Source organism: Triturus cristatus, chromosome 5_1 (genome assembly GCF_964204655.1).
Source record: "Triturus cristatus chromosome 5_1, aTriCri1.1, whole genome shotgun sequence".
Lineage (NCBI taxonomy): Eukaryota > Metazoa > Chordata > Amphibia > Caudata > Salamandridae > Triturus > Triturus cristatus.
Window position 1 is genome coordinate 904,824,257 of NC_140587.1, and position 72,089 is coordinate 904,896,345.

A 72,089-nucleotide genomic window follows, 5' to 3' on the forward strand; every position below is an offset into this window, starting at 1 on the left:
TAAATATACTCCAGCTGAATCTTGGAGTAAGTCCAGCACCGCACATGGCCACTCGCAGATACAGTAATAAGCTCCTATAGAACACAATGGAGGTAGGTACTTCAAAGAACACCCCGTAGTAATTAATTTTGAATACAATAATTTCTTTTTGATTTTGTATATAAATTTATACGAAATACTCTCCTCTGCCAGAAGCATGGTGCGCACTCAGGAAGTCCAAATGGAAGATGCATTTGATTAATGACTCAGCGCATTTCAGATGGACATTTGAACAAGGCTGGCAAGTCCTACCGAAAAGCGCACCGACTGGTCACTTTCAGGGCACCTTTGTATCCACCATGAGTCAGGGTCCCCCTCCATGGATATGCTTCACAGGACTAGTCCTAAAAGATGAAGGGGAACCCTCTTCTCCATGGTTCCCAGCAATTCCGCCCTTTACTGTCCACCCAATGAAGATTGGGAGACCAGTGCCCCAGATTCATTGAGTCCTTTTCTTTAGCAGGAGTCAAGAGTCTTCTTTTTCCAGGAGGACCTTCTTCTTCAGATGTAGTCTTAACAGGCCCAGGAATGTTCTTCAAGTTATTTCCTAGTGTAGGGGCTTAAAAGAGTAGGTGGAGAGTTCTAGAGGGTGGGATTCTCTGACAGATAAAACAAAGATGACACATCATTTCTCCACCTTTGATGCATCCTCTGCACTACATTGTGGGATTTTTAAAAATAGCAAACTCAAACTTTTGTTAGTCACAGCTCAATTGGAACCTTTAGCTTGCAAACACCACCAGCTGGTTCCTTACCTCCCCTCCACAACTTTAAAAGAGAGCCCCTTCTGTGAGAGTGTCAGAGGACTGGCTGTCTCCCTTTGTTTCTCAGGGGAAGGACATGCACAGGTTTATCAATAAATGCAGGTATATTAGCTCAAGAAGAGTTTTCCTTCACCCTCTTCATCTCTCTGGAGAATGTCTAATGCTCTCAAAAGTGCCTATTATGTGAAGGAGGCTTTGCTCACCCTGCTGGCCCACAAAGTAGTTAACGTCACCCAGTAGAGTAGTTAAAAAGAACAGAATCTTGCATTTTGTGTTCACTGTGAACATAGAAGGACAACAATCAATTTGAGTTGTGGAAAAGACCAAAGCCTTTGGGGCATATCACCAACGAGGGGCGATAATTATCACCCGGCGCACCTAGCGCTGATTTCCCTAACGCCGGCTATCGCTGAATTAAACTGCCGAGTTAGCGCGTTATCATCAACGCATAACTCAAGGGCGATATATTATCCAGCGATAGCGGGGATATCACCGTTTTGCAGGGAACATCGCTGGTTTTCCAGCGATGTTCCCTGCAAAACGGCAATACGCTTGATGATACGACCCTCTGGTCGTAACACATCAATCCACCTCCCGTTGTCAACATACATTAGTCAGAATTTTAGCAGATGTTAGTTTTTGGCAAAAAACTTGATTTTCGCCAAAAACTAACGTTTGCTAGTATCCTTAGGGCCACCTTGTAAATATTGCCATGTGCATTTAGCGATAATTTACAAGGTAGTCCATCAGGGGTACGCCCAGTGACGCCCACTTTGCATCTCATTAGAGATGCAAAGCGAGGCATCAGCAAAACGGCTGCTAACATGCGCTAATGCATGTTAGCACCGGCTTGCAAATAGGGCGAAAAGATTATCTCCGCTTTTTTGGCTTTTAAAGCCAAAAAAGCTAAGGCCCTTGTAAATATGCCCCTTCGTTTGGTGGGAATTAGGGACAGTGCTGGCAGACTGAACAGGGATCCTACGTGCTTACTAGGGAGGAAGCCTGAAAGCAATAGGAGTGAACCTGTCAGATCTCTAACAGGAAAGGCTTCTGTAAAACCAATCTCCTGTTACAAAGCAAACTACTGACTGAAGTATGCCCTCAAAGGGTAGGGGGTGATCATTAATAGCAGCACAGAAAAGCTTGTGGCTTTAGCTCTATTTAGCTAGTCAATATTGCTGACTTTAATGTAGGGTGGATGGCACTCGGTCTAGTTTATATACAGATGAGCATCTGCTAGCTTGTTGTACATAGCTATTACCCTTTTCTGTGAAGGCGAGGAAGCACATCCCAAAAAGGTGGATGAGGCTCGTGCTTCACATTGCTGTGAGTAGAATGATAGATTCTGTTAATATAAGAGGTTAATTCTTCCAGTTTTCTTCTTCCTGCATTCCATGCTTAAGTATCTTACCCAAACAAGAGGTTTGATACTGAAAATAGCACAATTCAGTCCTCGAGTTTGCCATAGAATGAACCCATTCAAGCACCCCAAGAAGTGACCTGTATCTACATATATTGTTTACCATTGAAAGCAAACTTGATTTATTTAAGGAAATGTGGTGATCAGTTGGTAAGCAGTTTGACTGATAGCAGGCTGTTTAACGGGTAAAGCAGTCTGCCTTTGGTAGTGAGGGCTACCTTTCCCTAATAAAATTTCCACTCCTGTTTTTCACACTACTATTTTTACAGTCTTAATTACTTATCTGTGGCATTAAAACTGTCCAGCATCTGATGCATCAAAAACCCCAAATGAGAATACTTGACACAGCTCATTAGGGTATTACCCTACTTTCCAACAAAACCCAGCTGTCCCAGAAAATATCCTCACATCACCCAAATACTTTGACTATGGAGAGCTGCCTTAGCTCAGATAAGTCACACATATTGTATTTGGGGGATAGAAGACTCCTCAGACCCATTCTATGAAGTATGCAGCCAGCCCTTTTAATTGCAACTTAGAAAGCAGTGATATTGTGATCGAAAGGTGTGAAGCAAGTGTACTTCCAAAAAGAAATGCATATGGCATTAGAATGCTCTGCACCCTAAGTCATGCAGAATATACCTCACAACTTATAACTGCCCAAAAGTATTAGTATATAAAACCAAAGTTTAATACAGGTCCTTTTAGCCCACTTAACTCATATACTAAAAATATGTTTTTGTAGTATTTTCTAGGCCCTGGCGTTAAAATAAGCTCTGCTTGCGGAGTTTGAGAAACTTGGGTACTTGGCGGCAGAGCACAGAGTTCTTGGGCATAAAGTGGAGGTTTTTTACATTTGAGATTTGTTTTGGCACTAGATCAAGATATTCTAGGGCCGCTTGCACAATCAAGACTTCGTGCCAGCTCGCACAGCTTCCAGCTGCAATTGCCCCAATGTAGAGCTGTTCGGGGTCATGAACGCAGCACTTGAGTAGTTTTTGTTCCTTGAGACGCGGCTACAGAGGTTTTCAAGTGGATTCTTTTCTCCAACGGACCGTTGGAGCTGTTTTTTTGTGCAAGAATCTTTCTTTGTACTTTTTTCCAACAGGAAGGAAGTGCCCCAGTGACTCCAACTTCCTGTTCATGTCCAGCAGGCTCCTCCCAGTGCTTTGGCCATCTCCTGGTTACTTTTCATTTGGATTTGGAGCTGGAAGGATCACTCTCCTTGTCTGCTCCATATATACCATTGGGTTTAAGGACTTTGTATTTGAGATTTCCCAAGTAAGTTCAAAAACTCTTGTATAAGAGAGTGTGTTTGATAGAGGGCATGCATCAGTATTTATTTGTACTTGTATTTGAATTTATAAAGTTATTGTTGTGGGTCGCCTGCATTTTCAGTAGGGGTCTAGTTATATTTTTGGATTTATTTTTTCTTATTTTGTAAAGGAACAATTTTGCACAATTCCGTACATTTTCTCCATGTTTGATAAATGTGTCATATGTATTTATTTTACTATGTGGCCTAGTCTGCCAAGGGTCCATCCAGTAGGCCCAGGTCAGTGCAAGTCATGAGTGCATGAAACAACTGTTTCTGTGGTTTATGTTGTTTTAAAACATCATTTAGGACTGGGGTGGCATTGAATTACATTAAAATGTGGTTTTAAGTTTGTATTTCAAGTTTTTTGTGTACAAAACGGGTATATGTGGGATAATATTTGATGCCTTGGGGGATGTGTGTTGCTGTAAAATTTGTATAGCTCAGTTAGTTTTCATTTTTGGCAATGCTGAATTAATGGTAGTGTTTTCTTCAGTGTTACCATGCCTCCTTTGTCTGTCCAGTGTGTGTGTGTCTACTTGCCACAGGCCCCCATTGGTCTGTCTTTGTTCTGCATGCCATGTGGCCAGGGGCCATTTTGTAGAGTCTGTGTCCATATGCCTGAATGTGTTCTCTTTGTTCCGCATACCACCTTGCTTGCTGTTGTTGTTTGGCCATGTGACTGACATAGACTTGCATGTGTTCTTTGTTCCGCATGCCTTCTTGCTTGCTGTTGTTGTTGTTTGACCATGTGGCACTGGCTGGCAGCCTTTTGTGCATCCAGTCAGTGTGCCTTTTCCATAAGCTTGCTTGTGGTCTGTGTTCCCCATGCCTCCGTGCTTGCTGCTGTTGTTTTACCATGTGTTACAACAAACAAATGATGGACGGAATGCTGACAATGCAGACATTCTCCCCCAGTCAAGAGATCTGGGTTAAATCCATCGTTCTTTTGCCCACTACGCCACCCCAGTTCAGACATGGCCATATGCAAATCAGTCATGACCCTGTGCCTCATGGGAACAGTCCAGCCCGAACTGCCAAACCATGTCTTCCCTGGACCGGAATCAAGCATCCTAGGACCGGTTTCTGGCTATCAGCCGTCATCAGCCAGGATAGCTTGACTCCAGTGGCGTAGTGAGCACGGGTCCCACGTCTGGGAGTACCCATCCCACTTAGGGCGAAAAGCGTTACAACAAACAAATGATGGACGGAGTGCTGACAATGCAGACATTCTCCCCCAGTCAAGAGATCTGGGTTAAATCCATCATTCTTTTGCCCACTACGCCACCCCAGTTCAGACATGGCCATATGCAAATCAGTCTTGACCCTGTGCCTCATGGGAACAGTCCAGCCCGAACTGCCAGGCCATGTCTTCCCTGGACCGGAATCAAGCATCCTAGGACCGGTTTCTGGCTATCAGCCGTCATCAGCCAGGATAGCTTGACTCCAGTGGCGTAGTGAGCACGGGTCCCACGTCTGGGAATACCCATCCCACTTAGGGCGAAAAGCGTTACAACAAACAAATGATGGACGGAATGCTGACAATGCAGACATTCTCCCCCAGTCAAGAGATCTGGGTTAAATCCATCGTTCTTTTGCCCACTACGCCACCCCAGTTCAGACATGGCCATATGCAAATCAGTCTTGACCCTGTGCCTCATGGGAACAGTCCAGCCCGAACTGCCAAGCCATGTCTTCCCTGGACCGGAATCAAGCATCCTAGGACCGGTTTCTGGCTATCAGCCGTCATCAGCCAGGATAGCTTGACTCCAGTGGCGTAGTGAGCACGGGTCCCACGTCTGGGAATACCCATCCCACTTAGGGCGAAAAGCGTTACAACAAACAAATGATGGACGGAATGCTGACAATGCAGACATTCTCCCCCAGTCAAGAGATCTGGGTTAAATCCATCGTTCTTTTGCCCACTACGCCACCCCAGTTCAGACATGGCCATATGCAAATCAGTCTTGACCCTGTGCCTCATGGGAACAGTCCAGCCCGAACTACTGTTGTTGTAACGCTTTTCGCCCTAAGTGGGATGGGTATGCCCAGAAGTGGGTCCCGTGCTCACTACGCCACTGGTGTCAAGCTATCCTGGCTGATGACGGCTGATAGCCAGAAACCGGTCCTAGGATGCTTGATTCCGGTCTAGGGAAGACATGGCTTGGCAGTTCGGGCTGGACTGTTCCCATGAGGCACAGGGTCAAGACTGATTTGCATATGGCCATGTCTGAACTGGGGTGGCGTAGTGGGCAAAAGAACGATGGATTTAACCCAGATCTCTTGACTGGGGGAGAATGTCTGCATTGTCAGCATTCCGTCCATCATTTGTTTGTTGTAACGCTTTTCGCCCTAAGTGGGATGGGTATGCCCAGACGTGGGTCTCGTGCTCACTACGCCACTGGAGTCAAGCTATCCTGGCTGATGACGGCTGATAGCCAGAAACCGGTCCTAGGATGCTTGATTCCGGTCTAGGGAAGACATGGCTTGGCAGTTCGGGCTGGACTGTTCCCATGAGGCACAGGGTCAAGACTGATTTGCATATGGCCATGTCTGAACTGGGGTGGCGTAGTGGGCAAAAGAACGATGGATTTAACCCAGATCTCTTGACTGGGGGAGAATGTCTGCATTGTCAGCATTCCGTCCATCATTTGTTTGTTGTAACGCTTTTCGCCCTAAGTGGGATGGGTATGCCCAGACGTGGGTCTTGTGCTCACTACGCCACTGGAGTCAAGCTATCCTGGCTGATGACGGCTGATAGCCAGAAACCGGTCCTAGGATGCTTGATTCCGGTCCAGGGAAGACATGGCTTAGCAGTTCGGGCTGGACTGTTCCCATGAGGCACAGGGTCAAGACTGATTTGCATATGGCCATGTCTGAACTGGGGTGGCGTAGTGGGCAAAAGAACGATGGATTTAACCCAGATCTCTTGACTGGGGGAGAATGTCTGCATTGTCAGCATTCCGTCCATCATTTGTTTGTTGTAACGCTTTTCGCCCTAAGTGGGATGGGTATGCCCAGACGTGGGTCCCGTGCTCACTACGCCACTGGAGTCAAGCTATCCTGGCTGATGACGGCTGATAGCCAGAAACCGGTCCTAGGATGCTTGATTCCGGTCTAGGGAAGACATGGCTTGGCAGTTCGGGCTGGACTGTTCCCATGAGGCACAGGGTCAAGACTGATTTGCATATGGCCATGTCTGAACTGGGGTGGCGTAGTGGGCAAAAGAACGATGGATTTAACCCAGATCTCTTGACTGGGGGAGAATGTCTGCATTGTCAGCATTCCGTCCATCATTTGTTTGTTGTAACGCTTTTCGCCCTAAGTGGGATGGGTATGCCCAGACGTGGGTCCCGTGCTCACTACGCCACTGAAGTCAAGCTATCCTGGCTGATGACGGCTAATAGCCAGAAACCGGTTCTAGGATGCTTGATTCCGGTCTAGGGAAGACATGGCTTGGCAGTTCGGGCTGGACTGTTCCCATGAGGCACAGGGTCAAGACTGATTTGCATATGGCCATGTCTGAACTGGGGTGGCGTAGTGGGCAAAAGAACGATGGATTTAACCCAGATCTCTTGACTGGGGGAGAATGTCTGCATTGTCAGCATTCCGTCCATCATTTGTTTGTTGTAGCGCTTTTCGCCCTAAGTGGGATGGGTATGCCCAGACGTGGGTCCCGTGCTCACTACGCCACTGGAGTCAAGCTATCCTGGCTGATGACGGCTGATAGCCAGAAACCGGTCCTAGGATGCTTGATTCCGGTCTAGGGAAGACATGGCTTGGCAGTTCGGGCTGGACTGTTCCCATGAGGCACAGGATCAAGACTAATTTGCATATGGCCATGTCTGAACTGGGGTGGCGTAGTGGGCAAAAGAACGATGGATTTAACCCAGATCTCTTGACTGGGGGAGAATGTCTGCATTGTCAGCATTCCGTCCATCATTTGTTTGTTGTAACGTTGTTTTACCATGTGGCATTGGCTGGCAGTTATTTCATGCATTCATCCAGTGTGCCTTTGCCATAGTCTTGCATGCGTTCTTTGTTCCCCGTGCATCCTTACTTGCTGCTGTTGTTTGACCATGTGGCACTGGCTGGCAGCCATTTCATGCATCCAGCCAGTGTGTCTTTGCCATAGGCTTGCATGGATGGATGTGATATCAGTTTAATATTATGCTTGAGGATCATTGTAGTATGTATATTAAGAATATAAACAATGCTTATATATTACATGCATTGTTTGAATTTTTTTATTTTGCACCTCCGCCTCACAATAAACTTCTTTTCATACTCCCATACAAACAAGAGCAATTATTGATTGTCTTTTTTAATTTAAATTATACATTTGTATTTTTGCCTCGGTCAATCTTTCTATCCATCCATCCAACCATTCATCTGTCCATCCACCCATTTATCCATCCATCCATTCACAATAGACGCTCAGACGCTCAACAGCATTAGGTTTTTTAGGTACAATTCCATTTCCTTCTGGAAACCCTGTCTGCGGTGCACTGCAGACACACCAGCATTTTTCATTTTTATAATGATTATTCCATTTACCCTGGACCACAAACCTCCATTTTAAAAACAATAATAATATTCCATTTACCCATGTAGTTCCCTAAGCGCCATATGTGTTTCCTTTAAAGGAAAGAGATCTATCTGTATATTGTGTGTTAGACTGATGGGGAATTAAATGTTATGGTATGATAGTGTGGTTTGACTTTAAAGTGGTGATTACCTAAGTACGCAACCACACTAATATTGCCTTTGTTTGTACTCATTAAAACTGCAACAATGCAACGTTTCACTTAATGTTTTTCTTGCTTGTTTGTTTTAAGGCAAAAAACTACAAATTTCTGCTGTGTCGGATAGAACAATTTCTTAGTATGTCATATTAAATATGGGCGAAAAGAAACACACCAAGCAACGTTAGTCAAATGATTTGAACAATTAGCTTCTTATTTCAGTTTGTAAATATGGTTGTCATAAAAACATTACATCAGTTGTTCTAACAAAAAAGGTGACATTTTGTGAATATGTGAATCGAGTGAGTAAAGTGACAATGTGAGCGTACAGGGATTATATATAATGAGGGGGATTGTACAACAGTAAAATGAGTGATTCAGTTAACATCTGTCCTTCTGTGATTTGTTGTGCATGTTTTTCACAGAACCGTGGCACAAAACTTGTTTAGGCTTTGGGGTGAAACAATAGGACATGAGTGGATGTGGAGCATCGACGTTTCAACCCTGTGAGGGGCATTAATCTGGAACAAGGTCGCAACTGGTCTTCTCCAGGATAGTAGGGTGCAAAGGGACAGTCAGATATTGAGGTGAATATGTTCTGGTTCAAGTAGGTGTTGTGTACTGGTATCTTCTGTGCTTGGATCAGAAGCAGTCTCTGTGTAGAGGAGGCTTTGATATTTAAACAATTGCCCTTGTTGAAGATTTGAATCTCAAAGTTTAATTGGTATGAATAACGATTTAAGGTAGATGCTGGTTGTAGGTCATCTTAAATGCCGATTATCGATCTGCAGAATCGGTCTGTATGAATCTGATGCGGCTCTTGTCAGTGAATGACACAAAGCCCCTTGCACCCTACTGTTCTGAGGAAGACCTTATTCCAGATTAATGTACCTAATAGGGTCGAAACGTCAACGTCAATAAACGTATATCAAATGCATCTGTGTCCATGTTACAGCAAGCATTATTTATGTCTAACTTCCAGCAGTGCAAAATGGAGGACACAGTAGCTGTGTGGCTGGATGTGAGCATGGCCACCTCGATTACCAACCATCCTAGGTGTAGGACAAGAGCTAGATCTTGGTTTGATAGGTTCCGTAATGTTGCACCAATAAGCATGCAAGTTGCTAGGGAAACTTACGGTGAACTATCTATGGAGTATCATACTTTCCCTCCTTTACACTTAGTAAAATATGGGGCTGTACCCTACAGTTCCTCATGACACCACAACATGTTGCCATGCATAGATTCTTGCAAAATGCTTATAAGGAATTGTATAATAGGTCTGAAAACTGCTTTCTTTTGACAAGCTTTTTGAATACCACACATTTGTCAAAACAAAGCAATTTTCAAGAACCCTGAACACCTTGCATAAAGTCCCATTAAATGAGGTTGGCTATGATACCCCACAGAAAATATTGCTAACAATTTTGCATTCCTAGATTAAACACCTGGAAGGTAGAGCCTTCTCTCTGGGCTATATGGAAACTCGCCATCCCCTAAATAAGCCTCATTCTTGAAGTCCTCAAATATTAAATAGAGTTCTGTGATGCTAGTGAAGCTGTGAAACTTTGAGTATGGTGTCGTGCCTATTAAGTGTTATATCAATAAAATCAACATAAATATAAAAATGCAGCTTTTGCAACTGCACTATTCCTTTTTTGTGCTTGGCAGCTAATATCACCACCACCATCATCAAAAACACTATCACCAACACCGCCTTCACCACCATTACCACCTCTATCATCGCCCCTACTCTAACCTCTACCATCACTACTCCTGCTGACACCTTTGTCACCACTGCCAGCTTCACCACAACCACCACTGTCACCATCATCACCACAACCATCGCCGCCACCACTATTACCACCACCATCACTATCATCACCATTGCTGGTGCCATCACCTCACCAATATCATCACCATGACCCTATCATCACTGCTACAAACATCCCCTCTACTATCACCACCACCATCATCACAAACAGTATCACCACCACCACTAAACCAGTATCCGCACTCCCTCTATCACCTCACCACCAATCCTGCTGCCACCTTCTTCACCTCTACCACCATGCCTGAACATCACATTTAATTTCTGATTCTTTTTATGTCGGTCCAAAAAAATGAAGTCAGCTCTTCAATTAAATTAATTGTTACTCAATTTAAATCCCCATATTTCAAGCAGAACTTTAATTTATTTTGCCAAACAATGTGATCGCTGAGGCTTCATTGAGTGCTTTTCTGCCAACGTGTGAAAACCTCCCAAGATGCCCCATGTTATTTATATTATATGTCTACGTTTTCAAAGCACTGTAGGGAAAAGCACCATAAAAATGAAAAATGAATAGACAGGAGGTTATTCGCTTTTCACTCTTTTCCGACTATATATGCTCTTTCAGCAGCTAAATCAGGCTTCCTTTCGCCAGGTAGAAATCTTTGCATTTAGATAAACACCTGTTTCAAGGACAACATGTACCACGATGCAGAGTACAGCAGGTTTAGGCATGGAAACTCTAATAATACCCATTATTATTAAAGTACAATTTAGTAGGGTAACGTAGAACTGCTGCAGATCAAAAGCAGGCAGCACATAATACTTGTTTAAACAGCATATCATCAACAGAAATCAAATAAAGGATGCTGGAAGCTAGAGTGTGCATGGATTCGATTGTATATACTGCTTTTTTTTATTGTAGCATAAGTATAGCGCTTCATACCCCTGACAAGGCTGTGAAGCACTCTAATTTGCCTTGTATTCCTGAGATTACTGTCAGAGTGTGAGGCTGGCAGGTATATGGGAGGTATATGCAAAAATAACAATAGATGGGCAGAATGCTGACCAATTTCAAACATTAACCCCAGTACAGAGATCTGCACCTAAATCCATAGATTATTTTTCTGCACCACGCCATTCCAGTTTGGACCCAGCCCTATGCAAATCAGTCTTGACCTCTCCATGGGAACAGTCCAGCCTGAACTGCAAGATCAGGTTGTCCTTCCTGGACCAGAAACAAGCATCCTAGGATCGGTTTCGGGGTATCACCCTTCATCTGCCAGGGTAGCTTGACTCCTCCAGTGGCTTGGTGAGCACTGGACCCATGCCTGGGCATACCCACCCAACTTAGGGTAGCACATGCAAAAAGAACAATTGATGGACGGAATGCTGAACAATGTCAAACATTCACCCCCAGTACAGAGACCTGGGCCTAAATCTATCGCTTTTTTGCTCAACACGCCATTCCAGGTTAGACACCACCATATGTGAATCTTTCTTGACCCTGCTCCCGTGTATATGGGAGGTGCTGAGTGAGGTGCGTGAGGTTCAAATACATTCTTCAAACATGGTACAGCAAACCTAGAAAGAGAGAGCAGAAGAGGGCCATATCTGCTAAGATATGGTGTTGCTTCTTGTTTTCTCTGTGTTGGCCAACTTTAGGCAACTTTGTGCCTAAAAGTGTCTGTGTGCTATCTAGTATAGGTTTTGTACTGAAGGGGTAAAATTCCACTAAAAAATACTACGCTTAGACATAGTTAAAAAGTTTTCTAACTGTTTATGTGTGTTGTAAATTACAGCACACTACGAAACTTACAAAAGTTTTGAAAAAGAAAACATTTATCATATGCAACACCTGCCTGGTGGATGTGTAATCTTTTGACACAAATACCGGTCTATCTTTTTAGTAGATAGGGACTTTCCTGAAAATCCACTGGTGGTTGCATGGAAATGGTCATGTGCCACTCATGGTATACCCATTTGAGGCAAAGTAGCACACACTAGCACATAGTGCTATTTAACAATACTTTAGTGCTTCATTCCAATGCAAAACAGGTTCGGTGCTGGAAAGTTAATACCAAAACAACAATTTGCACTGCTTTGTGTCACTTTTGTGACTTTTGTGATGCAAACCATGTATTAAGTGAATCGGGGACGCTGTGTTGGGTAGAGTGTAAGAATACATTTCGTTGCACAAGTGGATACAAATAATGAAATCACTTGTTCAATTATATTGCAGCTTATTCATTATATTAATTACAATATGCATACATGAAACACATTCCAGAGTATTCAGGTTCATAGGGACCTGCACAATAGAAAAGAATAAGTGAAATCCTACTCCTGCATGTCAGAACTTACATTACTCTTGAGCATAGTGTTTCTTCAGTTTGGAGATCCCACAATTGAACTATATCAGTAATTTCTACCTGGGCCATGAAATATGAGCTTTCCTCTCATTGACTCTCTGCTCTCCGCATACAATCTCCTTCAGAAAGAGTGGTGCCTAAAGCAGTAACCAGAGTACCAACTAGCCCTCATTACTGCTCCATGTTAAAGCACGCAATCAAGTATAGCACCCTGCATGACTGAATTGACTGGGCACTCTGCATGCTTTAGTTGGCTGGGCACTCAGCATGCCTGAATTAGCTGGGCACGCTGCGTGCCAGAAGTACCAGGGCAATCTTTATACCTGAATTGATGTTGTCCATGCTCAACAAATCGCTGTTTATGCTGCATTACTTGTACAATATGTGTTTAGTTGTAAAGGAGGTAGTCTCCTGTTTATGCAATGGTTTTATAGATAATGTGGTATGCATGTATGCAGGCAAGTGCAATGAGTGGAGTTTGGGTTTTTGTCCATGTGCCTATGAGTTTATACAGGAAGGTCTGCAATTTGAGGTATGTGTAAGCTGATGCATTGAGCTTTACGTAACCCTTGGGTGATTTAAGTAGTTGATGTGTTTGTGTACATGTTAGTGTCTTAATGGCTTGACATTTATGTAATCTTTACTTTAGGACATAGACTGTCTGTGTGTGTACATGCAACTGCCATGGTGTAATAAAACATGTAGTTCAGGATGTGTTCGGAACCAGATATGCATTTTATGTGCTAGTGCTCTGGTGCTGTGAAACTCATTGCCATAGTAAGGTAACAACGTTACCAGGTGAAAACGACAGTAGTGCTTTGTCTGATAATTTATGTATGCCCTCTCCGGGTGGGAAGAAGAATGACTCTTGTGTGAAAGGTATCTTGGTTGTTTGAACTTGTGAATGGTTGAGTGACTATTGTGCACTATTTAAGGATCAGTGGTTTAACAAGTTGTGATGATAAGTGTAGTTCCATGGTGATCCCTCTGTGTCCAATGTCCATCTTTTGTGCCCCAAGAGTAACAACACATTCTCCATTGCAATTTGATAGCCCTGTTGATCCTGAACTTTGTTGTTATGTGTGGATGTTTGAAAAAGGATAGGTATGTTGTATGTTGCATTCAGTGCCTGTGTGCCTCAGTTCCTATAAAAATAGTACAGTAACTCCTCTGATTCTTGGTGTTCTATGTTTGATCAGAGGGTAAGTTTACACTGGCAACTGACCTTTACATCATCATAACAGTGCAGGTACTTATAGAGATATCATAGGCAAATGTCTGACTGCATATCTGATGGATAAAACATATTGTTGTGTGGTACAACATTGCCAGCGCTCAGTCTCCATTTTAGTTTCACGTTTTAGCTTGGCATGGATTTCTAATGGTTACTTTTTACATGCTTTATATTCACACAATTTTATGCTGAGAAGTTATTCTACATGCAGTTAATTTCTTAGCAAGCATTACTATCATGTTATTCATACACATCGTACAAGGCTAGAAATATAGAACGCAATGCCCTTGCATTTATGTTGTCTGGTTGGAGACAGCCCAAAGGCTCCAGACACACCATCGCATCAGTTCCGCACCTGTGACACAGTGCAATTGGAACAGTGCTTTTATTATATAAACAGACTCTGTGTTACATTCGGCAGAGGAGCACTTCTGCTGGGAGTGTCCTGGAACGTGTTGCACTATGTCTGAGATGCAGTCCTGCTGACTCTGATCTCTGTCCTGCAAAGCACAACAGCATGTTCTGCAAAGGCCATCTTCATGATACATCATACTCAGGTATGGGGGGGTTAGGCTATCCCAATGGATCTGACAGAGGGCATTCCCACTATGCTCTCGATAGTATAGGTAGTGTTAGGTAGTAGTATAATCATATAATCACATGGTAATGTTATCATTGTTGAACTGTTTATCTTTTTCACCATTATTTTAATGCTGATTACATTGCTTCGTTTCTTCTGCCTAATGATTGCAGCACATTATTTCTATACAAGAAAATCATTGTTTAAATAAGTGTTTGAATAACCAATTTGTATATTGCTTGTGTTTACCTGGGGCATGCAAAAGTAATCAATGAAAGGGTAAGATCTGTTTATACAATTTCCTTGGGGAAATAAGGAGTGGTTATGTTCAAGGTTGCGGATACCATCTGGTACCCTGGGAAGGCTAGGTGTTCAGATGAGGCACTGTGAGCTAACGAGGAACCAGGCCAACATTTTCTGATGATATGTGAGACTGAGTCTCCATATTATGCATCTAATGTTGTCCAGGTACACAGTCCTACTAATTCATAGGAACCAAATAACATGATGCGACTAATGTTCTCGGTCAGACACTTTTTTTATTGGGTCTCCTGAGTAATTCTTCTATGTGCCCAAGGTCTCCTTTTCAACTCATACAGAGACATCTGTGGTGTTAGGGATGTAATCCTCCTCAGCTTAATAGGAAATCCTTATTTTAGTCTGATGGTTTTTCAAGCTTGACCCTTTATTGAATTCCATTCATTTGATATGGCGCTAGCAGCTAACATTCCTGTTAGCTGCAGGCATGCTGTTACATCACAATTACAACAGCAAGGACTCCCTGCCGGAGGGGGAGATGTTACCTTTGTGGTTGAGGCCCATGAAGCCTATAAAACCGAGGTATTCCATTCATGAGTTCACTTTCCTCCAGTCAATGACACTTCACAAACATATCACAACCACACTCCAGCTGCATTACCAGCACAAATTAAACCTTATGAAGAATTAATGATAGCATTAACTTATCAGGGAAATCACAATGGGTTCCAAGACACCTTCCCACATCCACTAAATAATGGGAGACTGGGTCCCATCAGCAATGAAGGGGTGACCTGGACAGTCTTAGCCGTCTATACTCTATACCTAAAGTTGGCACCATTAAATGTTGCAGACCTTTATGTTCTCTACACAGGATAAGTTAGACTATACAGATGCTTAACACTGTTTTTTATTGCGTACAGTATCAGATACTCCAGCAAGGGCTGTTTGGGCTGTACAGCCACACATAACTGTGCCTTACAATTAGTACAGTCACTATTAACACAATTATGGATAAAGTTCCGGCCAGAAGGGAGGAAATTCTGTTCTGGATTGCCCAAAAAACAAACTTGCTTGAAGCAGTATTTCTCCATACAGGCCCCAAGACAAACAAGGAATTCTCATAATGTTCCTACCACTTGGAATGGTTCGCCTAATAGAAGATTAGGCAGCAGCACTGGCAGTGTGCCAACATCTCACCCAAATTTCAGTTGCATACCAAGAGCGCATATGACCAAAAATGATTGCTGAAACCTATACATCTATAGACCAAGATAATACGGGAGCAATACCTAATATGCCACTTTAAGGGCAATTCTGAAGCAAAAATGCCAAGCAGGCACCTGAGTTCTCTCAAAAAGCGAGGACAAACAGAAAAATACAGATAAAACAAAACCACAGAGTGAACCTTAGCAAACTGAGCCCACAGAAAAACGTTATAATTTTAGTAAACATTATACACTTAAACAGCCTGATGCATTTCCTTCTCGTTCCTGTCAGGACTCCCGCAATAAAATGCTGTAGAGAGGGGGATATCCGGAGCGCAGGCTAGAAGAGTACGTGAAACCAAGAAAGGACCCAATTAATGCTCCTTTAGGACAAGATGTGAGCACTGACACTGCTAGCTAGCACAGCAGAGGTCACAGTAGTTTGCCAGAATCTTCAAGAGTTTCTAGTTTTGAGAGCAACTAATGATTTTATTCAATTTAAAACACCAGATCAGTGAGTTAACCCTTCCAACAGGCTATATGATTTGGACATCCAAATTGAGGGTGACCTACCTCAAACTATTGGAGCAATATTCTGGGAAAATCTAACAAACACCTATGACAATCTCATGTCTGAAATGGATTGACCACATGAGTTTGTCATAAAAGTCCCACAAGAGGAAGATGCCACTATACCTTCCTTCTCTGTTCTTGTTCCTTACGTTGTCAAACAAGCGTATGCCTCTGAATGGGCTATTGCTTAGGCCCTGACATTATATTGCTATTATGTAGGCTGGGATAAGGACTCACATTAGCACATTATACCCATAAGATCTAGCCCACAAGTGAAATCACAATACCAAATTAAACATTAAGCAGAACAGCCTATTGGGGAAATTCTCTTACAATTAGAGTATCACGGTGTAATAGAGCCTTGTATTTCACCAATGAATATTCCATTGTTTCAGTTAGTTAAACAAGAACATTCCTATAATTTAGTCTAAGACTACAAACATTTAAATAGTCATACTTGCAATTCAAAATGCACAAAGCGCAGCACTAATTAACAACATAGTACGCAAAAAATACAAAACCACTTTCAATATTTCCAATGGGTTTTTCTGCCAAAATATCACACCCGAAGGCAGAGATTTAGCAGCATTTTCCACTTTAGTAGTCCAGAGAAAATTCTGCCAGAATAACATCAATTCTACATGAGATTGACCCATAAACCTTGTCCTATGTTGATGACGTATATCTCACAGAAAAGGACTTAAACACACACTTAGCCAGAGCAGATCTCATTGTTTTGGGATCTGCTGAACATGACTACAAATTCGATTTTCAAAAATCAAAAATTGCTTTTCTCAGTGCCCTATTCTTGGATGCGAGTTTTCAAATAAAGGCAAAAGTCTTGTCTCACGTTTCTCAGAGAAATTTGCTATTTTACAACCACCAATCACCATCAAATATCCTTTTCTAATGGATGTGCTGACTACAGGACGCCTCCTGGACACGGCTCCACTCCATGAGACGGCGAATACCGAATTATAGTACATCGCACTGCCTATACATATAGGACATTTCTCTACCACGAGTTTTCATCTTTACGCGCTAGAACTGCTTTTAAATCATCATTCTCAACCTAGCCACTGAGAATATAGCTCAATCCTTAACTTATTGCCATGAAGAAGCCCATGCTTGGGCGAAACGCGTTGGCTGGTTCTATCAATCGCATATCAAGCACATCTGAAATTAAAAGACCAGAAACGACTTTCTGCTGACGCTTCTTATTGATGTGCTTTCCTGTACCAATTGTTTGTGTTTATATATTGCCTCTCATCCAACCAGTTCATACCATCAAATAGCTATAGTCACTTTTAAGTGTTCTCAAATTTGGGAGAACATGCATACCAGACTATGCACAATGGATTAAGCCATTGTATTAATTAATTTGTCCTGGAACAATGGACTTCAGAGTACACTGATATTCTGAGAACACTGCAAACTGACATGGTTGTATCCCGACACTTACACACCCGTGCCAACACAACTAACTTTGTGATCTGCATAATTGTGAGATCCACTGGATATACATATATCACCTTTAACTAGGGTGATACTGTACCAAATGCACATAAATTGCATTTATGTTCAAATGCTGAAATGTGTTTTGCATTGACAGAAAAAATACTGACTGCACTTCGAAAAATTGTTATAAAGGAAATATCGTTGGCTCATGTGAAATGCATAATTGTGGTTACCCCATCCTAGCCTTAGAGGCTGTCACCAAGGCAAGCATCCCTAACACAAAAGCCTTACATTCTAGATGGACACAATGGGCCACCTCCTTAACCGCTTCTGCTGTCGACTATGTCTTTAGTCCTACTTTGAAACACAAGAATTTCTTCAATATGAACAAGAATACCCTGTGCCCAATGATGTTTTGCCTCTTCACCAGTATAGTTACAAAATATATACTGGGGGCTCAGCATAGCCCGCAATTGACACTATGCAACTATATTCAGCTGCTTGTAAAGCAGTTCGCTGTGCCATGAAAATGTGTGAATTTCATCAACAAAAAACACCTACACACTGCTTAGGGGATTGTACTGCTCAACTGGATGAACTAAAAGCTTTAATCCTGGCACTAGAGAATACTGACCCTGAATTCCCAACACTCATAGTGTGTGATTCATATTACCATGTCCAGTCTTTTAATGAACATTTACATTATTGGTGCTTGAATGGACTCAGAGATTCGAAATGAAACACTTCAAGCATAGATTTCCTTGGGGAAAGCTGGCACGTCTTAAAGAATGTTTGCCATGGGCTCATGTAATTCATACATTGAGTCATCAGCATGTTAGAATACACATAGGGAACTCACTGGCTAATGAAGCCACCACATCAGCGGTACAGACTGCTGTTGTTGCTTCAATTACTCATTCGCACACAAAAGGGTAGATGAATACATCATGGTTGATGCCAATGCTTCACGCAGTCGCACTCCATTACCTAAAAATTATTCAGTAAAATACTCTTACCTACTGAGTCATCAAATCATTCCTTCTACTCACATTCCCAAGGTGGGTGATGATTGATACCCAACCAGGACTACAGGCTAGAATTAATCATAGCTACTCATGAAGCATAAATGTCTGCCCATGCAGGTGTGGCGGCTACAGTTTCCCTACTAAAGATACCCGATTGGTGGCATGGTCTGTACAAGCAGACAAAACAATATGTCTTTAGCTGTAACATTTGCCAGCACAGTAAAAGTTCAAACAGAGCTCACCCTCCGCAAACACCCCTTCTCATTTCAAACAAACCTTTCGCTTGTGTATATTTAAATCACTGCAGACCTCTGAATTCAGATTGTGCATTTAAAATTATTCTTTTAGCCATAGATTCATGTTCTAGATGACTATGGGTGTGGCCATAGCAATCGGCTGATGCTCAAACCGTTAGTAAGGACTTGCAAGTCTTTACAGGGACATTTGCAGTAGTGGCAATCCACTCTGACCAGAGATCACTGTTTGCCTCCAAGGCTTACAAGGATACCATGGGAACCCTGGGTGTTGGTGTGCATTATTCCTCCCCCTATCATCCTGATGGAAATTTGACAGTGGTAAGGAAAAAACATGAGTAAAAGCTGTCTTTAACAGCTAGAGTATTAGGTTCAGCTCGAAGTTGGATCCATCACTTGTATGGAGTTCATAAGCTTTAAATATTCTGCCAAGAAGATCCTTGGGTTATCGAACTCCCTATAAAACCCTTTTTTGGGTCCAGATGTACATTCCAGATCATGCAAACCTGGCACAGTGGCAGTAGATGCGCTTTTTGACATCAATCAAGGGTTTGCTGTCTTACAGGAACTATAAGACTTTCAAGATAAGGGCTCAATTTTAATTTCCAAACATTCTGCCACTGATGAAATTAAGCCGCAACTTCCGGCTGGATACAGAACACCAGTGCCAGTTTTTGGCATTGCAGGTACCCGAACTTTGATTTTGCCACTGCTTGCTGGTTGTAGAAACAAACGTTTGTTTCCATCAAATTGATTAAACCACACCATGTGGCCAGCCCTACAGAGTAGGCCACAGGGGCTCCTTGGTAGTTATCTCCTCGCACAACCACACAAGAGATCCTCTAGAAACATTAAATATTACAAATAATATTACTCCCTTGATAGTGTCTCCAGATGCCGAAGTTTTGCTACTTCCTGTTACTACTGCTGACATAGAAAGCACATTCCACGTGAATTTACACTTTTCCACTGCTAATCCTTTCAACATAGTTATTTATTATCAAGCACCTTTGGTGGAGTCTACCAGTTCTCCATTACCAAATGGGGTTCCTGGTTTTGCAAAGAATGCCTCTGATTACTGTGTCAACATTGATGATTTTTCCTAAGATGATTTGAATACAACACTGTGTGGTGCACATGCATTTCATCTTTGGCTGAAACTTCATGGGCCTATATTTGAATTTCTATTTCTATTTCCCCTATTTCTATTTCACTACTTTACCTATTCGTGCATTTACAAGCTATGAGCTAGGTCTTGAGTCGTCATTGAATGGTGCAGCTACCAAACTTAGTGGGGCAGTGGAGGGGGGTACATTTTGCAAGGAGATCCTATTGCCAATGAGTTGCTGAGATCGCTGGTAGTCGGCACTCCTAAATGTTAATCTTCATCGTGCTACTGGGCTGCTGCTACATTTCATCGCACCAGATGGCTCCTTTCATCCTGTAAGCATTTACTAGAGCGCTGTGTTCTAGACAGGATGTGCACTACCAGATACACTCGATTGTGAGTGTGTATTATCGCTTCATCTCATCATTAATATACTTAACATTCATGTAAGCAAGTAAACACTCTGTGTAACATAAAGCATCATAGTATAATCACAAATAAAATATCCAAATGGTGACTCAATAAACCAAAGTTGTATCATTCTTCTTAATGTGCTTTTCTTTTATTAACACATCTGATTGGAAACCAAGTCCAAACTGAAGATCCAACAATCCTTCTAGTAGAAAAAACTTTTTCTCAGTATATTTGTCGATAGTGAAAACCAAATGCTAAGAGAAAAGAAAAGAATGGTACTCTATTATCCAGGAGGATTAGAGTGAAGCTATGCGTGTTTTTCAAGGATTAATGATAGACCGTGGAAGTGATTGTGGAAGAAAGAGTCAAAAAGCCGAGCTCCCCTCAAACCACCAACGTGCCACCTGTCCCAGTGTGTAAAAAATTAGAGATGACATGGGCCTGCCCATTTCAACAAAGATGGTAACTACCTGAGTAGGCCAAATATAGGCTTGTATTCGAGCCCAAAACTACTATTCAGACATGTGACTTGCGGTCTGTAAAACAAAAACCGATGTGAGTGAAAAATGTCCTCCAAATGTGAAACTTACTATCGATTGTGAGGTGCGATGAAAGCGAAAACTCACCACTAGTTTGCGGCGCTGTGTATGTCTGACCGGTTATACATGATTGCGAGCAGTGCATCAAAAGACACGTGTTGTTGTAAGCTCGTTTAAAGCTTCAGCTACGTATACATCCCAAGTACCGCAAATGGATTTGGAATACTCTCTGTAAAATACATAATGAAGTAAATATAACGCGAGTTTCAAAACTTTGAAGTTTTGCTGCTCAACTAAATTACTCACATGTGATGTCTCGAAAGCTGCCGCTCTCATGCAAATGTCTAAGTGAAGAAAAGCCCCGTGAGTTATAACGGTTTTAAAAAAGTGCTCAAGCGTGAGTTACGTTAGTGCTGATGAAACCGATGACGGACAGTGCATAAATGCCTGGTTGGCAATATGTGTCGGCCATATTGGAAGAGAGTGTTACCAACCGATAATACTAAATTTAAATAGAATTGTATTAGGTTATTCTGGTGTAAGTGCTCATGAGGAAGACAAAGAGGTCAACCAGGAATGTGTGAGTAGGTAATTAATATTAACAATATTTAGTGATAGGCTCAAAGGTAAACGACATATAAAATACTGTTCTCTACTGAGTTTGCGTGAACTGCATACATCTGCATCAACTACTAGGTGTAACATCCAATCTATGTTATCCAATTAGACATAGAAGTTAATCATGCGTGTATTGCAAACTATTCAATGTGATTGTCATCCTCTATTAAACATGAACATTTGAATGTATATCAATGTTGTCCTATTATAACAATATCAAATGAACTTTGCATCAAATTGTACAGGGAATAAACTCATTATCTATGTTGTTGTATCTTACATAAACAAAGTCACATATATTTGTTTATGATTACATTCATAGTTCACATTTATGGCGTCAACTTTATAAATGTCAAACTGCAAAATGCTCTGATGAATTCGCATACATGAAAATTGTGATGGCATAACTGACGTTGACAAGATCAAACACATTTATAACTGATTACACTCAACTTTCACAATTCTAACATCACGTGTACAGAGATGACTGCAGTTTACTTGATGAATCATCATACATGAAGATTCCTCATGCTATACAACATAAAGATAAAAGTAACAGTTGTCAAACAATAAATATACTGCAGAACTAGCCCTAAGGAAGAACACTTTGTGTTATATTATCAGGACTATCTAACTGCTTTGAACCAAATGCTTATCTTTGAACAAATGATGTCTAGTATAAACCACCTACTATTTATGTGTGTCCCTATAATAGAACTGAAAAGTGTAAGGTGGCATCTTGTTGTGGGTGGCACCAAAGGGGTTTTAGGAGCTCTTGATGTTATATTCCTTCCAAATTAAACTAGGTCTGATAACTAGTCTGTGGCATGGAAACAATGCTCTATAGAAAGCATGATAATTCCATGCGGTCATTCAATCCCTTGGGATTCATGGTATCCAGGTACCTGATCCAGAATGTCTCCCTCTGTGTGATGTGTTTGACCATGTCCCTCGCCTTGTGTTCTTGAACTACTTCTATGACACTGAATCTTAATTGTGCTATGGTGTGATGTACATCTGCCCAGTGACTTGCTAGAGGGGAACTGAGATTTTTGGTACGAATTCTACTTTTGTGTTCTGTGATGCGAATGCATAGAGACCTTTCGGTCTTACCTACATAATACAGGCCACATGGGCATCGTATCATGTAAATAACATTTTGAGTATTGCAGTTGGCTGAAAAATTAGGTTTAATCAATTTACCTGACCAAGGGTGTGCTATATGTGTTCCTAAAATCACATTGTTGCAGTGTGAGCAGCTGTAACATCTCATCATGCCTTTATGTTGTTGTGTATCTTGTGTGTTCTGTTTTTTGAGTAGTTCTTTAAGATTACGTGACCGTTTTTACACAAAAATTGGGCGTTCTTTAAAGAGATCTCCAAAATCCGATTCTGCCTGCAATAAATCCCATCTATTCAGAATGATTTTCTTGATGGCAGGTGAGTGGGTCGAGAAAGTAGAGACAAAAACGTCCTTGTTCTCAGATATTTTAGTTCTCTTCTCTAAGATCTCGGAAACCCCTCTAATCTTGCTACTGCTTCTTCCACTATCTGTTTCGGGTACCCGCGTGTCAAAAAATCTTTTTTGGTGTTATCAAGTGTTTCTATCAATTGCGCCGGGTCAGAAGTGATGCGTTTAATTCTCAAGAATTGAGAAAATGGTAGGTGTCTTTTTAGAGATTCCGGATGAAAGCTGGTATACAATAGTGTGTTATTGCGGTCAGTGGATTTTTTAAACACCTTTGTGGTGATTATAGAGTCATGTAACTCAATGTTTACATCCAAGTAGGATATAGACCGACTGTCTAAGGTATATGTGAATTGGATTCTGGGGTTGAGTTCATTGAGTGCAATGAGCTTACTCTCTAGGTCTTGTTTCTGTCCCCGCCACATGATGAAGATGTCATCAATATACCAACGGTATATGATGAGATGGTCTGTCCATGATGTGTCACTCAATATATTCTCCTGTTCAAACTTCATCATGAAAATATTTGCGTAGCTGGGTGCCCCCGCAAAACCCATCGATGTACCATTCGTTTGAAGGAAATATCTTTCCTTCCACCTGAAGTAACTGTTGAAAAGACTGTACTGTAGTAGTTCAAGAAGAAAAACTTTACTGGCAGGAATATCCCCCTGTTGTAATAGTGCCCACTCAATAGCTTCAATGCCCTCAGAATGGGGTATGGAGGTATAGAGAGATACAACGTCAACTGTGCCTAGCCATATTGATCATCCAGGAGATAAAATAAGATCATCCAGTAACTTTTAGAAGTGAGTCGTGTCCTGAACGTAAGTGGGTCCTGATTGTACAAAAGGTTGCAAAAATGTATCTAAATAATGACCCAAAGGTTCATGAATGGAATTGCATCCTGACACTATGGGGCGGAAAGGAGGATCATGCAAGTTTTTGTGAATTTTTGGTAACATGTATACGAATGGTCTGCGTGGAAACTTCGTATACAAATACTCAAGTCTTTTGGTGTTAATCCATCCCATGTCCTTAGCATGTGTCAATATGTGTAGTAGGGTTGTTTGAAATTCAGAAGTAGGATCCTGGCCGAGTGGTAAATATGTCGACTCATCTGACAACATCTCATTGACTTTGGACTCATAAAAATTTTGATCCATTACTACCAGGGCGCCCCCCTTGTCAGCTGAAAGGAATGTCAATGACTCGTTTTTACTCAATGATTTTAGTGCTCTTCTATCCGAAGTTGTCAAGTTGTGATGTTTTTTGGGTGGTGTCCATCCTGTGGCAGGTTGCTAGTTTTCAGGGCATCCGGAATCTTCTTGTCATCCTGCTGACAAAGAACGTTGCTACCTTTCAGTGCTCCAAGCAGCTCTTTTCATGGTGCCACTGTGCCGCTTCTCACACCTGCTGGCTTTTTTCATCCCAAAAAACTGCCAAAGTCAAGAGGCTTGTCCTATAACTGAAAAGTTGCCAATGCCTGTTTGTCAATGAGATTAATACAGATGTTTTCCAATAAACGGGCACAAGTCCCAGATACAGAGATGCATTTGCCATCTTTGTGCCACAAGAAGCCATAACTGTGGCTATCAGACCTGCTACCATTGCTGGCAGCATATCTATGGGTACTTTTTTGCAGGACCCAATGGCATCCAATGTCTAATAGGCCTCAATGGTGAGAACTGAGTGGTTCACCACTGGCACCCCATAGTCCCTATAGAATTGTCACTACAAACTGAAAACAAAGTGCAACCCTTAAGCACTTAGGGCCAAATGTACAAAGGTTTTTTGCATGTTAAAATGGGTTTTAGACCCGTTTGCGCCCGCAAAAAACCTGTGGCTCATGTACTTATTCCATTATGCGACTCACAAAATAGGATTCGCGACTCGCTATTAGGAAGTAACATTCCAAGGGCATGCATTCCTAATAGCGACTCCTTAAGCTATATAGGAAGGTTTTGCGACAGCAATTGCCGTCGCAAAACACTCCCAGTTTACTACCCCTCTCAGAAGGGTGGTAAAGCACTTGCAAACAGAAAAGGGGTCCCCAGGGGACCCCTTCCCATTTGTGAATGGGTGCGCAAATATTTTTAAGAGGAGGCAATTTTTAAATGCATCCCGTTTTCCTTTACGGAAAACGGCCTACATTTAAAAAAAAAAAACTGCTTTATGTAAAAGAAGTCCCAGACATGGAGGTCTGCTGACCCCAGTAGGCCACCATCCCTGGGATTGCCAGCCATTTCCAATGGGGTGGCAATTGCGACAGCCTCATTAATATGCATGAGGTATGCAATTTGCGACCCCATTGGGAATCGCAAACAGTGTCTCAGGTAATGTTGTGCATCCCAATTAGCGAGTCGCAAATAGTGTCGCAAATGCGATGCAATTTGCAACTCGCTAATTGGTGGGTCGTACATCTGGCTTTTTGGAATAATTCAAAGGTGTACACATTTCACTAAAATAGGTGATTATATCAAACAGGAATATTTCACCTAAAATGCACATTTCAATATGCTTCTTTTCACACATGAGTGCTAAACAGCCTCTTAGAAGCGAAATCACAAAAAGGTCTATCACTTCCTGGGCATCAATACATGAAAGGCTCTAGAAACTCTTGAAATCCTATTTAACGTCTCTCAGGGTCACTACACCTATGCCCCAGGAGACTTAGGTGCACATGCATTAAAATAGTCAACAGCGATTCTTTATTGCGATTTTTAAGGAATCGCAATTAAAGAATCACTCTTGCCTATGCATGTAGGAATCTCAAAAAAAATGTGATCCTACACATTCCTTAATTGCGACTCGCAAATTGCGAGTTGCAATTAAGGAATTGCTTCCCATTCATTCCTATGGGCCTATAGGCCCATAGGAATGAATGGGAATTACATGCGCAAAGTGCATATGCAATTTCAAGGGTGCCAAAAGGACACCCTGTTGCACCCCTAAAATTTCAATGTATCCACATGTTGCGGACGCACATACCCCAAGGGCATGTGTGTGTGTAACATGGGACTTTTAAAAATGCACGTTAGTGCATTTTTTAAAGAAATTGCAACTTACCATCAACTTGTGATTGACAGTAATTTGTGATTCCTAATTGCAAAATCGCAAAATTTTACTGGTTAATGCATTGCATTTAAGGAATCGCAATTTGCGATTCCTTAAATGCAATCGCAATTTAAGTAATCGCAAATTTTGCGATTCCTTAAATTGCGATTTCTGCATTTGGTATGATGCATCCCAAATGCAAAAATACTGGTCGCAAAGGGGCACAGTCTGCGAATTTGCCCGCTTGCGACCTTTTTTTCCTTGATGCATGTGGCTCAATGGGTGTTGATTTCTTTCCCCTACTCTATGGGGAGGCTTACTGGGGTTTCACTGTTTCACCTGTTGGCTATCAGAACACATTAACATATTTATGAGTGCAGCCTGGGCTTCAGGGAGTTCAAAGGTATTCAGGAATGTTATTAGAACTACATCCCTGTCTGCCAAGCTCTATTTTCCATCTTCTGAACCATTCACACAGGGGATCCAAAATGGATTATTGTCATCATGTAGTAAAGCACTATAGATTTACTCAACCTCAAAATATTGGATGTTCTCAACATGTACAGTGTCAACACTCTTCATATATGTTCTCTGCAAACTCACCATCGCCCTTAACAATAGCAGCACACAGGCAGCTAACCTGATAACAATAGGTGGGTGCTAGAGGTGGAATCTCATAATTCAATTTAAACGTGTGGGAATTCATTAAGGAAGGTCATCACACAGCTGAGGTCCAAATATCAGAGGTCAGTAAGAAAACAACTGGGATTATTCACAGGTTACAACCAATTTTCTTAACTATTCATATGTCTGAATATAAATGAGTGGCATTCACTTATAATAGTTTTGGGCTGTTGCGTGTCCTGAACTCTTTGTTGACAATAAGTTTTATAAGGCTGGGAAAATGTAGCAAAATTATTGCTTTTCTGTATACAATTAATATAGGACATAAAGAGTTAATATAACTGTCAGCATGATGATTGAGCATGCTTTTCAGATGTAAAATAGTCCTGCATGCATTTAAACAGAAACACTTCCTAGAAGGTGGAATGATACATCAAATAGCCAATAGCATGAGGTGACATAGTGATACTCATCTGGGTGGAACCAAAGCCGCACCATGTTTATACTTTAAAGAATTTGTAACAACAAAATCTTTAACAGTTGTGCTGTCAAGTCAGAACTAAAAAGTGAGTGTTGTTGACTAACACCTATTTTAATGGTACTTTGAAGTCCATGACAGTAAGCGTATGTAATCATGATGGCACTATTAACGTCACATGTCACAACCTGATCAGTAGAGAAGAAGGTCCAATGTATTCTCAATTAAATATATGTAGACTTTAGCAATCTGATTAATGACTAAAAGACATGGGCAGCTGCTTCTTAAGAGCGTTGGGGCCACGTCCTCCCACTTGTGTCTGAGATGAAGAGAAAGCAACTGTGGAATCCAAAAACTACCCTGTGTGTGTTCCTTAGTTACAATGTTTTTTTTAAGTGTCAGTAATACTATGCATGTGTATGCATTTACCTCACTTGACCACCCATTTTCTAGTGCACAGTAGCAGTGGCGCCTCTTGCAAAGATCCATTGAACTGCAAGTGTGCCCATTGCCTCCAATTTTAACCCCCTCTTGGGTGCAAGACAGCCAGGTTTTGAATGAGAGATCATTAATTTGTGCTGGGTTCCTTCTACTTCTATAACCCCTCCCTTTCCATTATGTTACAGGTAGGGTGGGGCTAGCAAAGCTCAGCAATTCCACCCGCCCTGTGACAAGTAAGGGAAATGAACATGATTACAGGAGGAGTTTCTCTGTAATATACTCCTCCCCACTTGTGGAGTTTGTACTTTCACTTTCATTAGAAAGCAATGCACATAGTGTGCATGTAATGGGAATGTGAGTTCAGTGGCTGCTGCAGTCTTCACTGTCCTGCAGAGCAGCACGCTAATTTGACTCAGAGGTGAGTGGTGACCATCACATTCCGACCAACTTCATACACATGGCAGTAAAGAAGGTCAATAGTGTAAAATGTTGTGTTCTGCTTTCAGGACATTTAACATACGTTTACCATTTGAAGTAAAGTGCCATTTTTTAAATGAGGGCCACAGTATCTGGGGAATTCTCTGATCAAGGCAAGCAAATTTGGAATCCGTCCTATTTCCATGAGACACTGAAGTCGTACATACCAGTTGAAAAGAGATGTTCTGCTGATAATTAATAAAGGTATTAGCTGACTGTAATGTATGATTATGGATTTTAGGCCATGTGTGGATAGATATGGATTTAAGCTCCCATAGGCCTTTTAACAGCAATAAGAAGCACTATGCCTCACTCTTATCAAGTGCTCTTTCAGCGGGGATCTGGAAGCAGCCCCAAGTGGGGACGGGAAGCGGCCTCATGGATAGTTCAATGTATTGGTATCAGGGGAATATCCTTGACCTCCACTCTGACTCATCCCAAATGCCATTCAACTACTTTGATCCCCAAACTAACCCTTTCTAGACTTTAACCCTGCTTGCATAATCTCAAACCGCTTTTACTATTCATATCTCCCAAACAAGCCTCTCTAAGCCCTTCCCTGTGAGTCCTACCCCTCCCTCTACTCATGCCAAACCTCCTCCTACTAGTATGATCTCCAAATAAACACTTTCTAGACCCTTTCCTCTTCTATCCCACCACTACCCTTTTCAATCCAACAAACAAACTCACATGACCATAACTGAAATTAATTTTATATTTCCCTATACTAATTCACCAATCATCTTTTTTTGGGTTCCAGAGTAGTGTGCTACTCACTAAAGTTCTGCAATGCATTGTCAGGGGTAGTAAGCACTGTATAAATGCAATTACAATTCATTTTGATCGGACTAAAAAAGTGCAACACGGAGGCCCAAGCATTACATTCCGGCCTGTTTTAGGGTTGGAGAGGTGGCACAGGTCACCAGGTGCTTACTGTAGCTGGACCCAAAGCTGGCTGGTGTCAGGTTTTTTTAACACCTGTCTCCCTCGTACAGATTGTACTTCCATTTCATTAGAAAGCAATGCAAGTGGTGGGGGGCTAGAGGGGGCCAGACCAACATGGCCGCACTTTCGTGAGGCTCTCGCCGGCCGGGCGACTAATCCATCCTTCAGCCCATCAGCAAGTACGAAACCAACATTTGAGAGGCAATATCGGCGCAGAAAGCTGGCTAGCACACTCGCTGAAAGTTTGAAGCTGAACTGCCCTCGAGATCCAGAGAACGAGGCGTTTCTATCGGGCCGCGGTGGCGGACACTCCCGAGTGCGCTGAGAGGCGTGCGCGAGCACGCGAGATCGGGGATTCGCTGAGGCCGTTAGGCTGCAAAGCCCGGGCGGCGGAGGCACGGGCCGCGAGGAGGCGGCTGTGAGCCCCGGAGCGTCGGAGACGACCCGCAGCGAGCAGACTACGCGGTGATGAGAGGTGGAAGAGGTCGGGGAGGACCATTTGAACCCGGGCCTCGGGGACCCTTGGGGAAGCCAAAGGGGCTCCCGTGCTGCCATCTACTGACGCACCACACGAGGAGAGGGTGTAGGGGTACGCCGACATCGACGCTGTCCCGGCTGCATCCATCGGATTGTAACCCGCCTCAGCATTTGTACTTACTTGGGGCCATCCATCGCGACCTTGATCGGCGGATCTCCCCCTTGACCTCCGGGGCGCGGGGCTTGGCGACTTGGGGGCCTTCGGTGTGGGGAGTCCTCCCCTCGTATCACAGGTGGCGGCCCCGTTGGTCCCTAGGCTCTCCTCAATACCCCACTGCATGGAGCTTCGACTTTGTGGGGTAAACTGGAGCTCTGGTCGTGCCACATACTATTCCCCGCTGTTTGGGAGACTACTGGTCCCGCTGGGGGGTGTGGCGGCGGAGGCGCTCCGTATCTGCTCCCGTGTGCTAGGACGTCCCTCTCCCTTGCTTCGCCAACATGGGGAAGACAGATACTAGACAATCCAAACTCCCCTTTGAATCCCACAAAAAAAAGTCCCGAGCCCCACCAACAGAGGATGGCGACTCTGATGGGGGAGACGGCGCTGAAGTAGATTGGAAGGCGCTCCTGCTCAGTATGCAAACGAGTCTCACCTCCATAGACTCTAAGCTGGACAACATGTCTAAACGTCTGGACTCTGTGGTGCATCGACTGGATCAACAGGAGGTCCGGGTGAAGGAGGCGGAACAGAGGGTTTCGGATCTGGAGGATGGGACGGCGGCCACTACTACCAAGGTTACACAGATGGAGAGACTCTTAAAAGTGATCGCAGATAAGAACCAAGTTTTAGAAGCGCGGTCGCGCCAAAACAATGTGTGCCTTATTGGCCTTGCAGAATCCACCAATGTGGGCAAAATGGAAATCTTCATTGAGAAGCTATTGGCTGATCTGTTCGGCCTGGAGGCTTTCTCTCAACAACTAGTGGTGGAGCGAGCCCACCGCGCGCTTGGTCCCCGGCCTATACCCGGGGCTCCCCCCAGGCCTATCATCATCAGATTCCTGAACTACAGAGACCGAGACACTCTACTACGACTTGCCCGCGAAAAACAACCTGTCCAGTTCGAAAATGTCATGCTCTCCTTCTATCCAGACTTCACGCAATCGGTACAGGATGCGCGTCGCAAGTTTGTGGCAGTCAAAAAGAGGCTTCTTCAGAGTGGCATCCAATACTCCATGATCTACCCGGCTAAGTTGCGTGTGGTTCACCAGGGCAAACAGCATCTATTTCAAGACCCAGCACAAGTGGAACACTTTCTGAAAGACAATAAGCGGCCCCATGACAATACTCGATCCCCCCCAAGGTCGGGAGCGGTCCCGCTCACCTACCTCTGCACTGGACTGATCGAGGGCGGCCCTCTCCTTTGACTATTTTACACATATGGTACTATTACTAGATCCACCTTAAGGCATTTCTTGATCTGTTTGGCAGAGTTTGCTATATATATTGGTATTGGAAGCTCACTGCAAAGCCGTAGAGCTTCAGTAATCTCAGGGTTTTCACCTTGCAATAGCATCTATTCGCCCTGGCGCTTTCTCTCCCAGTCCCGCTCTTGCCGTTAGTTGTAATGACTGACGTTCAGCGGGTGTAATATCGGGGGGAGATCGTAGGCAGGTCTGGACTCCTTGTGTCCCCCATTATGGGTGTGCCCCGCTAGAGTTGTGATGTGGTTTTTTTTGGGTCTGAGGGTGGGGGGTACATACCCGGCATGATTGGGATGTCGGCGTGGGTGGGGGGGGTTCTCAGGGAATTGGTTATGTATTGGTTGAGTATGTAATGGATAATGATACAAAGCATAGAGTTAAAATGTTCCCGGACATGATCCGGACAGAGGTAGCAATAGGCCAGATGGTTGACGATGTCCTCTTTGACCAGACACAATTATGGTGGGTAAATGAGCCCCGTCAGCAACACTAATATTGGCTCGGGGGGAATGATCTCTACCATCTCTTGGAACGTGAGGGGATTGGGCGACCCCAGGAAGTGTAGACAGATAGTGCATGCGTTAGATAGGCTGAGTGTACAGATAGTATTTTTACAGGAGACTCACATGGATCCACTACGCCGGATTAGTTTTGCTTCTAGATGGGCGGCGCACTCGTCTTTGCGCCATACTCTTCATACGCTAGAAGTACCGCTATACTGATAACAAGACATATCTCCTACACTCCCCTGGGAGAGGCGATTGACCGGGAGGGGCGGTATTGTTTAATGTGGGGCAGGATTGGCAATGAGACCATCACCTAGGCCTGCTCTTATGGTCCTAACTATGATGACCCTAGCAGTTTTATTGCTCTTTGGAATAAGATAAAAGATATAGGATCCACGCACAAGATATGGGGAGGGGACTTTAATGCAGTTCTTTATCCAGTCATGGACAGATCGAACCCATCCGCACACCACTACACCAACACGTATAGATATTTGAGAGACATATGCGACAATCAAGATGTCGTGGACGCCTGGCGGCACCTACACCCGATGTTGACAGAGGGCACACACTGGAATACTGCGCACGTTTCATGGGCTAGGCTGGACTACATCTTAATCTCTCGGGGTCTGGCCCCGGCTTTGTCAGGGGCACAACATGTAGGCCGCACTTTTTCAGATCAATCCTCAGTTTTGGCTAAATTCCGGTTACTAGACGTGGTGGGGAAACCGCCTGCATGGAGACTACAGCCCAACATTTTACTTGATGAACTCTTTTGATCAGAACTGGGGCACGACATTGAGGAATTCCTTTTACACAATAATGGATCGGTGGAGTGTGTGGCAACTATGTGGGAGGCGCTGAAGGTCACGATTCGGGGAGTTTGCATTTCAAAGGGCTCGGGGGTGCTGAGGGCACTGCGCAACACACTACATAAATTGGAGGACACACTTCATAAGTTGGAAACCCAACCGGCCTTCGCCACTAATGCAGATGCACAAGTTCAATATAGAGAGGCATTGACTGACTATAAATCCACAGCCGATAGGGAGGCTAACTTCCGCAGTAAATATTTCAAAGCTAGGGAGTATGGAGAGGGTGAGCGACCCGGGAAGTCTCTGGCGGGAGTCGTGAGGCCCCCACGGCACTCTAATTTTATCACGGAGTTGGAGGGGGATGGAGGAGAACTCCTGCACGACACACAATCGATCGTGGCCGCTTTCACCACACACTATGCGTCGTTATACACCACTACCAGGGTGGGGACCTTGGAAATGGACGATTACATGAGTGAGCTCACTTTGGGTTGGCTGCCAGACAATCAGCGAGAATTCTTGGCGGCACCTATTGAACTGAATGAAATTAGGGACGCAATAGAGCAGATGGCATCCGGAAAAGCGCCAGGGTTAGATGGGCTTCCTATAGAATTTTACAAGGCCTACGTGGACATACTAGCGCCGGTGCTTAGGGAGGTCTTCCACGAGGCACATGAATCTGGCGCACTCCCACCATCGATGCAGGAGGCCTTAATCACCTCATTACTTAAACCTGGGAAACCGCTGACGTTCTGCGATTCATACCGTCCCCTCTCCTTGATCAATTGTGATGCTAAGATCTTAACTAAGGTACTAGCCAATCGCCTGAAGTTACTGATGGAGGAGCTGGTGTTATCCGATCAAGCAGGATTTATTCCCGGTAGAGCTACCTCACATAACCTGCGCACTTTATTTTCGATACTGCAAAATGTCGACCCGGATTTACCAATGGTGGCAGTCTTCTTAGACGTCACCAAAGCCTTTGACTCATTGGAATGGGACTACCTCCTTTGTATACTACGTAATATGGGTCTCCCCATAGGATTCTTGCGGTGGATCACAATACTTTATCATAAACCCATGGCCAGGGTGGGTATTAACGGTCGTATATCGGAGGCTTTTGAGATATCTAGGGGCACTCAGCAGGGGTGCCCCTTATCCCCCCTCTTATTTGCTCTGGCCATTGAACCCTTGGCAGCCCGGCTCCGGCAGCACCACCGAGACAAGGCTTTGCGTTGCTTCCAGAGACAGGTTCTGATATCCCTGTATGCGGATGATATTACGCTTTACATCAGGGACCCCTCTGTCAATCTTAACCCCATATTGATAGAATGTATACGTTTCTCTGTATTGTCAGGTATTCACATTAACTGGGGAAAATCTACTATTTTTCCACTTACAGCAGCGGCAAAAACCTTCCCCCCGATTATCCTCTGCAGTGGTGTGACAGTGAAGTCCGTTATCTGGGAATACTGATCTCTCTGGATCGGGAGGAACTACTGAGGCTGAACTATGGTCGTGCAATGGAACATATTCAGACGTGCGTGACCAGATGGATCACGCTCCCCCTCTCCATGGCAGGCCGGGCATCCCTCATTAAAATGGTAATTCTCCCAAAACTCCTTTACCTATTTCTCAACATCCCTTTTCACCCGGGTAGGTTTTTTTTCACATCCTTGCGATCTGAACTCATCCGGCTGGTTTGGGGGGGTAAGAGGCCTCAGTTGAGTTGGGATCTGTTGACCCGCCCATTTGCGCAAGGAGGCTTCGATTTACCGGATTTTGCATTATGCTATCATAGCGCACAGTCACAATTCGTCTACTATTGGATCCATCCCCCCCCTTTTATGCCCCAGGTGGCTGTGGAACATTGGCTGGCAGATCTCATCCCGCTTGAAGGGGCGTTATTTAGTAAACCTGAGACACAGGCCGCGTATCAGACCCCTATTTCTAGCTCCATTCTCGCTTGGCGGCACATTGCGCGTAAAGTCCAAATGTCGCTAATATATTCCCCGTTGCTGCCACTGGCATACCACCCCTCACTGCCTCTCCTACAGGAACAACTGTTTAAAAACATGTTGGCCAAACTTAAAATTAAGACATGGGGAGATCTGTATCATGGAGGTCTTTTTCGTTCATTAGCACATATGTTTGGGGACCTGACTCCCACTCCCTTGGATACATTTCTGTATATCCGGCTCCGTAGTGGGATTCAGACGATTACTGAAACGTACCCTAGTGAGCCGCCCAGGTTGGAGCCACTGCACCAGCTGCTCCAAGCTGACTCTCCTGCACACGCGGTCTCTAAGCTATACCACACGGTCCAAACCACACTCGAACTTGGGTCCTGTAAAGCACGCACTAAATGGGAGGAGGAACTAGGTACGCTCCTGGAGGATGACCTTTGGAGCTTTTGCTGCCAACAGACTGAGCAGATCTCATCCAGCAGTAGATTCAGGATCATTCATTACAAATTCTTGCACAGACTTTATTGCACTCCCGCTCAGATGTGCAGGTTTGGCCTCCGAGAGGATGACCTCTGTGGGCGCTGTCGCACACCGTCAGCCGATTTCCTACATCTAGCCTGGGGATGCCCAGACATTAATAGATATTGGCGGCAGGTTTACTCGGGCCTTTCTGAAATGATAGACACCCCTCTAAATCCATCTCCAACACAGGCACTATTAGGGTACACCAAACTAATCAAAAGACTGTATCGTAGATTCATAACTGTGGCCCTTTTACTGGCAAAAAGACGAGTGGCCTGCCGATGGGGGAGAGGCAGAGCTCCCAAGTTTAAAAAATGGATACAAGACATGGTTCACTGTCAGGACACATTGCTCAGATACGCGGAGCTTCTGCCTATCGCCTCTAAACCCGTGGATATCTGGGGACCCCTTAAGAGTTATCTCCTGTTACATCCCACTGTGAACAATGTAGTCAATGTCGATGATAATACAGAAACCGCAACGAGCTCCTGATTGATGGAACGGGGGATGAAAGTTTGTCATGTCTGCGGGTGGACGTAGGGCTGTGGGGGTTTTTGCCATGCTGTTAGAACCATCTATGTATAATGGTGATGTCGCGCTTTGAACATGTGTGATTGGCGCTGTTACTACAGATGGACACTCCTGATGATACCCGGAAACATCAAGCTCAGACAAGTGGGGTTGCACAGTTCGGAGCGTTCCATATCCCCCCCCCCCCATTACCCATGACTGCAGAAGTGGCCTTTGTTTTGGACTCAATGCTGGCCAATATGATGATTTCGTGGAACTGTCAATTTGTTATATGCTATGTATTATTGCTGGACCTGGCGCTAACAGCTTGTGTTAAAAATGTACATGGCTAGGGGAAAAACTGAATAACGAAAGTTTAAAAAAAAAAAAAAAAAAAAGCAATGCAAGTGGTGTGTAATTTACTAGGAATGGAGAGCTGAAAGTCTGTCTTCCATTTAGTGTTCTTTTCTCCTGTGAGTGGTGTTCAGTGCAGTCTTCACTTAAACCAGCCAACTGAGCAGCACACTGATTTGACACAGCTGAGTGGTGATTGCTAGTGAGGAGAGGGCACATTTTAATTTGTCGATTGTAGTAAAGATCCTCTTTGTGGAGCATTGTATGTGACCTTTGGGATCTCTGAAAGAGCACTGGGAAGAGCAAAAGTCAAAATGCATGATTTACTTGTAAAGTGTGCATCATTTATTATGAAGGATTGAAGTCACTGGGTTGGGAATTAAATGAATGCAACATGCAATGCAAACCTGTTTATTATTGGAAGAACAGTTTACTTTGGTAAGCATAAGCACATACATGTGACTCGTACATGCAGAAAACTGCACATTTTTGGCCTCTTCTGCACTTTGAAGTACTTCATTTCACGGTGTTTAATGGCTAATGCTATAAAAATCAAAAGGAGATGCTTTAAACATTTTGAACAATGATTACCGGCCCTGTCAATTCGCATGCCCTAAAATTATATGATCTGTGGCACACCTATTGTTTTGCTAAAATTATGTTATAATATTATTGTTTGACTCAAATTTTCAAAGGTCTCTTGGGAAAAGGGTCTGCAGCATCACAAAGCTTCATTATTTTAGATGCAGACAGATTACAGGGTCTTGAGATTGTGTAACGATTCTCTTTTAACCCTGGGTGTAGTTTGCGAAGTAGCTCTACGCGTAGCTACGCGAAGTGCACTTCACACTAAGTGAGCTATGCGTGGCTTCACAAACTGCATAGTGCACTTTGCAAGATGCTGTTCACACTGATTGCACCGTGCCGGATGCTTGTCCGCACTGTGCAATCAGTGCAAACTGCATCTAACACAATGCAAACGGTCGTTTTCTGCCGCTCGAGTAGATTTCTACTCGAGCACCAGCTTTCTCAACGCAGACTGGTAGCTTCTCATCGCGAGCGGTCGCGAGCATACGTGACCACTCGCAATGAGAAACCTGACCTCCCTGCGTTGAGAAGCCCGCAGGGAGGTTTATTTTCCACGCTCGCGATCGGCAACTTGATGTTGCTGATCCGAACGAGGAAAAAGCCTCGCCGGGATGTCATTTTGCTTGCTCGCGGTCGCCAACTTGACGTTGAGGACCGCGAGCAAGCAAAAAATTACCGCTGCACTATGCTACGCGTGTTTGCACTGTGCTACGTGCAATTCGCATAGTGCGAAGTAGCGCAAACTTCACGAGCGTAGCGTAGTGCTTTGCCCAGGCTTCCCCTTGATCTCTCTCTGTTTTCTGTTGTGTTCCTCTCTCTCTCTAGTTCTGTCCTTTGATCTTTCGCCTTCTCAGCCCTCTGTCTCCCTCGCTCTCTCTCACCCACCTTCATTCTCTCTTACAATTGATGTATTATTCTCTGTCTTATTTCATTCTCTGTTTCTCTCCTTCTCTACCATATACATGTTCTCCATCTCTCGCACTCATTGTCTTTTTCCTTTCCTTTTTCGTCCTCTCTTTGTTGCTTGATATCTCTCTATGTGCCTTTGTCTCACTTTGTCAATCTCTTGCATCCTCCCTCACTCCCTGTTCCATCCTGCCTTTCTCTCTTCGGTCATTCCTTTTCCTTCTTTCCCTTTCTTGTACACACTTTCTCCACTCTCGCTCTTGCTCTCTCTGTGTCTCAACCTCCTCACAGTTTCTCTTACTTTTTTTTTCTGTATCTCCTCTCTCTCTGTTGCCTCTCACAGAGCCTCCCGCTATTTCTATTGCTCACTCTTCTGTTCTTTGTCCTCTCTATATATACTTCTCTCTCACATCACCTACCTCTGTCTTCCTTTTTTTGTTTGTTTCCTTTCTCTCTCGTTCTCTCCCTTTCTCTCATGCCCACACACTTTCTCAATCTTTCGCTCCTGGTCCCTGTCCCTCTGCCTCTCCCTAGCTCTACCGCTCTCACTCTATCTTTCTATCTTTTTCTCTCTCACTCCTCAACACTTTCTCTATTGCTGTATTTTATTATTGCTGCTGTCTTTCAATCTCCTTCCCTCTTTCTTTCATTTCTTCCTCTTTTTTCCTACTTTTCTCCTTTCATAGCGCTCACACACTCTTTCTACCCTTCTTTCTCTTTATACATTCGCTTTCTTTCTCTTCCTTTTTTTGGTCTTCTGTTATACATTCACGTTTCCGTCTCTCTCATATTCGATTGCCTCCCCTATCTTTACACCACTGTCCCTGTCTCTCTTTGCGTGTCTTACCTTCCCTCTTTTTAGGTTTCACCTGCACATCACTTGCGCTGTGCTTGTGAAATATCTTGTATTAAATATATCTTAAAAGAGGGGCTCTTATCAGTTCCCATTAACAAATTATTGTGTTCGATTTCTTTTGGGTGAAACTATTTTTTTGTTAACTTCCCCTGCCTTCACGCATTTACAATACTTCTACTAATACTGTTTACACTGTTTAAGCCCCTTTCACTGTCAAGATAAGATTTCTTCCCAAGGAAAAGGCAGACAGCTTTTAACAGTATGCTGGAATGCTTGTTTTAATTACTTAGTTGTGTAAAGCAGATGCATTAGCCTTAGAACATTTGTGGTATTTCCTATTCATGCATCAATACCTTTCTTTGCACTTTATAGGTATTATCAGATTGATTTTTTCAACTTAATCCATTTGGTCATTATGATCAAGTTCTAAATGTTGTTTTAAACACTGCACGTTAATGATAAAGTTAATATACAAGAAATATGATATATTTTACTACTAAACTGGCAGCCACAAGTGCAGTTACCTTGCAGACAACAGAGTCATGATTTGAATAGTGCAGCAAGAGCAGTAGCACCGGGCCGAAAAGTTGTCAGAACTCCTCTAAACACATTATATTGCTATATTTGACTACTAAACAGGCAGTCACAATTGCAGTTACCTTACAGGTAAAAGGGACTTGATTTGAGTGGTATAGCAGGTGCAGTGGCACTGGGGCCAAAAGCTGGAGGGACCCTAATAAACCCAGACTATTGCTAAAATGTTAAAACTAATCAGGCAGTCACAAGTGCAATTACCTTGCAGACAATAGGGCTTTGATTTCATTGCGCAGCAGGTGCAGTGGCACCGGGCCCAAAAGTTATCAGAACCCCTCTAAACACCTAATATTGGTATGTTTTACAACTAAACAGGCAGTCACAAGTGCAGTTATCTAGGAAGCGCTAGAGTCACGATTTCAATAGTCCAGCAGGTGCAGTGGCACCATGACCACAGCTCCAGGCACCCTACTAAACACATATTATTGTTATAGTTTACAACTAAACAGGCAGCCACAAGTGCAGATATATTTCAGGCGCTAGGGTCATGATTTGAATGGTGCAGCAGGTGCAGTGGCACTGGGCCAAACAATTGTCAGAACTCCTCTAAACACCTATTAGTGCTCTATAATCCTACTAAACAGGCAGTTACAATTGCAGTTACCTTGAAGTTGAAAGGGTCTTGATTTAAATGGTGCAGCAGGTGTACTGGCACCAGAGCCAAATGTTGTCATAACTCCACTAAACATTAAATATTGCTATATTTTACTACTAAACAGGCAGTCACAAGTGCAGTTATCTTGCAGGCAACAGGATTATTATTTGAATGGCGCAACAGGTGCAGTACACCGGGCCCAAAAGTTGTCAGAACTCCTTTAAACACATAATATTGCCTTTACATCAATTAATTCTATTATTTCCCTTTTTCATTTAATATTTGTAAAATGTTGCTATTACTTACCTTCACTATACCACTTGTAACAACACAATATATTGCCTTTTGGTCCATAAACCAGTGTCAACTCTTTAACAGACTTTCTGTAACTTATATTATACAACTACTCAGCAAGCTACAACTTTACTACAGAAAACAGCTTATTATTTAACACATAGGCGAAACCTAGTGCCTTTACCAGTGCTTGCTTTACACTGCGTCAGCTTTTTCTCGCCCTGTCTTCTTGTCCTGCGTGCTCTTTTTCCTTGAGTCGTCCCCCTCTTTCTGTATCTCATGAGCTCTTCTGAAAGGACTCCAAATCTGTTTCCCCACAGTGGTACTTCCCGTAAACAAATACGGTACTGCAGCTGCCTGTTATGTCTAATGATTTTTTCAATCAAAATCTAACCCATTTAGCTGTAACAGATGTTTCTACCCTGGAAACCGGGAGATCCTTGCGTCCGCCAGTTTATCCTTCAAGGGGATAAACATTGCCATTTTTTCAAACTTTTCTCCTTTTTTTCATTCTGCAAACTGAATATATTTTCTGCAAGGACGTACTTCCTTTTGGGAACTTAATCACTTTTTGATGAGGGGCTGTGAGAGGGAGCGACATGGGTACTGTAATGTTGAAGAGCCGATTACCGCACTTTGAAAGGAAGTTGCCCTCGCGCCCCACGTCTTTGACTGGGAAACGCCTGGGGTTTTGTGAAAAGGAAAAAAATAATTACTATTTTAATAACGAAACCAAGACTGCTGAAAATCCTCTTAAGCGAGCAGAAAGATGATGTAATGGCTAGCAGGGGACATATTCAAGACAGTGACCACAAGTCTAGCGGGCAGCTGAGTCACACGGGAGACAAAGTAAAATGTTTACTTTGGAGTGGGAAACAAATGTGAGAAGATTACGTTTTTGGGATATGGTTGGAAGGCATAAAGTGAGCCTGGTAAGCGATAATTAAGGCACCATACTTTGGGGGTAATGGTTGCCTTCAATTATAGAAGAGATCGAGCAGTAATGTGTGACCACTTTTGCTAGAGTAGTTGTTTGTTTCTCACTGGAACTTAAATGAAAGGTGCTGCTTTTGGTGGGAAGGGTAGCAGCATTTGTAAAAGTGTTTAAAGGAACTACATAAGAACACAATAACAACACAACACAATGAATCACAAAAAACGACAGTACAGAAGCAAAATAACAACCCAATCATAATAACAACACAATGACATGACAGCATAATGCAACCCAAAAATCATTACAGAAAGCAACAAAGTGCACCTCCAACACAGCATAGCAAAGTGTAACATAGGCAGCATACAATATACAAAAACACAAAAACAATAATAACCCCCCTAAAAACAATAAAACACAACATAAAAGCAAAATCACCACCACAGACTATAGCACAACATCTGCAACTATACCATTAGAAAAAACACAAAGACACTACAACACAGGAACAATACAACAAAATAATATAGAAAAGCACCATAAAACACAATAAGAGTACAATGCAGCAACACCTCACTCTATCTACAAAAACAATAGCATAAGACAACAGAACCACAAGCAAATATCAAGAATGACATGAACTAACAACACACAACGACTGCAAAACCAACACATAAAATGTGACCCAAAAACATATCAGAAATAGCAGCACTGTTACACTGTTGAACTTTAGTGTTGTCACGTTGTGCTGTTGTGTTTTTGTATTATTTTGCTGTAACAGTGTGTTGTAGATACGTCATTTTGCTGATGTATTGCAACGTGTTGGTGTTGTGTTGTTTTTTGTTACTCAGTTGTGATTGTGTATTAAGTTGGTGATCTGTTTTCTGTGTTGTCACTGTATAGTTGTATTTTATTGGGATATTTTGTACTTTATGTTGTGTTGCAGAATTGTTGTTGCTTTGGTGTTTTTTTTTAGTGTGTTGTGTGTTATTATTAGGTCATATTGTAGTTGTATTATTGTGGTATTTTATTATTGTAAAGTGGTGTTGTGCTGTTGCTGTAGTATGTCTGGTTAAATATGGACAAACATTCTTCTCACAAATTAGCACCCTCACAAATCTGAATTCATGATACAGTAGTAAAATGCTTTGTACGAAGCACTGCACTCTTTACCTCAAAGGGCATCTAATAGCACCAACCAGAAATCATTTGTGATCCGGCCATAGAACCCATCTTCGCATTGCTTGAACAGCCAGTCAAACAGTTTACTTTCTGTTCCTTTTTTGTATCAGCGCGTCTTCTGTCATTCTGGTTCTCCCTACTCATTGGAAAGATCAATAGCACGGAAACCATAAGTAAATCTACACATACAAATTCAGAAACGTTTGGAGAAATTATAACATTTCTCCTTTTTAATGCCAGCTTCAAATAGGTGACACTTTTTGTTGCAAAGCCCTATCTACAAACGTTAGTAGATAGGACTTTGCATTGAAAGCCATGGGCGGTTGCATGGAAACGTCCATGTACCACCTAGGGGTTTTAACGCAAAGCCCTATCTACTAGCACTTTGCACTGTTTTGTCTTACTTTCAGTTATCTTTCAACACCAAAACAAGTTTTGCACTTGAAAGTAATTCCCAAATAAACATTTTACGCTGTTTCGCATCATTTTTGCGATGCAAGCTCAGGGCAAAATGTTAGTACATCTACCCCTCGAGTCAAGAAGGAACTCCAGTAGCGGCCATTATCAGAATATCTGATTGAAGGGAAGTCATAGTAGAATTGGGTTCCAAACATTATCATAGCAGATGCAAGGGAATATTGAATGGTGCAACAATGGAATACATGTGTTTACAGGGCAGGTATCATCCTTCTGATAAGAACCATTTATAGAACTGGAAAGAGCTTGAAGCAATCAGATTGGCTACGTTTGGTTTGTTCCTTAGATTCATGGTGGTCCAGTTTTATATGAATGGACAATATGACAACATAGTCATATATATAAATGGGCTGGGGACCTGGCTCCAAGTGTTTTGAGACAAAAGCAATCGTGACCTTTCACTGGACCAAGAAACACGTCTTATTATTGACTGCTATTTAATCCAAGGGGTAGACAACAAAGCAGCAGCCAAGCTCAGTGGGGAGGTTACTGCACCCTAGAACTAGTGTATGAATCCCTTGATTTTCAAGGAAATCCAGTGGTAGATCTATTTGCTAGCAAGAAGAATGCTGATGTACTTTTGTGTCCAGAAAGGCCGCTCATTGCAGGGACTCAGTGTCCCATTACCCAAGCTTCCACAAAGAGGGGTAGACTGCTATTGTTTATGTCAGTGCCGCAGTGCTATAAAGTGCTTTCTCACATCCCATGGCACAGGAAAGGCTGATAACTGGAGGGACTCAATGTTCCATAACCAAAGCTGCAAGAAGGGAGAGGGGGAGTCTGCTGCTGTTCAGGTCACTGTTGAAGTACAATAAAGCACTTCCTCACATCCCAAGGCGCTGGATAGGCCAATCACTGGAAGGATTCGGTTTCCCATAAGCCAAGCTGCCAGGAGGAGGAAGGGCAGCCTTCTGTTGTTCATGTCACTACTGCAGCACTATAAGGCGCTTCCTCACATGGTGTGGGATGCATGGAGGCTGTGCTCGGGCCAAGGGCAGGCCAGTCTGTGCTCATCAGCAGCTGGAGAGGGCTGAGCTGGGCCATCTCTTGGCGTGGTCACTGGACATACACCACTAGTCATTGAATCTCCATTGAGCCACCATGAATCATGGTTAGGAGAAAAGCAAATAACAATGTAACTCCAGTAATTGACAAACAGGGGGGGGCAGGGTCAATCAACTAATTATCTTACCACTGCAATGACGGCCATCAATTGCAAAATTGAAAGTGTGGAAGAGAGGATTGGGACAACAGGGAGATCTTTGCTATCCATAACTATCACTTATCAACCTACTGTCCCCTCAGAAGTAAGTGTGGGAGTTGATGCCCAACAAGCTGTCAGGGAGGCACTAGCACCTTCCCACCAGGTATAGCCAGATCCTCTGCATTGGTGGGGGACCCCATTTCCCCTGAAGTAACCCCAAAGTACCACAAGTATCTTCTGTAAAGCATCTAACTATTGAAGCTACAGGCTCCCCACCTAACAAAAGAATGAAAGGTAACGCATGCCCGGTAAATGCACAAAAGTGTGGTTACAAAAAATGCCTGGCACTGGAGACAGCGGAGATTAGGGGGAGCGATTGATCACAACAAACCAAATAAACCCATATCTGAAACTTCGGGTGTCACAAATGGTGCTAGCATACTTGGGTTGCTCGCAGATGTAAAAAACTCTTGACCCCTTCGGGGTCAACCCAGGAGAGTATTGACAAGTCCCTGTAAGAACTGACATTTTTTAGTTTAAAAAATCAACAACTTGACTGATCCCAACCACAATGTTGTTCCAAACCGGCTGCACAACCTATTACTTTAGAAAGGGCAGAAAATTGGGGATCCCTACTGTCACACCGGATAAATCATGACCCGCCCTTGCAGTCAGGCTCATCTGGTGTGACACGGAGTCCACATACAATAACTACCTCAGCCTCCATGAGTAATCCTGCCCCTGCAGGAATGTCTGACAGCAAAAAGATCCATCAGGTTCTGCACCTTCCTCTGGAGTGCATCACATATGTTGTAGTGCTAAAACATGTTCCACCGCAGCGGACTAGCCAATCTGAATCTTATCCTCAACTGAGGAATAAATTGATCCATTGGCTTGGTTCCATGTATCAGTACATATGTTTTGTCACACAATATAATTAGAGTGCGAAGGTTGCAATGGGTCAGCGTAGGCAGGAAGAATGTTGCCAGAGACAGCATTGTTATTAAGGTTTGCTACACTAAACTGATGGGTTTCATACCGAACAGACTTTCCAACTCTTAAGGGCTCCACACAGGATAGTCCCAGTTCCTCTGGGCTTCTTTTACAGACACGGAAATGCTGATCATCTTAATTGTTCAGGTGGTTATTATCGTAATATCAGGCCCATCAACATTCCAACATCTAATCAATTCGATGCCCTGGAAGAGGTGAAAATCCTGTTGCAGTTGTATCAACAATTGCCCCGTACAAGGCTATTCCATGGCACATCCCATGATGCAGGAAAGGCTGATAACTGGAGGGACTCAATGTTCCATAACCAAAGCTGCAAGAAGGAAGAGGGGGAGTCTGCTGCTGTTTAGGTCAATGCTGAAGTACTATAAAGCACTTTCTCACATCCCAAGGTGCAGGATAGGCCAATTAATGGAAGGATTCGGTTTCCCATAAGCCGAGCTGCCAGGAGGAGGAAGGGCAGCCTTCTGTTGTTCACGTCACCACTGCAGCACTATAAGGAGCTTCCTCACATGGTGTGGGATGCATGCAGGCCAAGGGCAGGCCAGTCTGTGCTCATCAGCAGCCGGAGAGGGCTGAGCTGCGCCATCTCTTGGCGTGGTCACTGGACATACACCACTAGTCATTGCAATCTGCATTGAGCCACCATGAATCATGGTTAGGAGAAAAGCAAATAACAATGTAACTCCAGTAATTTACAAACAGGGGGGGCAGGGTCAATCAACTAATTATCTTACCACTGCAATGATGGACATCAATTGCAAAATTAAAAGTGGAAGAAAAGATTAGGACAACAGGGAGATCTTTGCTATCCATAACTATCACTTATCAACCTACTGTCCCCTCACAAGTAAGTGTGGGAGGTGATGCCCAACAAGCTGTCAGGGAGGCACTAGCACCTTCCCACCAGGTATTGCCATATCCTCTGCATTGGTGGGGGACCCCATTTCCCCTGGTTATTATCGTAATATCAGGCCCATCAACATTCCAACATCTAATCAATTTGATGCCCTGAAAGAGGTGAAAATCCTGTTGAAGTTGTATCAACAATTGCCCCGTGCAAGGCTATTGCTCATTCTGAAGTCGGTGTGTTTTCAGCCTGCCATTCCTATCGACTATCACCATCTGAACAGGGGAACCCAGCGGGGACATACCCATCCACTTTTCACAGACTGGTATCACAATTGACAAAGTCCCTTTAAATTCTAGGGCCCCCTCTAAACCTATCCACTTACCAACTGCACTGGTGAGTCACCTAAAGCCAACATTAGCCTCACAGCTGCTGATTTTAGCCTGCTTTGTTGGAACATTGCTGGTTTAAGTGATAATTTAACCAATAAACCCTGGGCATCCTTAATCAGCCCACAGCAAATTGTCTGCCAACAGGAGACTTGGTCACAGACGAATGTACATGTCAATGTATTTTATTCAGTATTCTCTATTGTGGCCCATTTTCCTCTGGGAACCACAGTGCATTGATAATTGCTCCAAATGGAGCAATTTGTTTTCGATTTTCTGTGGAATCTGCCTGCTTTCAGATCATCTGTCTGTCCCTGGCAGGGGTACCTTAGTAGTACTCATTAACCTTTATCACAATACATTTCTGATCCATAATGTCCACATTATAGAGTCATTAGCTTATGCTCAGGATACCTAGTTACTTGAACTCACAGAAGACTTTGTTTTACTGTTGGGGAGGTGATTTAAATTTAAGATTATGCCCTATTGCTGACAATAGTCTTTTTGGCGGGAGGGGATAATGATCTGGCGATCCCTCACATTTTGCTCATGATCTGTGTGGTGCTAAACTGAATAGCTTGCTAAAGATCCATGATCTAGTCCTTAGCATTGACTTGGCTCCGAAAGCCATGGTTAACCATACAACGTACACGGTTTGAGGAAATGGGTCCATGATTGATTTCATTGCTTTCTTCAAAACCTGGTCAAGGAGGGTCCATGAGTTCCAGATATTAAATTTACCTTTGAGTGACTATAACCCATTAGTTTTAACTCTACATTTAGGCCTGTTAGCAGCTCTATTTAAAGTAGTGGGTCAGATTGAGCATGCAACTAACGGGTGTGTGTGTCAGAAATGGCAGAATGTAGAACCAAATTAAGTTTTAGGCCAGGTTGTGGCAATTCAGAATGATCAGTTTGAGAATCGCTTCAGTATGGACTCAGACCCAGAGGATTTTTTGTGTGCATTTGCTGTCATTTGTAATAAGGTATCTGAGCAATTAACAACACCTAAGCGCTAATGTTCTCCCCAGCACTACTCATGCGCCCAAAGCAACCTTTTTATAAAAACACTCAAAACCACCCTGAGGGATTTGGTGGAAATTAGGAGCAGTAGAAAGATTTATAAAGTGGCAATCACAAAGAGGAAAGAGGAGGTTAGACGAGAGACCTGGGAACATTTTACCACTGCATTTACCAGCAAACACTCATCACAATTCTGGAAAGTAGTTAACGCTCCCTTTCTTCCAACATTCTAATATCACCACAGATGTAAATATCTTTGGGTACACCTGGGCTGACCATTTCACTACTCTGTATGACTCTCAGGAAGCCACTCCCAATGAGTGTCACTTTACAATGGACCTGATTAGCCAGGAAGGTATTGAACACCTGTCGATTACTGTTAAGGATGTCATCTCTGCCGTGAACAGAAGCTCGAGCAATAAGTCTTCAGGGCCGGATAGAGTTGCTGCAGATCTCTTTAAGAACAACCTCGCAATCTGGGCTCCAGTCCTGAGAAAGGTGCTGTGTAGTGGGGTCATCTAGGTCCCCCTAAATCTTGGTCCAGGGCAATTAGCATCCCATTTTTTCAAATGGGGAGACAGAAGTGAACCCTATTGCTATTGGCCAATATATTTAATTGACTCGATGGCCAAAGTGTTGTGTAGTGTTGTTGGACCAACTTGAAATCTGGACAAATTAAAAAGGCATCCAAGTACTGGCACAATATGGCTTTAGACAGGTATAGGGACAGTTGACCAATGCCTAAACTTTCACTTAATCGTGAGCAAATATATCACTGTAAAAAAGTTTGTCTCTACCTGGCATTTATGGACCTCAGTGCAGCATTTGGCAATGTAATAAGGTCAAAGCTGTGGCACATGTTAATAAAAAAGGCTGCTAACCCAAAACTTGTCCACTTACTAATTCAGCTTCAGGTGGACGTGGAGTGTTGTATCAGATTCAGGTTAGGCAGAGAATTCACAACCTACATAAAGATCAGAAAAGGGGTAAGGCAGGAGGGCATCTTGGCACTGTTCCTCTTTAGTCTTTACATTAATGAACTTAATGAACACCTGCTAAATTTCACAGCTGACCCGGCTAATGTAGAGAATTGCCCACTGCCTGTACTTATGAATGCAGATGATTGTGTCTTGATGGCCAAAAAAGGACAGGGGTTGCAGAAATTTCTGGATACCTTTGTAACTTATATTTCTAATCTAGGCCTAGTAACAAATAAAACTAAGGGGCATATGTACAAGCCCCTATTGCCACATGAACTTCACTTTTTGTGACGTTCGAGTGGTGGTAGGGGCTTTGCCTTATGTACAAGGCAGCGTTAAGCCACTTAACGTGGCTTAAAGCTGCCTTCTACATAAGGCACCCTTTCACGCTATGTTTAGCGTGAAAGGGGCGCGCAGTGGGTGTTCCACCGCAACACCCATTGTATTTGACGTTGCCCCCTATGTACAAGGGTGGCGTTAATAGGAGGCAGCGCCAAAATTAAGACCTGTTCTTAAGTTGGAGAAACGAGGAGAAATGCATTATTTATTCTCGTTTTTGCTTTTTCCATGTGTGCTGCCTTGTGCAGCACACGTGGAGAAAGAAAAATGCCATGGTTTGTTTATGTACAGGAAGGTGTCCCTTCCTGTACATAAACAAACCTTTTTTAAAAAATGCCATTTTGTAACTCTCATGTGTGCTGCATGAAGCAGCACACATGAAAGTTACAAAATAGCATTTTAGGATTGTTTATGTGCAGGAAGGGATACCTTCCTACACATGACCAATCCTCCCCTGCACGCAGACACCCTTGCACTCTGGTGCAAGGATGCCTACGTTGGCGCTAAGTTGTTAAACTTAGCACCATCGCAGGGGTAACGCAAGGCTGCACCACATTCTTGTAATTATGGTGCAGCCTTGCGTTTCCAAAGTGGCAGAGCATGTCGTTACGCTGCACCACTTTATTGTACATATCCCCCTAAATATTTTGCTACGATGTGTGGCTGCCCCAGATTCGCCTAACACCATTTCCTATTTACGGTTATGTACTTACTTGTGTGCCCACGTTCACCTACTTAGTGCTCCAGTTTGATAATAAAAACACCTGGAAGCATCTGAGGCACATTAGGGTTAACTGCTTTGAACAAGCTATTGCTTCCCTGTTTAAGTTTGCTGTCAAGCTATGGCCCATGCTCTTGGACACAGGGCTTGTGATATATAAAACAGACCGATTCCGAATGTCTCTTACGGAGCAGAGGGTTTGGGGGTACATAAACTTGCCTGATCGTCGAACCAGTTTCCTGCTTAGGTTGCAGTCACTTCCCAATAGTGTTCCCTCTGCAATTGTTCATGAAGAATTGGGCCTCCAACACCTGGGAGATACATTGAAACTGGTTCCCACCATGCTATGGCCGTCAGTCTGTTCCAGACCGGAAGCAGTCCTGACCCAGGAAGTGATCTCCAATAGCCTTAGGCTGGCAGCGGGCAACAAAATTAAATGGCTCACTCACGTTAGAGATCTCTGAGCAATTAATAGGACTGACCTTTTTGAAAACCCTTTGGGCCATATTCTCAAGGAGCTATCGCCGAGTTAACGGCACTTTAGCTCAGCCAAAGTTGCGATAAATTTATCTCCCCATTGACAAGCTGGTGATAACAGCCGATATCACCAGTTTTTCCACGAAAGCATCTGCAAAAAACATCACCACAGATGACCCCGGCAGCTATCGCTAATGAGATGCAGAGTAGGAGTTCCCGAGCAAAAAGCCGCGACAACATCACTCCACAACATTCTCAACGACCAGCCTGATCTGCGATAAGATCACAAAACAGGCAATTTGGCGCGTTAGCACCAGGAAAATAACACCTGCTCTGGCCTGGTGCAAATTCGGACTACAACCTGCACCCGAAAGGAGATCCCAGCCCAGAGCCACACATGAAGAACAACAGATGTCATGGAGCCACTGAACATGCGTGCCGGACACCCAAGAGGGCACGACACCCACTGCCACCAGCCCGAGGACCTCCCTCTCTGTACCCCCCCTGGCCAAAGACATGCCACATCAACAACACTGAATCATGTACCAAATAACCCGCGTGATGTTGCACAATCACATCTGGTGACATGCATGTGTCGTCACAAAAATGAGCATCACACATTCACCTTCGAAGCAACAAATGATAATTTATTACACTAAACACAGAACAGAAATGAAGACACATGGTGGCTCCCCTCGGGACAATCCGTAGGTCACAGCCTGCAAGACAAAAATCATGATGAGAGGGTGTGTCCTGCACACATCAAGGGACAGAGAGAGTGCGAAGGAGAGAGAGAGAAAGAGAGAGATAGATGGACAGAGAGGGAGAGAGAGAGATAGATGGACAGAGATGGGGAAGAGAGATAGAGGGACAGAGAGGGGGGGAGAGAGAGATGGACGGACAGAGAGGGGGAGAGAGAGATAGAGCAAAGAAGAGAGGGACAGGGAGAGAGAGTGCTTACACTGCGCACCCAGGCCACACTGCTCACCTGCTGTCACCGGTGTGTCTCCAACCACGGGCCGGTATGTAGTGCAGTTCACCAGGTCTCACATCTGAGACAGACCCGTCATCTGAAACAGAGTCCAGATACCTGAATGACAAAGTACATACAATTGCACACAACACCATCGCCTGTCAGCCCCTGCGCACCCAGGCAGTTGCACCCCAGACCCTCCAGCCGCCCAGCGGTGCATGCCCGCCCCTGCGCACCCAGGCAACTGCACCTCAACCCCTCCCGCCCCTGCGCACAAAGGCCTCACTGCTCACCTTCCGCCACCGGCCTGTGGAAAAGAGGGCCTGCCACATGCCGCTGCAAGCCACAAGCCCAGGGCCCGCAGGCATGGCACCTTCCACATCATGCAGCCCTGCTCCGTAGGCCACCAGGTCTCACATTTGGTGCTGGGTCTTGATTACTCCATGGCAGGGGACATACCAGTGCACCCGCCATCATCGCAGGCTGCACACCCGCTCAGCCTCATAGGTGCCACTAAGTCTGTTATCCGGGAGGAGACGCCACGTGGCGGTAGGCCCGCGCTGCCTGCTGGCTCAGACCTACACTGCGGTCCAGCAGGGCACAGAAAACCTGAGCCGTCCGGACGGCCGGGACGGGGCATCATTGCAGGCTGCACATCCGCTCAGCACTTAAGGTGTCCCTACCTCAGTACACCGAAAGTCACCGTCCTGTGGCGGTGTGTCTGTGCCGGCCGCAGTGTATCTGGTGCCACCAAGTCTGTACCCCCACAGTCATGGATCCTCTATGATTGGGTATCGTGTTGCGGATACCATCATGTACCCTCCGGGTCTGCGGAATGTGATGTCACAGACCCCTAGGCCCCCATGCCAACATGCACACCACACGGATACACCCCAAGAGAGGTTGGGAATGGCATCGTGCGCGTGCGCCTGGCCCGTTTTATTGGCAGGGTCACATGTGCTGTGATGTGTGTGCTGGATGGGTGTGTTGTGGGTGTAAAACAGCCATGATGGAGTGGCCGTGGCATGCTGACAACTAGACCTGTGAGCAGCATATCACTACAGGGGAGTCCTGGCAAATGTGGCGTTGTTCATCCCCCCTGGAGCGTAGGCATAGTGGGCTGGCTTGGCGTATGCCAGTCCAGCGTAAGGGTTTGAACAATGAGCCCATGTGCGTGGTTCCGTACCGGGCTGGACAAGGAAGTTACAAATTTGTGTGTCACTGTTGTTGCGTCGGCGCCACCCATACGACAATCAGTAAAGTGTCACCCTGTGACCCAAGTCCAACAACATGAGCCACATGGACGTAAGAGGAATTCACTGACCCTACATTCATCCATACTACCACACTTGAAAGACCATAGAGACGACTGTGTGATTTGGAATGTTTAATGCACATTCAGTGGAGTGTTGCATCTGGAGCAGTACAGGGCCATGCAAACCCGACTTTCAAATGTTGGTCTGTGGACGGCCAGCCAGAATCATTCAGGGAATGACAAGTACAAAGGAAGTGGAGGAGTTCAGTCCGCAGTCTGATAGCTGTGTCATTGGCGATCAAACAGAATATGGCAGTCCATTGCGAGGTCTAAGGTGAGTGTCGCAGAGTGTATCGGGGACAGTGGAAGGTGATGATGTAGAGGGCAAAACCAAGCTGAAACCGGCCATGAGGCAGAGATGAATGCTACCGCTTCCTTCTGACCATGAGGGCAGATTCATCTGCCTCTTCGTCCTTTGCTGTCTCATGTGCCTCACGTGTGGGTGGTGCTGGCCTCTCTCCAGCACTGTGTGGCAGTGACACCTGAGGGGCCGGAGGTGGAATGTCTGCTACACTGTGTGGCACTGACACTTCAGGGGGTGGATATGTGGATGTAGTGGTAGCAGCAGCATGCATCGGCGCCAGGCCTTGTGACAGCAATGCCATGAGGATTTCTTTGAGGTCATTGTGGAACCCAGCTACCTCTCGCCGGTGTGCAGCCGTGGCAGCTGCTCTTTTCGCATTGGCCCGCTCCATGTTCTCCATGAGCCCCCGCATGAGTCCCAACTCCCGGGCGAGCTCACTGGAGCCACTCGGACTAGACAGTCATTCTTGTCTCACAGTCAGGACTCTAGCGATGTCAGCCATGGTTCGTTGGAGAGCATGGAGTGGACAGTGGGTGTCTGTTAGGGACTGTGATTGGTCTTAGACACCCACGTATAGCATCTAAGTTGTCGGCCATGCGGTCAAAGCCCACCCGCACCTGTTCAGCCAGCTGCTCCTAGCATCCCAACACACGGCATTGGAAGGCCATGTGTTCTTCGTAGGGGTCCTGGGAGGCAGCTGTGGTGGTGGGTGCTGCATGCAGTGTGGGCTGTGCAGGGGGTGGGTTCTCCTCTTTGCAGCTGGGCTGCCCTGCTCCTGGAGGTGTGCTGCGGAGACTGTAAATGAACTCTCGGAGGGCGTCAGAGTCAAAGGTGTCGTGGTCCTCTTCGTCATCAGAGAAGAGAGGTTGGGACTGCTATGCAGGAGGTGGTGATTGTCCCTCTGCAATGTGAAGGGAAGATGCAGATTAACAATGTGTTCACATGTGTGTTGTCGCATTGTCCATGTTTATATACAGACTGCATGACTCTGGACATCGTGGCTGTTTCGGAGGGGCTGCCCATTTGCTGCTGGACAGTGGACATTTCGACAACATCACGGCTGTGTGTTTGTACTTGTACATTATCAACTCACATTTCCCTGCAATGCCACTTGTGATTGGCCAGTGTCTACACCCAGTCAGCACCAGTTGTGTCCTTTGTTCTGTGGTAAGCGTGTTGTGGTTTGTGCCACTTCGTTGTCAATGTTGATGTGCTGTGCACGTGATGTGTGTGTGTCGCATTTTGGGGGAGTCACCCCTGCAGCTCTGATTTGCCTGCCCCTTATCCCTTACCTGCGGTGTGCCTCTGACTTCTATGCTCATACAGTGCTGATATGTTGCATACTTGGGCACATAGTTCTCTTGGTGGGAGTTGGGGTCTGGGGCATGATTTGTCCGCAGCTGTGCTCTACTTACTTGTGCATGTGTGCCATTGTGCCCATCGCTCCCCATCCCCACAGTCCCTGCTCGTTACTCAACCTCTTGCTGTTGTGTCCGGTCCTGTTGAGCAGTTTCTGGTCTCCCAACTCCTGCCACCGTCTCCCCACTGATGACTGTGGACACCATTTCCTCCATGTCGTCCAGCTCCTCCTGTGGCGCTGGACTCCCACCTCCAGTCTGCATTGCTGCCTTCCGGTTGTTGGCGAGTTTCAGCTTGGTTTTGCGCTTGACGTCATTCCAGCGCCACTTGACCTCGTCCATTGTCCTCTTCAGCACTCCGACTGCATTCACCTTGTCCAAGATGGCCTGCCATAGTCCATTTTTGTCGCCAATGACACGGTGGAGGTGACGAACAGTTGTTGATGGTGTTTGACCACTTCTGTTATCAGGATCCAGTTCTCCTGCTGACTGGAGCGCTTCTTCCTACTCTTCTTCTCCTTGGCCATTTCCTGACCCCAAGGTCCCAGGCAGTTCCTCTGGGGGGCTTGTGGGGTTCTGGTTCTCCTCCGTACTTGCTCCAGCAACATCCATTGTGCTTGGCTGTTGTTTGGCATTTGTTTGTCATTTTTTTCTACTTTTTTGGTCATTGTTCCCGCCTGACGCGTGTGAATTGCAGGCCTGTAGCTGGTTTTCGCTGATTTTTGTTTCGTGATTGGCCTCATCGCAGCTTTTTTTGCATTCACGTTTCGCATTTTTGCGGCATGGCGTTGATTGTATCGTGGTCAGTTGACGCGTTATATAGTGACTATCACCGCCGTGTTGTGAATGTCTGGTTAACACGGCGTTAAATTCCCGCGATCGACTGCGATGTTGTAGGTTGCGTTAAGTAACTTTTGCGATGGTTATCACACGTTCTTGAGAATATGCCCCTTTGTGAATTAACTGTGCAGATAAATCCACAGCGAAAGGTGAAGTATTAAAGCTTTTAGTTGAGAGAAAATGGGCGGCTTACTTGAAGAATAGGTCAGTCGAGCTATATCTTCACCTGAGTACTACTCCAGGTATTGAACCCTATCTGCTCAAAATACCACTTAAACAAAGGTGCTACTTGGTCAGATTTAGGCTTGGACTGGCGCATTTCTTGGTGTCCTTTCCCACCAATGCGTTCACAAACAAGGATTTATTACCATGTTCCTGCAATACTACAGCGTCTCAATCACAACTCCATCTGTTCTTCTTTTGTGAGTTGTATAAAGAGCAGCGTAATCGAATATTGAGACCACTACTGAGACTTTTAAACATTCGGATGTGCAAAGACAAACTGGATTTTTTGTAGCTGCTTCAGACAGACGAAGTTTGCCACACTACTTACAGATTCCTAGCTGCTGTAGTTAAGAGTAAGAGAATTGTTGGGAAATAATGAAATTCTCTTATTCTGAGTATTTCTTTTTAATGAACTAGACTAGGTTGTTTAGTAATTCATTAACATCCAACAATATTGTGTTTTATATGTCATGTATTTTAAACAAACTTTGTGCATGCACTATGCCACTTTTACCCTTGACTAATCATAGCGATAGGACACACTGTATGGCTGCTGCTATTGTAAATGTCTGCTTCTTTTGCCCTTTAACTGTTTGTATGTTAAATCTGCTTTTATGGTTTGTTTCAAAACAAATAAAGTCTTTTGACCTTGTGTCCAGAACCAATGAATTGGGGATTGGGCAATAAAAACTTTACTGGGATTCTGTGGCTCCTATATATGTGTCCTTCCTCTCCACAACTTCTGAGGGTATTGCTGAAGATCGAGGAGGAGAACGTTTAGTTGATAATGGCTGTGCTTTGTTTAGTTTCGCTCTTCTTGGTTTCCCCTTTCTGATCAGAGGATGTAGAGGCTGGAATGGGTGTTGCCAATTCTTCCCTCTCCTATCTCTTGTTCTGACACAGACAACTTTATCATATTTAAATTTGAGAGCCTGGAGTCTGAAACATTAGGCCTTCAAATGAAAGCATTAGCAAGGAAATTAGCAATATATTGCCAAGCTTCTTAGATGCCTTCTGTTGAGATCTTATTCTCATACTGGTCTTCTTTTCAGAATAGGTGTATGTAAAAGATTATAAAGCCATTGTACTGTGATGAAGTAAACATTGGGGGCAAGATCTATAATTTAGTAGACAACACTCCATCCGTTAGGGTGGCAGAGGATATAATGTCTGCTACACTGATGGACCACTGTCTGCCAAATGTAGAAATTACTACTGACCCAGCTGATCTGTGTACCTTAACAGGAACAGCCATCATGACGATTTCTGTCTCGGTACAAAATGTTTGGTGAACTGCTGCAATTGGTTTTGATGGCCATCCACTAAACTTTTACAAATGTTTTGCTTTTCAAAAACAAGCTCCCAAAGTGAGAGCTTGTTATGTAAAATAAAAAAACGAATGACTCTCACATCAGGGAGATTTTTCAGTGGGTGTGGGGGTTATTATTTGGTTTTGTTTCTGTCCCTCGCCAGCACTACCACCCTACATCAAGTGGTAGGAAAAAAGCACAAGACACTGTCCATCTTAAATAGGATGGACAGTTTAATGCCCTTTCTCCAATGGCCATCGAAAGACACTTCCAGTTGATGGAGCCAACAGGGGCTCAATTGAAATAAAGATGACGATCCTACTGACCTGAAACAGGGCAGGTGGACCATCATTTTGGTGAACAGAGTACTCTAAATCACCCCCTTTGTCTTTCTCACAGGAAGGGTTTTCCTTAGGCCTTGTGGTAGTTACATTAAGACTTCAATGGGCAGCTTTTAATGTATTTTCGGAACCTTGGTGAGGTACTGGCCTTTTTTGGGTTTATAATTCATGACTGCTCGGGATATTTCCCCTCTCCTCTCCTGCAGTGAATAATTTAGTTTCTGACTAGGATCTTTTGTTATTTCTAGTGGTCTTCATCCTCATGAGCATTAAATTTCATTTCTATTCAATTTCAGTTCTGGAAAGTGTTTTTCCTGATAGCTATTACTTTGGCTAAGAGCTTTCAGCAAACTGTGCAAAATAACAATGGCCTGGGATGCGTCCCGAGTACGATGGACTGGGATGGAACTGAGATTACTTAAAGCGCTCCATCCATCATTTTTTCCATCTACTTTTTGTGTACTTCAGTGCAATGCCCTCAGTGAGACGGCTATGCCTAGACGTGGTTCCTGTGCTCTCTGGAAACAAGCTGCACCTGGCGGATAAGCCCCAATCAGGATGAAACCAGCCTTGAGTTGCTTGTGTTCCGGTTCAGAGAGGACTGGTTGGTTAGTTTGGGCTGGACTATTCCTATTTGAGCAGAGTCAAGACTGATTTGCATTTGGCTGGGTCCGACCTGAGGTGGCATGGTGTGCAAATAATGATGGACAGGGTTGCGGTCCTGGGTAATAGCAGTGGCTGAGATTAAGTCAAACATTCCATCCATCACTTTTTGTATACTTCAGGGGGATTCTATATGGCATTTGGGGTGCACCTCAAAGGAGGGAAAAAGAATGCCAAAGCAACTTGTGTATTTACACTGTCTGGTTGCTGAAATCGCAGTTTTGTCCTACAATACCTTTGTCTCTGAGTTTGTTGGGGTTAGGATGACTGCCTAAAACTGGATTTTAGTGTTAGATGTGGGTGGACACTGGGGTTTCAAAACAGTATGGAGCATGAATGTGTTCCATTTACATGTCGCACAGTGAAGAAAGTGCAGAAAAATGCTCTGTTCATCAAGTTTTCCATTTTATTCCATTGTTCATCCAAATTTTGTGTCACAAGTTTGTCACAACATTTTCGTTCTTCAAACTAAGACAACATGAATCCCATAATTTTCTGATGTCGGTGACATGCGAATCCAGGCCTTAATCATCAGCAAGTGAGGTTCTGCAGCCCCAAGAAGCCTCATTAAACTATCCAATGCATTTAGGGCTCGCAAACAGCCCTTCCGTAGGGGTAGGAATGTCTTATGTTGTGTAGTTTCTATAGATCTCTATAGGATCTGCACATTATACAACATAAGCTATGGGACTGGTGTCCAGACTGATTCCCGACACCCCCAAAGGATATGTTAGCCTGTAGAACAGCTAGCTCACAGTGCCACTATAAGCCCCCCATCCTTACCAAGGAGCGAATAGTTTCTGGCAACTATCGAACATGACAACACTGATCCTCAGTGATCGTGGAAACAGTACAGCACTTTTCACTCAGTCAGACGTGCTTCCTTAGTCTCAGAGAGATACACAGAATAAACGATGGGGACGTTTTCAGTAAGCATTTATTGAACCAGCATCATTCTAGTAATAAAACATGTTTCCTGTGACAATCATTAGACAGAAACAAATGTATAAGATTACAGGCACCAACAGAGTAAAAATAAGTAGAATTTTACCATGGTGCTAAAACAGTGACTATATGCAGGCATATAGATAAATGGTAGCAATCATGCATACTCCTACTATGCAGACCCTATTTAAGTGTACCTAAGTGTACCTAGCATGTATATGAGTGTAAAGACAAGAATCCCCCTAGAAAAGGGCCAACTCCATCAACTGATGGAAGAGAACGAAGGACCCCATCTTGGTCTCGAGTTAGACACCCTGCAAGGGGTGTCAGACCACTGCGTGCTGGAGTTTCTGTGAGCAGGGACCTCAGCGTCCTGTGTCAGCATGGAAGCTTCTCCTCTGGTTCCCCAGGTAAAATGTAATCCTTTTATACCCAAAAGGTACCCTCAGGGTGTCTATCTAGATGTGTAATGGTACTGTGGGCCTGTCATCCAGGGTTGACGATTGCGGTGATGTTTGTACAGAGTTATTATACAGAATATGGTAATCCTGCTGTGCATGCCCTAGGCAGGGGATTAAGAAATTATACTAAGAATCTTCATGCATAATAAATGAGGTTAGTTTTCTAAGAAAACCACACAACATTATTCGGCACATAACTAGGTAAAAGGTCAGCGCTAGAACCGTTATGTTGAGTAAGGTACGACAAATGTAGGTAAAAGGTTGTGCACTTACCTAGGGCTATATTGGGGTACATTGGGGGCGTATAACACCCACTCCTCATCTGAAGGACGCAAAGGTCAACTAATGCTAAAATATGCCCGATTAAAAAGCATAAAGCATTGTTATAAAAAATCTGAGAAAACATCTAAAAACATGGTATATGTAATAATGACGTATTAGAAGTTAAAAAAGCTCTATAAGTCCTCCAAAATAGTCACTATACTGTTAGACTAACTGAGCACATCGAAAGCCACGGTGCTCAGTGAGAGGAGGAGAGAAAAAAATAAAACAAAATGATGTTTTCGAATTCCAATTTAGCTTATTTTGAAAAAAGGGTGAATGGTTCCCAGCACACGGATAGCCAAATGTTTATATGTTCTGTGCAGGAGATGCAACATCACTGTAGCTTGCATTGACAGACGACGGTCCCTCTTACACCTCTCGTACCAGGTGCTCATCTTCAGTTCCCGCAGTAGCCGCTGAGGAAACACTCAGTACCTGTATGCTTGTTATTGAGCCGGTACCGGTCTCACAGGTAAGAAGCCACTGTAAGGAGTCGCAGGAGCACCCTGCAGCCTTTTCTTAGCTTTTTCCACGGTAACACCTCTGAAACACGCCGTGAAGTACGTTTGAGAGAATTTTATGACAAATTCACGCAACCACGTCAATTGATTTGTTTAGCAAAAAAAACTGAGGCGCATCAATATGAATATTTCCAAAATATAACATAATTCATTTTTGCAAATAAAGTGGCATATTCACAAGACACTTGCGCCGCCAGTACGTTATTTTTTCCCATATTAAAATTGAACTGTTCCTATTGCCAGGTTTTCGTGTTGACCGCTGTGGGAGCGGCGGGAGCAGCAGGATCGGGAGCAGGAGGAAGTGCTAAACGCCGCGGCTGAAAAAACTCCGGAATGTTGACGAAAATTTGCTAGCTCCCTCGGACCCGGTCCTCGGTCCCGGCCTTGGCTTCGGCTCCCTACTGACCTCCCCCCCACTACGGGGGGGTCGAGCTTTGACGACCGGGCTGAGTGGCTGAGAGGTTGGGAGACTGGGAGACAGGCGGGCAGGCCAGGGAGATGGGCAGTTGGCAAGTCAGGAAGCGAGGCTGCAGGGGTGCAGACCGCAGACTGCAGTTCTGAGAAGGCGTCTCAGCAGCCCAGCGGCGGATTGCTCAGCGGTGGAGCGGTGGACGGCTGTGGAATTTTGATCATTTGTGGCGAGTGAGCGCTGGCATCGGTTGCCGCCCAGTACCCCTGCGCACTGCGCCCTTAGTACCTGCAACGGTGTGGAACGCCGCCGGAACCGTGGGAGCCTTTTTGGACCTGGCTGTCACGACTAGACCGGACCGACAATTTGACAACTGCAAGCAGGTGGGTGTGAGCAGCGTGCAAGCAGCACAGTGTCCTGGCGGTGCCCTGGTCTCCTCCATCTGGCCTCCCCCATCTGATCATCTTGCACTCCGTGTTTGAGCGCCAAAGCCTAAGCCAAAGCTAAAGCCAAGCTAAGACTGCCAAAGACTGTCAAACACAGTCGTGTATGGTCCTTCATGCACGGCTGAGTGAGTGGGGAAAGAAAAAAAGCGACAGACCGACAAGGCTGCTTCAGACAAGAATCTAAGGTAGGCACTCAAGGCATTCAAATTAAGTACTGCTAGCTCTAGCACAAGCATTGCAAGCAGCATAAGCAGCATAAGCTCAAGCATAAGCTGAAGCAGCACAACCTGCAGCAGCCAATAAAGTAAAAAACATAAAGAAAAACAGCCTAAACAGCTCAAACAGCTCAAACAGCTCAAAACGGTTTGAAAAGACCCTACTGACCCTATTGAACTGAACTGAACTGAAAGCATGAGATCAGGGCGTGTGCGTGGGGGACCCAGCTCTGCTACTAGAACATGCAGTACTAGTAGCAACTTAAACAACACTATGAAACGGAAAAGGAAGCTGAAAATACCTGATGGCACAGAGGGAGAACCGCAAGTCAAGCCCAGACCGGCAACTCTGGAAGACAGTCCCATCATTGAAATATCACAAGACTCAATGAGGTCAAGTAACCTAACGCCGGTGGCTAAAATGCCAAAATATCGCCTATTTCAGCCCAAAATCGACACTAAATTCTGCTTTTTAAAAAATGCAGGCGACACCCTACTTTCATGTCCCATGGCACTTGCGGACCTACCAACACCACTTCTGCCCTCCGGGCAAGAGGACAGATGCAAGGAGGAAGGGATTGGATGGTCTACTGCTCAAGGAGGAAAGGGGGATGGCAAGGGCTGGATAGCCCTACAACAATTACACATGGCCCTACAGTAGTCGCAAGTTGGAACCTTAAGACCCCAGTAAAGGAGCTCACTGAATTGCACTCAGAGGCGTCACAAGCTCCGCCGCCGCATGGGGGATACAAGTCTGAGACCAATGGTGCAATGGAAGAACGAGCAAACAACACTGAAGCCTCAGGAAATTGTAATCCTGCAAACGCAAACGCACACACCACTAGGGTTTCAATGCCTCGATCTACCAACCAATACAAAAATGACGGGGAAATTGTGTATCATTAGAGTCAACAACTATTTGCGAGTTAGACAAACCAACTGCAAATCCACAGTTGGAAACCAACTCCGACTTGGCAGTTAATAAGGAGGATCTGAAGACTACCGAGGGATTAACCAAAGACCCAAGGGACAAGCTAGGCCCAGAACATCAAGCACGTTTTGCCCTAACACATCTACAATGGGAATCGGCGATGCCCCAAACCAGCACGTCGGATGAACTAGAAGAATCGGATCAACACTCATACCTAGATAAGGACGAGTGGGAGGCACTCCTGGCTGCCCATCGGGGGACCCACACAGGAGTGAACCCCTAGAAAATCTAAAGGAGCACGGGAGCAAGGGAACAGCGGAGAGGCAGCATGAGCTGTCCACTCGCACAACTGGGGAATCGGGGTACCTGGAGCAAACCAAGGAGGGCAACTAAAAATAGACAAAAGCATCAGCATCGAGACCAGTGATTTCAAAGAGATTGCGCAAGGAACCGACCATGGGGATGCTTGGGCAAGACTGCTCAAAACTGTGCAACTCCTGGTAAAGGCCCTGCAATATCAGACTGATAAAATGGACCTGCAATTAACCCTATTGAACACCCTGGCCATCTATGTGGTATCAATTGATGGCAAGCTGGGAAATCTGAACACGATGCTGCAGAGAAAGCAGGATCACATGACAGTTAATCAGCAAACTTGCGGGTGCAGCCCAATCGTGGACAAACTAGCAACCCTCCCAGCAATGATGACGGACTTATGCGCACAAATTAAAAAGGCATCAAATAACGCGTCCTTACAGTCTACAAATGGGCACACTCTGCTTGGACATCGGGAAGACACAGTAATCCACCGGCCCGAGCACGCCAACAAGGAACAAACACCAACTCCACCTAAACAATCTTAAATTACCATTAAAAATCACAATGGCATACAAATGGCAGCACTCTCCCCCAGCAGTAGCCACACACCAAATCAGGCACAAGCAGAGGCAGTCAAAAGGGAACTGAAATTAAATGCAAAACAAAGGCATGCGCAAAAATGAAAAGGTCGTAATCATAAAAAAAGTCCCACCAAGAATGGATTCCTATGACTCTTTGGGGCACCATCAGCGCAGGAAGGGAAAAAGCAACAGTCTGCAGGGATATCGCCAGTGCACGATGGGATACTGCAACAGAACATTTCTACACTAGAAGCAATTCCTACTAAAAGCTCTGCAAATATGTCTAGTGGTCCCCAAGACTATCGAGGCAGAAAGCAAGACAACAGTGCACTCGAGGTAGCAAGGGAGGTGGCTGGAGTCAACCCTTCTCAGTCTCACCCAGATGGAAATCCATACACAAATCAAATTAAAAGCAACGTTGAGGGAGAAAAAGAAATGAGAACCCAAACCACAATTACGAACCAGGACTCCACATTCTTCGAGAACCCCCATGTTCCACTTATAAATGACAACATCACTGCGGGGATGAACATAAATCAGGGGAACCTGGACACCCCCCTCAGCGAACACACAGCTAAAAGGCAAGAAGAGTACGCACGGAATAGCCAGCTTGTAATCACAGACAAAATAGCCTCACAACCAACTGTCAACAATTTTCTGATACCTCTAAAACAAACTCAAACTAGCCAGCACCCAAAACGGCAAGGAAACATAGGTCACGCAGAAGGAAACCTAATGGCATCGGGATGCCCAGGAAAAGAGCTCAGCTGGCCTACCTCACAAAATCAAAAAGACGCCCCCAACCGGGCGGGAGCAAGGGAAACAAAGGTGACATGGTTCATACCTGAATACAACTCTAAAGGGAGGCATGACATCCTAAACCGTGTCAACATACTTTGGCTAATTTCCAATATAACATCAGACATAAAAACAACAGATCTGGAGTCAATAGAATTTATCAATTGCAGTGATTCAACGGCAGGCGAAAAGACAAGAGCAGCATGGTCCTCTCCAACAATAGCATATAAAACACTTTTAGAAAGTGACATCCTAAAGTCCTGGGGAATAACCATCGCCCCGTACTTCAAACCAGGATATCCAGATCTATTAAATCCGGTTCCCATGAGGAGACAGATGCTCTTAAATCAACTACATCAGTGCTGAGAGGAGCTACAGGGCATTGCAAAACGAATATGAGGCTTCAAGCAGGGGATCAAAGAAGCTGCAACGACCCCCTTACACTGCAAGTTTGGGAAGAAGACACAAGATGGATCGCGAGAACCATTAACAACATAAATGACTGACGCGAACCCTGCCCGCTACACACAGCAAATAAAAAGGGGACAGTACGGATTTGCTCCTGGAACGTAAATGGCCTGGCCAACAAACTAGCTGATCTGGACTTTGTCACCTATGTCAGGGCCTTCGATATTGTGTTACTGCAAGAAACATGGGTACTAGACCCCCCTCACCTTCAAGGTTTCTTACGCTTTTACACAAATGCCATCAGGGGGCAAAATATGGCCATTTGCAAGGAGGGCTGGTCACATACGTGGCAAACACAATTGTTCATTGTGCTCGCGTCTTTGGCCACACAATGCATTCATCACTAGCAGTTATCGCGTCGTTCTCGTCAACACCGATAAACAAAAAGGTCACTAACATCATGATAATTAATGTATATATCCAACCGAAATACAAAACCAAATTAACAAGGAAATGTGAAATTTCGCGGAAACATGCATCAGAGAGGGACCCACAACTCACCTCATTCTAACCGGAGACCTAAACCATAATCGAATGGGCTCTTCCTTGGACGAAGAAGTGCTTCTGCAAAACGCAAGTTGGAATATCCCGCTGCAAGGAACACCTAAAGAGTGCAAACAAACCAAGATAGGACAAATGACCTTGGAGGTCTTGGAACATCTCAATCTGAGGGCTCTAAATGGCAGATTGCCCAAAGACAACCCTCCTGTTACAACATAAAGCTCCACAAAAACAAGCTCAATTTTGGACTACACTTTTGTCTCCCTAGGCCTTTTTCAACAAATTGTGTCTTTCCACCTGGGCAATAAGGGTGACAGTGATCACCGTCCTCAAGAAATAGCACTGAGAACAGTCACCCCAATATTTGAACGCTGTCGGGAGCTTCAAGGTCTAACTGGCACTATTAATCTAAGACAAATTAAATTCAAAATAGCCGCAGGTAGTGAGATGCTGGAAATCGCAAAACAACATTTCACCGCGAGGGTCGGAGATGGTGAAGTTGAGAAATGGAAAAGCTTTCTATCAGTGATGGAATCATATGCGACTAAGACCAAACCACCAAACCAGCAAAGATTCAGTGGCACAATGCCCATATCATACACCGCAAAGCAAGAAATCAAGCTTGCAAAACAAAGGATTTACAAACTCCTGAGACATCTCCGGCACAGGCCCAGCGATAAAACACAACTACAAGCCCTACGGGAACAAAGAACAGTCCTCAAAAAATTAAAAAGGAATGCAAACAGAGTGATGGAAGAAGATCTCTGGGCCAAACTACACGCCGATGTGAAATACAATAACAGCACCAGATTTTGGAGCACTATAAATCGATGTATCCATAACAATCATGATGGCATCTCCTCGAACATCTCAGAGGAAGTTTGGGCAAATCATCTCAGGTCCCACTTCCAAGAAGGTACCGACCGCAGAGGGCAGGGTCAAACAAGCCAGAACAAAGCAGACTGCCAAACGACACTCAAGCCCTGGGACGAAAACAATCTTGCCGTCTCTGGGAAATCAGGGCCAGACTTACCAACTGAGGATCTCTGAATTAACTACATTGGAGAAATCAAACGGCAGATAGGAAAGGAGAGAAGAGAAGGCGCCCCGGGCCTAATGGTATACCACCAGCACCATACAAACAGGAGGCAACCTACTGGGCAGAAGCACTGGAACCACTCCTCAGAGAAACTAGAACATAGAACATCCTACCAAGCACATGGAGAGGTTCAATCATCTCCCCAATCTATAAATCCTGTGTGAAGTCAGAACCACAAAATTATCGACTGGTGGCACTATGAGATAACAAAGCTAAATTTGTTGCCGGCCTATTACTAGAGGATCTCCAGGCATAGGCGGAAGAAAAAGCCGCAATTCCCCTGCAACAGACCGGCTTCTCTAAATCGGTCGGGACAATGACCAACATATTAAGCATGGCCATGCTCATGGACAAGGCTCTGGAAACACGGATGTCCTTACATCTATGCTTCACTGATTATAAAGCTGCCTTTGATCATGTTAACCGCATAATACTCTGGTTCAAATAGTGCAGCTGGGGGTTGCCTCAGCCTTTACTCAAACTATTAATAAACCTGCATACGAATACGTGGTTACAGGTGAAGCTGAGGAATGGTACACACCTATCGAGGCGTATACCCACGGAAAAAGGACTGAAACAGGACTGTGTCTTAGCACCCACTCTTTTTAATCTATATATTGCTGATCTAGCTTTAATTCGCACGCCCCGAAACTAGGAGACATCTCACTACCCTGTCTCCTCTACGCAGATGACATAGTCCTGATCAGCAAAACAAAAGTAGGACTACAACATCTCTTAAACACAACGAGGGATTTCTCCCAAGCAAATGACCTAACGATTAACTTGGACAAAACGAGAACAATGACAGTTGGAAAAAAAAGGCGACAAACCTCCTCCTGGTTCTGGGGAGAGACCAGAATAGAGGACACAAATTAATACAAATATCTAGGTGTGAAGCTGGATAAAGGCGGCCGCTTTGTAGCTCAGAAGAACAGTATAAGGCACAAAGGTTTAGTACTAGCAATCTCCCTAAAAACACTAAACTCTAAATTAACTGGTACATCAATCCTGCCGCTCGTTGAGGTGATTCGGGCAAAACTTCTGCCAACAATCACCTACGGCAGCTAGGTGCAAAAAGGCAGGGATGCGAAAACACTCGATGCCACAGTAACAACAGCATACAGGGTTATTTTTGGGCTGCCGAAATAAACCTCACCTGCGCAAATCAGACTTGAATTTGGCGTCTTGAAACAATCATTTACTAGACAAGGAGCTTTTATCATTGCATGGGACAAAGTGCGAAAAGCCGAACATGGCACGTTAAATGAACAGCTGTGGAAGGAGCTACAATCGCACCCCACATCACCAGCTGCGGATATTTACACAGCAGCCTACACAATTTGGGGCTGAACCAACTTTGGGAAACACCAACAACCGCCCCAATTTTAAAAAAACTGGTGTGGAAGTCAGTAAAACTACTCTCTTGGCTAGAGGATAAGGACGCACTCTCAAAGAGAGCACATGGTTGGATGACCCTAAATACATATTCGAAGCCCTGAGCTCAAGCCTACTTCGACATGGGATATGACAAAAATATAAAAACAGCTTTTATGAAATATAGATTCGGACTGCCCCCCTGCACCCAGCATCTCCCTCCCTGGCTTCGCAATACAGCAGGCTTTGTGTGCCGCATATGTGGATCGGCTCGGGACTACATGCTGCATCTACTATGCTCCTGTAAAGAACTCAAAATAGCACGAAATAAATTTCTGAAACAACTCTTCAATCAACGAGGGGTCTGCACCGGGAGGCAAGCTTTGCTGGCTTGCTTTGCACCTAGTGATCCACAATTGAACTGTAGAACAGTAAAATATCTGAGACTGTGCAGTAGTAAAATGCCAGAAATGCAGACAATAGGAACCTAGTTAGAAACTACAAAAAGTGTAAAGCGACTGAGGACATTTTGAACATATCATGCTATTATATTTGCACAAAACTAGCAAGCTTTTTAGCACGGTTTTAGATACAAGAGTTTTATATATGCACATGATAGTTTTAATTGATTATATATATTTTTTTGTATTGCAACAGTTTTAACTAACTATGCAAATAAACTTAACTTGACTTGACTCAGTCTGACAGGAGCTGAAGCATCCAGTGGAGGCTCTAAAAATGCCGTCATCAACATGGGAATACGCTGAGAACACTGTAATACGTGGGCCTTTAAGGGGACCAGTAGTACGGCTATGTCCGATGGTGCAACCGATGGAAGGGTCAGACATACATCCAACACGTATTCGTATCCGCTGAACAAGCAGCGGAGCACAGGCAAGATGCAGTCTACCCACACTGGTCTAAATGAGAGGAACCAATGCTCGCTTAGCTCCCAAAGCCGAGATGCACCCAGATGGAATATCATGCGTTCACGGCAATGTCCCACAAGGAGTGCTTTTGCCATCTCCAATGTTACTGTCCCGTTCATTGTGTAGCAGGAAAATTAAAACCAGGATACCCACTACTAGTAGTAGGACCAGCACAAGCCCTGCTAAACGCTTCCCAATACAGAGTGTGTAAATGGTGGAGAAACTCTGAAGATGGTTTGAAAGGTGCTCAATAGTCCAAAACCTATGCTCTTAAATAGGTGTACGATTCCCCTCGTATCAGACATTTTAAGGATACGAACTACCATGTCCACAAAATGGAGCTGGAGTTTGGACTAGTGCCTGTATCTTAGCTGAAGGCCATGTAACATGGAGATCAAAAGTCTCATGGCTTTCAGTCTACTCAGACACTCAACCCGTATAAAGGAAACATTCAATGAAGGCCATAGTGGAAGCATGAATCGACAGCCACCAGGATGTTCCTGTAAGATTGCAAGGGTTCGCATTGGTCCAAATAGTCAAATGGGAGAGGTCTGTCTGATATTAGTAACGGTGTTTGTGGTAGATGTGCAACAGTGGAAACCTTCATCTGTTGAAAGATGTTGTATTTAAGGACAAAGCCCTTCATCTGTTTAGTGAGACCTGGCCACCAATAGCACTGCTTCAATAATGAAATTGTAGCAGCAACCCCTGCTTGAGCTGAACTCAGATCCTCGTGTGCAGCTAGAATCAATCCCAATCTGCGATCCATGCTTGGTATTACCCCCACTCCTGGAATTTGAGCATACGGAATGTTTTGCACATCTAACTTGTAGGAGTAGTTGAGTGGAAAACCTTCTGGCAAGGCTGAGCTGTTGTTGCAGGTAGCTTTCACAGCTATCATTATGTGTCCGTCTTTTCTTGTACTAGAACGAGTGATTGCAGGAACGGCTGCAGTTCTCACTGTCGCCTTGGCGGCTTCATCAGCCTGTGACTTCCCTTCAACGTGCATGCCAGCATTCTGATGGCTTAATGTGTGAATTACATGAGCCCGTGGCAGGACCTTTTTCACCTCTGCCACTTGTTCCCACAACAACTTGTGTTTTATTGTGCAGCCTTTGGAATCATGAAGCCATTCTGTCCCTAATAGTGAAGATATTCATTGTATGACTGGACTCAGTAAAATGAATCACACACAATAAGTGTGGGGAATTCCAGATCCATATTTTTAGTGCCAGTATCAGGGCTTTTAGTTCTGCCAGCTTAGCCATGCAATCTCCTAAAGACTGCTTCTGTGTATTGCTAGAACGGAACTTGCCATCCTGCATATGTCCCTTTACAATCGCACATTTTGCGCTGTTTTGCTGTTTACTTCCTACGACCGGCTGAGCAGATCTGCCAGTGTAAATGATGTTTTCATACTGATCTAGAGGCATTATTTGATTCAGAGGAGGGGGGGTTATTCTTGTTAGTACTGCAAAAATGCTTGTGTTTTTAATGTAGAGTCAAATTTATAGTCTACATCTGTTGTAGGAGAGAATTAGCCAATTGGATCCAGTGCTTTTGTGTTTGGACCGCTTGCTTTGTTAACAGCCTCTAAGGTTGGTACTGGAGTATCAACAACTTTGCGTTTCCCCTCAGCCAGTGCTCTTTCTCTCACTACAAAAACAACAGTGGATGGACAGAATGCAGAACAATGTCATACATTCACCCCAGTACAGAGATCTGGGCCTAAATCCATCGGTGCAGATTTATGTTCCCTGGCGCATCCCTGCAAATCAGCATGGATGCGCCAGGGAAGATGCTTCACGCAAGTTTGCCCTTGCGCCACTGCAGATGCGCCACATTTACAATGCGGCGCATCGTGGCGCAAGGATAAGCAGATACGTGACGCATCTGCCGGCGTAAGGTTGGCGCAGTGCTGAAGTTGCGTCGCAAGCGCGACGCAACTCCAGCACTGTTCCAACCTTTCCTATCCCTAACATGGTGCGTCAAGCCTTACGCCTGCTTCAAGCAGGCGCAGGGTTTTGACGCATCAGCGTTGGGAAAGTGACTCAGTGAAATCTTATAGATTTCACTGAGTCACTTTTCAGGGGCGTTCCTGCGACGGAACGCACCCCCTGAGTTGAAACGCCCACATGAAACCTGACGCAGGTTTCATGTGGCGCAGGGCTTTACACCGTGACGCATCTCCATTGATGCGTCACGATGTAAATGGGGCGCAACATGGCGCAGGGTTTACGCCGCCGCTGCGTCACAAAAGTGACGCAACGACGGTGTAAAAGTGGCGCAAGTCCGATATAAATCTGCCCCATCGTTTTTTTGGTCTCCATGCCATTCCAGTTTTAACCCAGCCATATGCAAGTCAGTCTTGACCCTGTGCCTCATGGGAACAGTCCAACCCAAACTGCCAAGCCAGGTCAGCCCTGGACTGGAAACAAGTATTCTAGGACCCGTTTCGGATTTTCACCCCTCTTCAGTCAGGATAGCTTGATTCCAGTGGCATGGAGAGCACGGGACCCACGTCTGGGCATACCCGTCCCACTCGGGTGACAAATACAAAAACAACAGTTGATGGACAGAATGTAGAACAATGTCATACATTCACCCCAGTACAGAGATCTGTGCCTAAATCCATCGTTTTTTGCTCTCCATGCCATTTCAGTTTGAACCTAGCCAAGTCTAAGCTGGGGTGGCATAGTGAGAAAAAGAATGATGGATTTAACCCAGATCTCTTGACTGTGGGTGAATGTTTTGATTTGTTCTGCATTCCGTCCATCAATTGTGTTATTTTTGCTTTCTCTCACTACAGCAGTCTGTACTGCTGTCAGTATCTTTTCTGTAGAAGCAAAACACATTTCAGCGTTTGTGTACAAATGAGGTTTGCATATAATGGGTACAGTTTCGTCTTCATTGAAGGTTAGGTAAGTTTTCCCTTATTGACCCGCTACTACATGTACCACTAAATTTGTTGTGTTTACATGTGTGTGTAAGTGTTTGGGAGTTATAATGTCAGCTTGTACGGACCAGAGAATTTCTGTGTGTTCCTGTGTCCAATGTTGAAGTGAAAATTCAGGTCTAATTAGATCGTAGAAAGGTGAAAAATGTTCTGCGTAATTCAAAATGTATGTTCTGCCAACATTTAGGAATCCTTAAATGGATTGTAAACTTTTCAGAGTTTTCGGAGGTTGGAGCAGTGCACATTTTTCTTAAAAATTTGCTGCTAAGCTATTACCTGCACTTGAGAGCTAATATCCCAATAATAGGGCAGTGAGATGGGCAAGTTTTGATTTTTTTACATTACATTTGTAGCCCTCAGCGGTGACCCCAGAATGATATTATTCACCCTGTTCAAATGATCCAATAACTCACCGTCCTTCAGATAAATATCATCCACATAGGACAATGCCTCCGTATTACAATTTTGATTAAGTAAGTTTCTAAGAAAACCACACAACATTTATTCGGCACATAACTAGGTAAAAGGTCAGCGCCAGAACCGTTATGTAGAACAAGGTATGACAAATATAGTTAAAAGGTCGTGCACCTACCTAGGCCTATATTGGGGCTCATAACACTTATTTTGAAGAATGAAATTGCTGTGACAAACTTGTTAGACCAAATTTGGATGAACAATGGAATAAAATGCAATACTTGATAAACAAAGGATTTCTCTGCACTTTCTTCGCTGTGCGACGTAAATGGAACGCATTCACCCTCCATTTTGATTTGAAATGATCATCAATGTGCTGTTGGGGTAAAGCACAAACATCCCAGCACGCAAGATTTTTCCAAAGAGCATTTTTCAAAAGAAATCGACTAATAATATGTTGATGTGCATTCCATCATTCATTGTCACGTGGACACTGGACATACCATAGTACACACCTCACACACACCACCAGCACTCCGAGCCCAGGTTTCGTGTGACCGAAGACTTTACCCATCGTGAAAATGCCCAAAATGGGTAGGGTTAGCCAAAGGTAACCTTTACCACATTAGTTAGAGCATCCCCAGGGGCCATTCCCATCCACTGAATTGTGGCAGGCATGAATTTGGCATCTTCATTCAACCATTGCAGAACATTCCTGAAACTGTATAAGATCAGAAGAGCCTATAAGTTCAGACCAGCTCTCACTCTTGCATCCAGAACAAAGAAGTGGACACCAAAGGTCATATGACTGACTTCTTGTTAAAGCTGAAGGGACTCAACAAGCTACAAGAAGTCTTTTCCTGTAACTGCCCAGGTTACCAGTGGCAACTGAACCTGAGCTGGACCCTTCTGTTGGCTGTTGTCTGCAACCTATAAGCCTAAGTGCATCCCCTGTGATCCTGGTGGTATTTAGAAGTCAGTGGCGGCTGGTGATTGCAAAAAAGTTGTCAGGCGGAAGTCCATACACCACATTGCACTACGCAATTGAGCATAGCGAGCAAACCTGTTGCCTAATTTTCTCGGAGAGTTTTGTTGGGAAGAGAGATTAAACACAGATGTTCATTTTTACACAACTCAATACTTTTCTTTTTAATCGACCTTGAGAGGATAAAAGGCTGAGTGGAACGCCGGAGTTCAAACCATGGGCTCAAATACAGATCACCAGCCTTGTCAGAAGGCTTAGTGGATGCATTAGTCCAATGAGCCATCTGACCCAGCAAAAAGAGTCAAGAGGCCTGAGACAGACCAAATTCCCATTGAACCGTCACAAATATTTCCAGCATATGTTCAGCACAATTTCTCATCAACTCACATATATACATCTATCCATCCATACACACTCATTTCCCCACTGAACTATATACTCCCATCCACACCCTCACCCATTTGCTGTTTACTCACTAACTCATACACATTCACACACTCAATCATACATTCTCATCAAACTATGTCCTCCCACTCATTCACCTAATTCACATGGCCTTACCTGCTCACTGTTGTATTTCTAGTTATTGAAATATGTTATTGGAGGCAGCAGGTTGCATTCATTCAATTCATCGTGTTGCTGCTTTTGTCTACTCACCTTATCATTTCCAGTCATACACCCAACTACTCACTCAACTACTTACTCAAGATCATTCCCTTCCTACTCCTTTCAACAATTATTTCACTCACCCATTCACATCAAGCTTCCCACTGTCATTCACCCAATTCATATAACCATCACATTTACCTATTTACACAGTCAACTACCACATTTAATATCTCACCCATTC